This window comes from Emydura macquarii, unplaced genomic scaffold (genome assembly GCF_026122565.2).
Source record: "Emydura macquarii macquarii isolate MOO-44397 ecotype Brisbane River unplaced genomic scaffold, CSIRO-AGI_Emac_v2 contig_1348, whole genome shotgun sequence".
Taxonomy (NCBI): Eukaryota; Metazoa; Chordata; order Testudines; family Chelidae; genus Emydura; species Emydura macquarii.
The window spans coordinates 10,352,060-10,423,149 of record NW_027131485.1 but is presented as its reverse complement, the minus strand read 5'-3'; the positions used below and the strand labels follow the sequence as shown (position 1 = coordinate 10,423,149).

The 71,090-nt window shown below is 50.9% G+C and overlaps 1 protein-coding gene across 5 annotated transcripts; it reads right to left on the bottom strand.

The window, feature by feature from the left end:
- Positions 1-31,415: 31,415 nt before the first annotated feature.
- Positions 31,416-65,058, bottom strand: TFAP4 (transcription factor AP-4). Of its 5 annotated transcripts, none has more exons than XM_067551115.1 (7): positions 64,725-65,041; positions 55,614-55,779; positions 52,783-52,881; positions 50,868-51,038; positions 46,951-47,034; positions 33,840-33,998; positions 31,416-32,977 (listed from the first exon to the last, which is right to left on the bottom strand). In XM_067551115.1, exons 1-7 carry the CDS (start codon positions 64,928-64,930, stop codon positions 32,783-32,785), a joined length of 1,080 nt encoding a protein of 359 aa, XP_067407216.1. In that variant the 5' UTR covers positions 64,931-65,041; the 3' UTR covers positions 31,416-32,782. The 5 variants fall into 5 exon arrangements, with proteins under 5 accessions (XP_067407216.1, XP_067407215.1, XP_067407217.1 ...); XM_067551114.1 differs by having other exon boundaries at positions 46,897-47,034; positions 64,725-65,037; XM_067551116.1 differs by lacking the exon at positions 46,951-47,034 and having other exon boundaries at positions 64,725-65,040.
- Positions 65,059-71,090: the final 6,032 nt, after the last annotated feature.

Genomic DNA, 71,090 nt, shown 5'->3' with positions numbered 1-71,090 from the left:
ACTGGAGGTTTCTAAGAACAGGTTGGACAAACACCTGTCAGGGTTGGTCTAGGTTTACTTGGCCTTACCTCAGCCCCAGGGGCTGGACTTGAGGACCTCTCGAGGTCCCTTCCAGCCCTACCTTGCTATGATTCTGTGAACTGTTGTATAGCACAGCTGTATAATGGGCTCCCCACATGGGCCCAGCGCTAGGACAAAGCATCCCACCTATCTAACAAACTAGTCCAGGAGACCTCTAACTTATGGCACTCGCCCTTTCTACAGAAGCAGGCCTGCAGGCTTTAGCTCTTCAAATGCAGTGGCTCTCAGCAGTGCATCTGAGGCTACTGGAGAACCACTGTCTTCACACCTGAGTCCCCTGCACTCACACACTGTACCTGCACACTGCTTCTGAGAAAAGCCAGTTCTCAGTCTCAACTCAGCACATGGCCGGGAGGTCCAGTGAATCAGAGCAGAGGAAAGGAGACGGGCTCCCCGCACTCCACTTCTCCCCATCTCTGCTTTGTTCTTTCAAAGGCGTGTCTACCACAGAAAACTATTGTACTTCCAAGGGAAGGGAAGCACGGCCGGTGAAACCTTTTGTGACATGGAGCAAACCGGTTTTGAAAAGCCAAACCTAAGTGCCCTGTGCTCATTTTCTTTGCCAGTAGGTGGCAGTGTCACAGAGCCTGTGGCATTGACACTTATTTCTGCCTCAGGGCACGAGCTACCAGCTGTGGTCGGGTCTGAGCTGGTGGGGACCTTGCAACTCTCCACAGTGTTTTAGAAGGGAGGGTTAGAAGATCTTGGCTGTAGTGTGTGGATTAATTCATTGATTTGTGCACTCATGATACTAAAAACAGTCCCAATTTTAGCGTGACTTTTCAGCAAGCCAACTCACCCCTTAAACAAGCAGCGTGCCACTGCTGCCCCGCAGGGCATGCTGCCATACCAGCTGTGCCATAGGCTGGGAAGGGTGTGTACGATTGCCACAGGTGCAAACAGGAAAGCAGCAAGCCCTGCTTTTTAGCGCTGCATTTGTTTGCCCTACTTTGATGTCACCCTGGCCCCTCTCAGGGCAAAATCACAAAAGCCACAATTCTGGGTGGTGATCTATCCAAAGCCTTTATCCTCACTGAGGACTAGGTCTATGAAGCGGCAGAAGCTTCCAAATTCAGCCATTTTTTAATCATCTAAGCATAAAAAAGTGTCTGAACAACACAATGGATGAGAGGGTGGAGGAGACGGAAGTGTGCTGTCATGCTTACCTGCCTCAAAATGGCCGAGCAAATGTCCACCAAAAATGTCACCTTTCTGCTAAGAACGAGCCAGAGACATTTTACCCCAAAAGGTTGTTTTTCTGCTGTGCTGAAAGCACCAGAAACAATCGGAACTTAGCTCCACTGTCGAATGATATGGGCCCTGTGGGCTAGCTCTGCAGTCTGCCCAACATTATCAAACACATGTTTGAAACCCCCCACTTTCCTGTGGACTTTCTTGCTCAGCAGGTCGGTATGGACCAGGGGGGAGCAAACAGTGCCTTTCTGGAGTTGCTAGAAGTCCCCCAAGACTCCACGCCACACTGCTCTTTGCAACAACGTCCTGCCCAGTTTGAAATCCTGCTAAGAGAACACCTGCTTTGGGCTCTGGATTGCTGGTCAATAGGTGACCTGACCCCTTTTCTGAAGGCCTCAGACCCAGTTCCTGCCAAGACAGACACTTCTTCCCACCAGCAACTGATTTCCTCAGTGCAAATTCCAGTAGGTTCCACAGTAACCAAGGCCCTAGAGCTCAAGGCCAGAAGAGACTACCAGATCCTCTATTCTGAGCTGCTGGATCACACAGGCCACCCCCATACCTCCCAGCACCCGCACACTAACCCCTTCTGGTGGCTGCGGTCCCACCAGAGCAGTGGTTCTCAAACTCTTTGGGCTGAGGACCTATTTGTGAACATTTATGGCCTGTCACAACCAGGTAAATAATCTGGGTGGAGAGGCCCTGAGGTGGTTTCGGGGGTTGGGTCCTGTCTGGCACTCACCCCATAGCAGCAGCTCCTGCAGCTCTGTGCTGTGGGACTGGCTGGGCTTAGCTTTCTGTTCCAGGAAACCCTGCTCTAGAGGAAACTAACAGACTAGAGAGATTAGATAGATCAGTGGATTACCAGCTGGGACTCGTTGGGTGGAGTTGGAACCCTTAATGATCATGACGGCAATTTCAGCTGGAGTTTCCATTAGGGCCTTGCTGTGCTCCCCACATGCACCGGCTACCCACTGCCAGGCCACGGCTGAGCCATGCCTCCCCTTCCAGGCACTGACAGCCGTGGAAGGCCATCATTCTCCTTCCAGCTGCTGGAATGGTGCAGCAGAGGCAGCGGGCAACACCCCACCAATCTGATCAGCTCTGAGGGGGAAGGACAGCCCCATCAGTGATCGGGAATGGCCTCATCCTTGACCTCTCTGCCTCTGGAATAGCCTCTGGTGGGATGGAAACCTGTACATTAGGAACTGGACTCAGAAGGACCCTGTCTGCATTCTAGCCTGGCCTTTCCTCCACACACCCAACGGCTCTTCAAGGCCATATCATTCCTGCGTCTGCGGCACAAGCATAGACCACATTAGGCACAAAAACCCAGCGAAGCTGGTAGCCTGCAGAAACGGAGGGAGGTGGCCTGACACCCAAGGAGATCCCAAGAACCAAGGCCAGCAGCACCTGTGATCGCAGACACAGATGGGCCTGCCCCATGTATGGGTTTGCATACTGTAGCCTTACTGCTGATGTAATCTCACACCTGTTGGTCTATCCCAAGGAGATAAGATTGCAGCAGCTGCACAATGATATCAGAGCTGAACAAGTGATTCTTAGGGATTATTAGCTAATGAACTTCATGTGTAAGGGAAGAGGGGTGGGGGTGGGGGCTTCTTTCCTGTTTGGGAACTGTGTACCGTACAATTTTCCAGCATCCATTTCCTCTGGAATTTCCCCCACCCCATCTGGGTGAATAATCCTTGCTCTGTTGGCTGCGAGCAGTTTTTTTGCCAGTGCTCTAGCATTCAATATTTGAATTCATTTTGACTGGACACATAGGTCACATGGTATTATTTCCCTACACTGATTGGATGAGGCACATAACCCTTGAAATCACCTGTCTGGCACAAGTATTCCCATTTAGAACCTCAAAAGCTGATCTCTGTGAATATTCTCTAAAAGTCTCTGTTGCCGTGAGTCTTTCTGCCTGTGAACCTGTTCACTGGGATATTCATTTAAGGACAGCACTACAGGGGTGCAGAGTAGGTCCAATAGGAAAGTATTTTCTCAGCTCTAATAAATACATATGGGGTGTTTCACCACCAGGTTTTGATACCAACAGACCAGTGGTTTTCAACCTTTTTTTCATTTGCAGACCCCTAAAAAGTTTTAAATGGAGGTGCGGACCCCTTTGGAAATCTTAAACATAGTCAGCGGGCCCCCAAAAGTCTGCTGACCACACGTTAAAAACTACTGTTCTGTGGTAACGACAGCCTTTCGTGTACCCCTTAGACATAGTGGGTCTGCAGACCACAGGTTGAAAACCACTGCAGTAGAGTAACCCACTCTATAATGTGTGTCTCTGTCCCCCTCTAGTGGCAAGACCATATATAGAAGTCTGAGTCTGCTCCTGCCTCTGAAGTACCTGGTCCTTCAGCTCAAGCAAAAGACACTCAGGTTTTAGATCCAGTAAATTCATTGCAGATGACCCATCCAGGGGTTATTCTGGATTCAACTAGGTTTGCCAACAAATCTCTACAGGTACCCAGTTCAAACTGTAACATGCATCAGCCAATAATTTACATAGTGTAAAATGTGACTGATGTTCTATAAATGTCGCCATTCTTATGAACCAACAATCAGTCTGTATCACTGCAGAATCAGACAACTGATTCTATTTTAAAACTCTACCAGCCTGCTGCTGCCCACACCCAGGCAATCTCGCTGGCATTAATGGGGCTACAGGGGTGTAGCTGAGAGAAGAATTGGTTCTTAGCTCGACATATGTCACAACGACATGGCACGTTATTGCAGTTTAATCAGAGTCTCACAGGCAGAAGAAAAGACCATTTTGATCATACCTGCATTGTACAGAATTAGTTCTCTTCCTTGCTTTCACTTTATCCAGCTTGCTATTAAATACCACTAGTGAAGGTGTCTCACCTCTTTCCTTTGAGAGCTAAGCTGATCAAAAATTATTATTATTATTATTAATAATAATAATAAATAAAAAGAATTGAAAAACCAAGTTGAAATTTTGACATTTTTTCCATTATGTCAGGTTCAAACATGACCCATTTTTCCCTGAATTCATTGAATGTTCATCAAAAAGGTGCTCAAAAAAGAGACTGAAATTTTTTTGTTACCAACAAGTTGGTTTTTGGTAAATGAAAACTTACAATAATCATGTTGATAAAAAATACAGTGAAAAATATCACCAAAATTATTTGCAAGCTCATGAAGATTTTTGAAAAAACCAACCAACCACACACAAAAACATTTTTTAAAAAACAGCATTTTTCACAAACTTTCCAGCCCCGCACCTCTTTGTTTACAATCTTGTTACCACATCTATTTGCTATCTGGTCCTTACTATTAAAAACCCTATTCCTGGTTTCTACCCTACTTGTATCCTTCCTTAGAGTCAAGCCAGAGCTTCTTGTCCTACCATCGATCAAGTCTGAACAATTCTTTTATTTATACTGTTACCTCAATGGTGTTTATTTTTAATCATAAATTATGTTGTTCCTTAAAAGTTTCATTACATGGTAGGAATTACAGGGAATAATCCTCTGCATAAGCAAAAATACATTTAAAAAATATACAGTCGGCAATGTGATAGCCAGGAGAATATATTTCTACAATAACCCAACAAATAACCATACCTAAAACCAGGAGAATTAGACAAAATTCCCATAAACTAAAATTAGAAAAAGAAAGAAAACAGGAAAAACGTGATCTGAAAAAGACAACCCATTAATATAGGATGAAAAGTGACTCGGGGGAGTGCCTCTGTGATGGCTATAGCTTCCTGAAGACACAAACATAATCTCTCTGCTACTACATCATGAATTCCTAACTGGACATGACCTGATCAGGTTCATACATTCGAAGGCTAGAAGGGACCATTTTGATCATCTAGTCTGACCTCCTGTAGAACACAGGCCAGAGAACTGCCCCAAAATATTTCCTAGAGCAGTTCTTTTAGAAAAACACCCAATCTTGATTTTAAAATTGTCAGATCTTCCATTCTTGTAGGACATCAGCTTCTGGAGTGATTAGTAACAGGCAAATTGCTAACAGTTCTGAGGGTCCATTCACTCCCCCACAGCTCATCCAACTCATCTGCACCTTGCTAATCAAGGTGGAGGTCATGTGAGAACACGCTGTCTCCTAGGATGTCACGGTTTTCTCTTGTTGCCAGGGGATGCATGTGTTGTTCTTTAAATCTGTAGCAGGAACCTGATGGGGCTGGAGAGGGTTCTAGGCAGCAGCTCTGCAGAGTGGGTTCAGGGATGATACTGTTTCCTATAGTCTATTAAAGTTCCTTGTTCCATGCTAGAAGAAAGTGACTCTCTCTTATGATTCACTACCACTGTCACATGACACAGGGCAACACCAGGAAGTGCACAAAAGAGCAGCACAGAAATAGGCGGGGAGGAGGGAAAAACTGTCCTGAAGCTCTACAAAATATTTAGGCACTGACTTGAGTTGGCCCTATTTTGTCTTAGCCCATCCATGCCTCCCCAGCAAGAGATGCTGCCCAGTTCTAGTCCCTGGCATCACAATGGCTTGGTCCAGTATAAGCTACATGTACCTGGGAATCCTAAAAATAATGCATAGCCATGGAAAACAAGCAGCAATGCCTCTGCGGGCCCCTGAGGAAAATGTGTATCCCTGCAGGAACAAGGCACACATACAAGGGTACTGCTGATATCATCTTTAGTGACAGGACTGCAAAAGGCATTGATTTGATTATGGACATTGGCTGGTACGGGAAAGCTTTGTAGACAGTGCACAAGATGCTTTGTGCAGCGTCTCTGTGACTTTTCCATGTATTCCTGCCATACACACAGATAGCGTGATGGGACGAACAACCAGCAAGAAACTCAAAGCATGGGAGCTGGACGTGCACGGCAGGGACGTATGTGTGTGTGTGCGGGGGTAAGGGGGAGTGTTGTATTTATTTAAAGGAGGAAATTGAACTGCTTTCTAAAAATGGGTAAATCAGATTATCTGAGACCCCAAGTGCACAGAAGAAATCAGCTCCTCCCTTGTGTAGCTGCTACAGTCACTACCACAGAGCAAGAAATGCCGCTGCTGTTTGGGGGGTTGGTGGGCTGCAGGAGAAACCAGCTGTCTTGCTAGATACTTGTGTGGTTCCCATCACTGGAGTATCTGAGAGTCTCCTAAGTATATAAAAATAGAAATACTACTAATCTCTCTGCTTCCTTCCCAGCCCATCGAAGAAATCCTTCCCTGCATCTGTTGCCGTTAGAAGGAAGAGGGGGAGAAAACCACACATCCATGACCTCAACTCTTGGTAGGTGCCATGGCTTTCCCATCCCTCCATAAAGGCTATGGCCAAGGCAGCCTGAGAGCAAACCTCTCATGAATGACGTTGGGGGTAGACTGTAATTCATGACTGTGACATCATAATGGTGAAACCAATAGGATTCCAGTATGCAAATGATTCAAACCAGTGTATAGGATGGGAAACGGGCAGAGAGCTGGGGCGATGGCAGCAAAGCGTCAGTGGCTGGTGGAAGAGGGGAGCTAGGGATGGAGGTGAGCAGCCTTGGCAGGGTGGAAGGAGGATGAGAGGAGAGACAGGGCCATGGCCAACACAAGCGGATTTGTGCAGGAGGCAGCAGGGAACGGGTTCCAGGTAGCAGCAGTGTCCCCAAGTTGAGCCATGAGGGCGGGTGGCCACCAGCGGGCCGAGCGGAGGAAGTGGCAGATGCAGGATGGGACATGCAGTGTGTGGCAGAGTGAGGGGCACAGGAGAGCCCAGGCTCTGGGATGGCTCTGAGCTTACAGACCAGAGAAGCAGATGGGAGGTCAGAGCTGAGAAGGGATCCAGGATGGGTCTGACAGTTCCCAGTCAGCCCACAGCCAGCCCCCTGGGGAGGCCACGAGTGCACTGTGAGGCAGTGGAACACTGTGCTCTGTGCTTCCCACCATGACGTGGGCCCAGTTTATCTCTGGGCTCCCATGCAGAGAATCGGGGCGCCTCCTGCCATTATGGCTCGGGCCCTGCTTGCACCAGTGACGGCGTTGTGTGGCCTGGGCATGCCGAGCAGGCCTAGGTGATGCCGTGTCCCGTCTGCACTAGCACTGGTCCTGTCAGCACTGCACCAGATCCCCCCGGATGGTCCACATAGACAAGGGCTCCAGCAGAACCTTGACTGTCCAAAGGCTCTGCTCCACTGAGCGTCAGTGGGCACAATGGCGTTGCTCCACCAAAGGGGAGGGGCTGATAGATGCCCCACCATCTGGATCCATGGGCTACTCACGCCCGCCCCAGCCCCACAGCTGCAGTAGCAGCCAGGGAACTGTTCCACAGACAAGGAGGGAAGATTCCTCCCCTGGCCCTCCCTGTACCAAGCCCGTCCACATGCATGTTCAGCTTGGGGAATAACCTTCGGCTCCCAGGGCATAGAGGAGAGAGAGCCAGGACCAAACGCACTTGGGATCTGTCAGCCCCTCTCCCCTCTTGTTCTTGTGAATGATAAAGGATGTCCTTAAAAGGACAAAACTCCCATGGCCGGTCTCCTGTGTGACAGTGCGAGAAGGCAGCAGCTGGGCATGGCCATGGTGGGAGAGGCTGGCGAAGCGGAGGGGAAGGGGGGCTGGGAGGGTTGTGTGGAGCTCGGCGTCCAGTTACAAGGCTGTTTCCATACTTAGCCACCTCACAGCAGCCTGGGATCTGCAGCCCCAGCCAGTGTAGTAAAGGGAGACCAAATTAACTCAAGGGCAAGCAAGGGTACTGCTGATTCGCTTGCCCCACTCCTCCAACAGCACTCCAAAGGGAGAGAAACCTAGCAGGAAGCAGCCACACACAGCACAGGAATCCTTGGAGCTGGGCCCCAGGGTGGCAGGGGATCACTGCCCTATGCATAGGGGGAGGGAGTGAGGGGCCAAGGGGAGGCCCTGGGGAAGTGATTCAAAATGCTGATTTGCACCTACATTTTGCCTGGCACAGCCCAACATCAGGGAGAGGAAACAGAGAGACACCCCCCCACACTCGGCAAAATCCAACCCAGCCGCCCCCAGTGCAGCAAGAAAAAAGAAGGTGTCTGACAGCTGCCGTGATCCTGCGCTGACTCCCACGGCTAGGATGTCCCCAGAGTCCCTGGCTCCAGAGTGACTCCAGCGCACTGACAGTCAGGCTCATACTCAACGCAGCACCCCGCGGCGGAAATACACCCACCCCCAATGCATCAAAGTCTGCCTTGCAACACCGACACAGTGAAGGAACTCTCCCCATGCCTGATTGCTGCAGGACGGCCCCACTGCTTCACAGCAGCAGCCCCCAAAACACACGGGAGGCTGCATGGGTCCATTCAAGCCAAGACACCCCCTGGGGCCGCCGCACTCGACAGTTGCCCCTGGGGTTCTAGTTACGTCCAGCAACCGTGTCCAGTGCTTTCGAAGCACCCCCACCCCGTGTGGCTTGCCCACGGCAGCCATGGGCTGTGAGTACAGTCACCGCCTGGGGCGAGGCACAATCCAGCCGATCCCCCTGTTGTGCCCACACAGAACTGGGGAGCTGGTGGAGAGGAACCTGGCTGAGGCCAGGGAAGGGGCCTGGAACCGCAGCGCTCACAGTGTCCGGGGTCCCCGGTCCGCCTAGGCTGCAGGGAGTGGAGATGTGGCTTACCTGCAACCCCAAGGAGCAGGAGAGATGCCACGCAGCAGCACAGCAGGCTCAGTCCCTGCATGGTGGTTGCCAGGAGCTCTCTGCTGCTCGGCACCTCTATTTATACAGCAGCTGGGAAAAGGGGACAGGCCACAGTCACTAGGGCAACTGGGCGGCAGCACAGCCTGCACAGAGAGAGCCAGCCTGACGCCTTCCTTGGGCTGGGCTCCAGCTCCGTGGGGTCCCCCTCCCTGGGCTGGGTCTCGGGCCCCACGGGGATCCCCCTACCCCCGGCTGCTGGAGGATTTTCACAGAGTTACACAGCTCTAACTGTCACAAACACAAGGAAACGGGGGCTCCAGGCAGTGACAGCACAACGGCAGAGAGAGGGATATAGGGAGGATGTCGGGGGGATATTAATTCTATGGTGATAGCACAGCATGGGGGTTATAGGGTGGGGGGCAGTGTGTTACTGGCATGATAGCACAGCATGGGTGCTATAGGACAGGGGCAGTGTGTTACTGGGGTGACAGCACTGCACAGGGGGTATAGTGAGGGGACAGTGTGTTCCTGTGGTGGTAGCACAGCACGGGGGGTATAGGGTATGGACAGTGTGTTACTGGGGTGTCAGACAGCACAGGGGTTATAGAGTGGAGACGGTGTGTTACTGCGGTGGTAGCACAGCACGGGGGGTATAGGGTAGGGACAGTGTGTTACTGGGGTGTCAGACAGCACAGGGGTTATAGAGTGGAGACGGTGTGTTACTGCGGTAGTAGCACAGCATGGGGGCTATGGGGCACAGACAGTGTGTTACTGGGCTGTCAGACAGTACAGGGATTATAGTGTATAGCTGGGGTTGATGACATCGCAGCATGTGGGGTGACAGAAGAGCTGAGGCTGCTGACATCACCAGAGGGGGTCGAGCCAGTGGGAGGTCTTTCATGGGGACAGTGCATGTGGATCTCAGGGAGGGTGATCATGTCCCAGGAGCAGGGGGTCAGAGGCTCAGAGAGAAGGTCTGGCTGGACTTGCCTGCAGAGCACAGTGACTGAGGAAGGGTGGTAGAGCTGGGAGGAGAGATGGTGGAGCGAGTTCAGATTGCTGTCCTCAACCCCAAGAGCTCAGGCGCCCCCCACATCAGTAGATCATGGTGGGCTTGGGAGGGGAGAGATTCTTCGGAGAAAGTGAGCGTTTCCCACAGGCATCCCAGTAACCCATTAGCAGTGGGAGGATCAGACACAGACAGGTCACGGCACAACATGTAGGTACATTTGCAAATCATTACAAAGCTCAAGGCAGACTGACGTAGGCGGGGAAGATGTTTCTGTGTCTAGAACTATTTCTTTAGTGCTTCCAGTTCCATGCTAGATTAGATTTGTTCTTAGGGTAATAAATAAAACACATTATTTTCACTAACTCTGAGACTAAGCCTGATATGTGCTACTAAGTTACTTAGCCAGCTGACTGCCACTTCTCAAAGTGACACCACATAATAATTCTCACAAGCAAAAGTGTACTCAGTGCACTTGATCCTTCCACCTGCTAGTTCCTCTCTCCTCCTGATGATATGGAAACACAGTTCTTTGTTCATCTCAGTCCTAGAAGTGGTCAGAAATTTGTCATCAAAACTGTTTCTTGTTGAAAAGCATTGTTTTCATCACAATGTTTTGAAAAATGTGTGGCTTTCTATGAAATTTCATTGGGGGGAGAGGGAACCAAAGCATTTTGATATTTTCAGAACAGAATGTTTTTGATTTTTTTGTTTCAAAATAATTTTTTGAAACAAATCTCTTTTTTACGTATAGAAACTTTTTAAAAAGTCTAAAAAGTTCAGCACTGGAACAAAATGTATTGATTACACGGAAATGAAAAGCTTTGATACGCCCAAAATAGATTTTTTTTTTTTTTTTTTAAGAATTTGTTTTGGGAGAAATTTTTGAATTTTTTTATTTTGGTTCCATTTCAGAATGCAAAAAAAAAAAAAAAAAAAAAAATCAAAATTGTGGAATTTCCCAACAAATTAAAAATCAACTCTAGTCAATACATTTATAAAAGGCAATATTCTACAACTGATTGCTTTGTGACACTGAAAATAAACTAACACAAAGAATCTCTAAACAGATTAGAGCACAACAACCACAACCAGGTGCAAAATGTTTAGCACACGTCCAATCTGAATGTCAAAGGTGCTTTCAAAAGCACTTAAGAGGTGCTGGAAGAGGAGTGTGAAGTCAATTCAGTTCAGGTACTACCCAGTTTTGAAATGAAAGGCTTGTCAACACTACAGAGCCTTTAGTGGTTAGCTCTGCCGGCAAAGTCCCTCGTAGTGATGCAGTATGTCATTGAAGAAGCCGTAACCTCTCCTGTTTAATTCAAATAGACCAGTGCCACGGGGGAAGGGCGCAAATGCAAGTATTGGCCCCTGGACACCGTCGGCGGCAGCAGCAGTGATGGCAGTGCCCCGCTGGGGCGTGGAGGAGGGGGCGGTCCTGCAGGCCTGTTTCCCGCTCTCCCCCAATTCCCCCCTGCTGCAAGGGTGGCAGGGGTGGGAGTGACAGGGGCAGATGTCCCCAAGCCACCCAGCGACAGGGGGTGTGACAGGCTCTGCCCCAGAGCCCTGCTGTTGGGTTGCCTGCCTGGCCCCTGCGCAGCCGGGGTCCCCGCAGCTTCCTTGTTGCACCCAGCGCAGAGGCAGAGGGGCCAGGAGGACACTTGATCCTCCCACAGCAGGAGCCCTCAGTCCCCGGCTGGCCTGACCTGGGGTCAGCGCGGCCACCGGGGATGTCAACATCTGGTGGCCCCTGGCCACCTGCAACAGTGGGGAGGGGCGGTGCCTCCTCCAAGGGCCAGCTGGCACCCCAACCAGGCCGGTGCCCAGGGGCATGACCCTCCCCTGTCGGTATGCCACTGCTCTTCCTAATGGGCTAATGCTCACATTTTTGGGGAAATTGAGCTGTTATAGAGTAGCAACATAATGGCACGTTGCAGATCACTGAGCTACCAGATGGGTTAACACCATATTCACAAGTGACTCATTTCAGCAAGTCCTTTGATACATCAGTGCAAGCACCCCACGTCACGCCCTCACTATGTACTATAACTCGGGTCAGCAAGAGGGTCAGTGCAAAGTGCAAAGAGCTTCTTTTTTAGAATGTGATCCGTATGCAGCACTGTTATGGTATTGCCAGCGCTTGTGATTATCACGAGTGACAGAACTGAAAGGGTTCTGGAGCCCGTCTCATGATGATGCAAGAAAGTCCAGCCCCTCCTGAAATCCAGCCCTGCTGGAGGCCGGCAGAGTCTCTGCTCTCCACTCACTGCTCTCAAAGAATCAAGGGCTGGGGGAGGAAGGGAAAGCAAAGAGCCCAGCCCTCTTTCCCCCTCCCCTCATGTGAGAAACAGGGACAGGACAATGCATGTGCAGCTTCTCCTCCCCCCTCCAGCACCCAGCTTGGGAAGTGGCAGAGGGGAGTGAAGAGCTCCTGGAGCTGGCCTTCCCAGGCTGGCAGAGGAAGACGAGAGTGGACCCAGCTGGCCTGGCCTGGGAGAACGAGGTGAAGAACCCTAGGAGGAGTAGAAGTGAGGCTGGGGGGGCTGAACTGGAGGATAGGAGTTGATGGAGGTGCTGAACTGATGGTTGGATGTTAGGGGTGCTGCTGGGTTTGGGGAAGGGGAGACGCCCCAGAGGCTGTGGGAGGGAAGAACGATTAAAATAAAAATGAATTATTTTTTAGCTATTTGGATAATTAATTATGAGATTAAAAAACGCAGCTACATTTATGACGACTACTGGATAATGTAGATATTTATGTAGTTATCAAAATTATACAGAGAAAGAAGAATGATTTTAAATAATTTTTAGAACTGCTTTGAAAAGGACTGAACTGATTATTTTAAAAAAGGAATATTTAGGAGTTATATAATATCATTAGTGCACTGACATAAAGAAAACTCTGAAAGGTGGTGATGCAGCAAAGGTATTCTTGCATGTCAAGATCCTAGCATGTCACATAAATCTTTACTGAAAAATATTGGGAAACTTGGTACAGAGAGAGAGAGCGCTTTGCGTTTCTCAGCTGTTCGTGGTTCATTTGCCTCCATTTTATATGCCTTGTATTTCTAAATGTGTGAATTAGGTTTTTCCACTATATTTTAACTTTATTACACCAGTGAGCTCACCACTGAGTACTTATGTTATTTCTGTGTATCAGAACGTAACCTACGTACTCCCCAATTTCCCACCAGCCCCAATGCCTATCCTCTGCCCCATAGCTCCATTTCTGAAGGAATATTTTTGAGGGAACAGCCATCCTAAAATTACCTTTCTCTCTCTCATACACACACACATAGCCAGAGGACTAGAGGGAAGTTAAAAGACAGAAAGACAGACTAAAACACATAGTCTGGTGATGCTTTTTAAATCTTATGATTTGTGGGGGGTCAATCTCCTGATTTTTGCAGAGCTGACATGATTTTTGATCTCCTGAGGCTGTGCAAAGCCAGGCGTGAATGGAGGCACGAAACACTGATGACGGAGGAGGACACCTGAGAACGTAGCTAGCTAGGTGTTTAGATCCCTCCGCCGGGAGCAAAGCCGAAGGAAAGTCAGATGACTCAGCCCCATCTTTCCGGCATGTCGCAGCTGTGTTAGTCTCTCGATCTCTTGTTATTCTCGATTTGCTTCTAGAGTGTTGACTGGAGTTACATCTTCAGCTGAGGCACTGCTCCGCCCCGCCGAGGCGCTGACCACTAACACTGCAGACCGGGGCTGGTGTCTTTGCTAGACAGAACCAGCGCCCCGCTCTCGGTGCCAGAGGCCACATGGGCCAGTCACCAGAGCAGGGGGCCACCAGCCACGTCTCCCACCGTGCTGCTTCTGGCTCGGCCACTGGCTCTGTAGTGGGCGAAATGGCTGACCGAAAAGCAGGCGGAGCCGCCGCACCATTTGTCTGGACAGGCCTGGCAGACCCTCGTGACGAGCATTGTGGGAAGGCAACGTGGGAGCCCATCGCAAGGGCAGACTCATCGCGACAGCAAAGAAGGTGACCCTCAGTACTGCTGGGCCACCGCCCTGTTGGCGCAGCCAGCGTCAGAGAGAGGAAGTAAACCTCAGCCCCATCCCATCTTTATATCTGACCCCCCACTGCAGCGGAGCATAATCCCAATCCGCAGCCCCCGATGCTAATGTCATCCCTTTGGCCTGGGGCAGATTTCCCATCGTACACCTGGGCGTATCCAAGGCCTGCTTCCAAGGCACCAGACTGACTATAGCGTTGACCTTCCACGGCTGCCCTGGCCCAGTGGTCACTGGGTGGCAGACAATGGGCATTAATTAACGACTCCTGCGGGGGAGCCGGGGGATGGGGCAGAACTCCCCACTCTACCCGCTCAGGGGCTTTGCCAGCTGCGGCCACCAGGAGGCAGGAGCAAGGCATTTCAAGGGAAGAGATTTCTCATCTGCAGCAGCTCTCAGCCACTTACAGCACAGACGCCGTGCGGGCAGGTGTGTGCCAGGGCTCAGGCATCAACAGCCAGGAGGCATCCGTCCCTCCCCCATGGCAAGCCTCCCTGAGGGCCTGCCAAAGCAGGTGCTGAAAGAGCAGTGCGCAGCCTGTGTGTGACCAGCTGGGAGCTGGAGGGCCGGGGAGGGGCGCAGAGGACCTGTCTGGAGTACTCTGCTGGCTGGGAATATCCAGCCGACGACGACACGTTACCTTCTGAGAACTGGATCGGCTCATTCTAGCCAGGCTGCTGGGAGAGATCCCACCCACAGGAAACGTGGACGGAGGAGTAAGCGGGTTTACTCACCTTCCAGAGACACAGGCCAGGCTGATTTCCCATTCCTCTGCGCGTGGGCATGCTCTCTTTAAGAAGCTGCACGTCTCACTCCCAGTATGGCTGTTCGGTGAGATTTCTGGAGTCAGAAGGGTAGTTCATGGAGATGGTGCATCACCCACGTCCCCCCGGCACGCCTGATCCACACACAGGGTGGCAGCAGTTTAATGCAAGGGGAGATTGTGACCTGCTGTGGTTCAACTCACCACCTTTGTTTGTACGCAGACAGGCACTCTTTGATATTGGTTTAACTTGTATGAAAGCTGTCAGAGCCAGCTTTCCACTACCGCCAGAGCATCTACAGGCCGGTTTGCCTCACTTTCACGAGATCAGCTTTTAAACAGATTTAAGCTAACAAGTTCACTGGCAATCAATTAACGAGTTAAATCCTCTAGGGTTGATAAACCCTGGGTGACTCTAGCTCCAGTGGCTCTGTTTACAAGAGAAAGGCCTCCTTGCTAGCGGCCAGCCCTACATGCTCTCACTGGGCTCTCAGAGTCCATTGCTTTCTGGCTTGTGCCTCATCACCAGACCCTTCCCAATTTACCCTGAGCCACCTCTCGGTCCTATTACCACATTGCCACTCTGCTGTGCCAGCCATCCCCGATACTGGCATGTGCTTTTCTGCAAGCATCTTGTCACTATCTCCTATGCTACTGCATATACGCTGGGGTTAGGCTCCCTGTCCAATGCCCAAACACCCTGCTGGGATGACAGGGGTACCCCACACAAGCTTGGAGAGGGTTAATGTGGACCCGAGGGGTCAAATATGCTACCCAGCTGCCCCTGGAGAGTGGGCCGTGCTTCAAGATGTGGCCCAGCTGGGCAGTGATGATACATGGTGGAAGTTGAGAGTGGAAGGTTGCAGGGAGGAGAGGAAGGTACTCTGCAGTTCCTCTCTGGCACGAGAGAGACCAGGGGGAAGCCCAGGGGAAAATTGGCCCTGGGAACTTCCCCTGAATAGGGGAGGCCAGGGGAGACAGGGAGCAGCCACAGGCGTGGAGCATGCTGGAGAGGGGAGCCCTGACAGAAGAGCAGGAACTGGACCTCCCAAGAATAGAGCAGGGGAAAGCGAGAGGGACGTACAGTTGAGCCCCAGGAGGGCAGAAATGGGTTTATGTTTGTATTTTATGGCTTAGGACTTTGTTGAGGGAATCCAGGGCAGGCCCGGAGAGTCCCAGCCCTGGAAGAAGGATGAACCTAGAGCCGTGGCAGGGTAGAGGCTGAATAGGCAGAACTCCAGGGAGGCAGCAGCAGGACATTGTGTGGAGCGGACCTTGGTGGCTGGTTATAGGGTCCCTGGACTGGAACCCAGCATAGTGGAAGGTCCTGGGCTCCCTGCCACCCACTGGAGAAGGTGATGTGAAGTCCCCCTGACCTGAGGGGGTAAGAAAGACCAAGTAATATCTCTTATTGACCTACTGCTGTTGGTAAGAGACAAGCTTTCAAACTACACAAAGCTCTTCCTCAGGTCAGGTTTTGCTCAGGTACTCAGAGTCACAGCTAAATCCAAGGTAGAAGATGTTCTTTAGCATAAGTGGTTAGCACACACTTCCACAGCCCATTCAAGATGAAGCAGCCTATTAACTTCTTTCCAGTCATGGGGGGAAAGGAAGGGAAAAAATAAGGGACTTATTTTAGATATTCCAAAGGTACCATCAGAGTTATGCCGCAGGCATCCTGCTTTAGGATACAATCTTGGCAGAGCGCCCAAGCAGGGAGCTTGAACTGGAAGGTCTCCAGAGAAACCCAACCCTTTGGACCCCAGATATCGTATTAATAAACAAACACCACTGACCATGTCATGCTGGAAGAAGTAGTACTTGAGAAGGAAATCTTCTTTTCTTTCACCACCGTACACATGTATATGGGATATACAACAAATGCTTCATGTATAATACTGACTGGCAAAATTTACTTCTACATTCCCATGGAGCCACTTTGGTGCATTCATTCATCACAGGCTGCTGAGCACAGGAAACAAATCCCACATCTGAACATTGCCCTTTGACCTGTCAGAGGTCATCCTCCTTTTTTATTGGATTCAAACAGATACGGGGCTCTCCTGAGGCACAGACTATTGACATCTGGCCCACTCATGCATTACATTATCTATGGACCGAGGAACTTTCCGAAGGCATTGGCAGGTCGCCATCCTTCCTTATCCCTTTTTAACCATTCCATGGAAGATTTAAGGTCTTGAACCAGAGGCCCGTTCTGAGCTGTTGTCTTGAAATTCAGTCACTTGGCTGTTACGGGCCACTGATTAAAATTAAAATGTGACATATGGCATTTCGCTGAGAAGCCACCAGACAGCCATCAGCAATGGAGACAATGTCGTGTTGGGCCCATGGCCACCTCCAGTTAAGGGCGTCTGAGGTCACCGCTTCTATTCAATGGATTTTAGCCAAGAAAAGCAACAAAGGCACATCCTCCCAAAGGGCGGGCTGTTGTCAGCTAGGAGATAGATCGCTTTACAACCATACACATTCAGGAACCACTTCACCCAGCTCTGAAAAGCAATCATCTCGGGGGTGGAATATAGCAACTGTTTAAAAATGCAGAGTACTACGACACAACAGTTCAGATCAGGAAGCATCGAACCTAACTGCCTGACCTTTATACCTAAATAAACGGGCAGAGGAAATTTAGGGAGGTGGAATGTAAAAATGCTGACTGAAATTAGACCAGCACAGCAGAGCTAAGATCTACCAAGGGATCTTTAATGGTCACACGTGGACAGGACCTTTCCTTTACATCCCATATGCAAAACGACAGCTCTGGCAGCACAGCGTCTTTGCAGCATGCTGGAGCTTTCGTTCAGCGTCGACTCAGAAGGAAGAGGATTTCCCTCTCAAATCATTAGTGCTACTTCTTCCAGCATTACATGGTCAGTGGTATTTATTTATTCATACGCTATCTGTGGTTCAAAGAGTTGGGTTTCTCTGGAGACCTTCCAGTTCAAGCTCTCTGCTTGGGCGCTCTGCCAAGATTGCATCTTAAAGCAGGATGCCTGTGGCATAACGCCGATGATACCTATGTCCCAGGGGTTAAGCGAGACCCTTGTAAACACTTCTGCTTGGGAAGGTCACGTTTCAGGACGAATGGCCCACATTCTGCCTCACACAGACAGCTCCGTTGTCTTCCGGAGAACGTTCTCACGCTCTGGAACAGCAATGCCTGTTGAAATGTCACTCCACGGCTCAGAACGATTGTGCCTGTGAGTAACAGCACAAAATGATCCCTCCATAGGTCTGAAAATAACTTGTGAAAGAACAAAACAGCAGCCCACACAAGTGCTAGATCCCGGCGCTGAGGGAGGCTAAAACAAAACTTGGTGGGTTCTGGTGGGTCCAGGAGCAGGCACCAAGCTAGCAGGACAGCAACACTCTTGTTAATTGCATTGGAGAGACTACCTGATCGGGAGCAGTGGTGACCATGGGACCTCATGACCGATGTAGAAATAATTTGTAACTAAGTCAGATTCTCATATGGCGTGGGCAGCCAGGTGAGCTGGATGGGAAAAGTCTGCTTGGCCTAAACAGCCCCTTTTGTCACCAGAGAGCCCTAAATTGCACGGAGGTAAGGCCTTTGGCCTGATGCGCTGTAGGGTAAGGAGCTCTCTGCTCCCATCTGTTGGAAGAATGGCCACAGAGCCACTTTATCTGCATAAGCTGTTTACCCAGAATTCCCAATGCACAGAAGCGCTTGACCAAGTACAGCTATAGAGTAGGCTGGCCACTCACATGTTGCTGGAATACTGGCCATTCCTGCACTTCCAGGAGTGATATGGGCCTGCCCCCACTGGCGCTGCCTTACACGCACGGTGCGTGCCAGGTCCTGGTGCACGGGGGCAGTCACACCAGCAGGGGCAGAGCCGCACACGCTCCATTAGGGCGTCTCCCGCCTGATACCGGACAAAACCACATCTGGTTTTTTGTCTCAGTATCAGACGGGGAAACAAACCTTACAAAAGCAGGAAGGTCCAGTTTAAAAGCGGACAAGTGGCCTGCCTACTACAGAGAGAGCTTCATTTGCATATGTTTTCTATCCAGAATTCCTCAGGTGACACTTTGGGAGTCACCAGGACTGGACACAAACCCAGAATTGGTTGGAGAGTGGAAATGAAAAGTGAGACAAGGGGCTTGGCTGTGGTAAGGAGTCTCTCTGGATGTCCTGGATGTGTTTGGATTGCTACCCCCCGCGGACTCTTGAATGGGAGATGAGACAAAAGAAGCTGTTCAACAAGGGCATGGAAGGATCTTTTCTGAAGCTGCAAAGGCCAGCAGTAGAGCAGAGTGAATGCTGGTGAGGCCCCCTCCTACCCAGTCACTAATAAAGGAGCAATCACTATAGGTCCATTACGTGGTGAGCCCACTACAGGACCAGGCAGCCCTTCCCACTGGGTTGGAGACAGGACTGTCCAAGTGACTTCAGAAGTCTGGCATTTTACCATCCCTTGTTGCTGAACCATGAGTGGGGCTTAGCAGTGGGGGAGGTGGGAAGTGATGTAGAGGGACATTTGCCTGCTGGCTGGTTGTTCCACATGGGAGGGTGTGGACCTGAATGAATGAATTGCTGCCAAAGTCACCAAGGGTGTTTACTTATCATTATACAGCTGTACTGTTGCTGTTTTCCCAACTTGATGCTGTGCTTTGGTCTCCCCTAATACCTTGTCTTTGTTTCAGCCACAGACTCAGCTGCTTGTGGGAGAAGCAGCATGGCCTGTTAAAGGCACTTAAAGAAGGTATGTAACGATCCTAGAAATTCTGCAGGGAGGCTCAAGACAGTGTGTTCATTAGTTTTAAGGGGGCCCGCTAGGTACTGAATCCAGCCCTTCTTGCCGCCGACAACACCAGGCAGAAGGGTTAAAATTAGAGCGAGTTGGAAAAATGCCAGTGAAACAATTTTTCATTGGAATTTGCCAAAGGGCTGAAGTCTGACCGTTCCGCAGAATCAGTCAGACGGTGATGAAGGCCCTCTGGCCACGCGGCAGATTTCTGGCCAAGACCCGCCTGTCAGGCAGGTCCGGAATTCTGCCTGCTATCCTGCCAGCTCGCCCGGCCGATGACGCTGACCTCTTGGTAGTCTGTCTGGAGGGCTGGCGGGTAGCCCGGGTTTCCAGAGGCCCTGGCTATGAGGCAATCCATCAGGCAGACTGCCTCAGAGTTGTGGACCCCCAGGGCTTCTGGGGTCTGCCACTAATTTGGGGGTTTTGTTCCCGATCGGAACAAAACCATTTCAGAATAGCAAAATCCTCCACAAAATGGCATTCCTTTTCCCCGCCCAGCTCCAGTTACAATGTCAACGGTGAAGTTCATAGATCAGGAGCCAGGAGATGATGCTATGGCTCCACCTGCTCTACAGAACCGACTGTGCTTTTACTGTCCAGCAGGCCATGGAGCTTTGCACCCCGCCAGCACCGCTCCGATTCCAGCGCAGGGACAGCAATCGTGCAGGGTGCCCGCTGTGCTATGAATTCGCTGGGTCTCAGTCCAGTTCCTACTGAGCAGGAGCCATATCACATAAACCACAGTCAGTCCCAAGAGCCTCCGCAAGGGGCCAAAGAGGGAACAGGCCAAAGCCAGAACTGGGACTGCAGGGCAGGTGTGGGGAAACTTGTCAGAGAGGTGGGGGGCAGGAGCTGGGGGAGGGTATAGGGGGCCGAGCGGGGACACGCTGTCCAGGACCCATCGTGATGCAGTGAGACATTCACTGTGTGCCCTGAGCTGAGTGCTGATCTGTCCCTGAGACTTCAGCCCAGCATTTTCTATGAGCTGTTAGGTCTTTCCAAGCACTTTTTGGCACTGACAGGGTAGGTGGGAAGGGGCGACAGCCTGGGGGAGAGCGGAGAAGCTTTTCTGGCCCTTGAGGTTTGAAAAGTTTTCTGATGACAGCTGCCACTGCTCCTCCTCCTCCACCAGGCTCCCTGCTCGCTCGCTGAGTCAGCACCGGCTCCTGTCAGTCATCCGCAGAAAGGGCCAATTCAGCACAGCCAGGGTGGGGGCTGGGGGCAGTGACACAGCCAACGAGTGCCAAGGGCTGCCATGAAAACAGAGATTGATGAGGCAGAGAAGAGAAAATGAACCAGAGCGGGAACTAGGGCCAAGGGAAAAGGGAGGGGAGAGAAGGTGAAAACTGCCACATTTCAGCTCCTCCAGGCCCTGTCTATCAGGCTGGGATGGGAGGCTGGAGCACATGGGGATGGGAGCCAGGCCCGGAAAGATTAATTCAGCCCTTGTCTCTGTCCAGTGCAGTAAAAATAGCCCTGACGCTCCTGGCGGGCCAGGTAGGGCTGCTGTCAGTCACATCCTGGTTCCCCCTTCCTGCCCCGGGCCTCCTCCGCTGCTTGCCAGCCCTGCCCCGGGCACAGGCTCCAGCTAGAAGGGGCAGTGGAGACATGGAAACTCCACTCCCCAACCTGCACTATCATACAGAAAGGCTGGAGCCAAGGCAGTTACCCCACAGGGTGCACTGGGCCCAGGATCTTAACATGCACAAGGAACCCGCTGTGCAACAGAGCTCAGCCCCCGCCCCAAAGAAAGCAAAGAAGAATTTCCTCCCTCCCACCATAGAAACCAAGGAGAAGTTTCCTCTCTCCCCCCTCCGAGACAGCAAGGGAGAATCCCCTCACAAACTCCTCTCCCCTGCATCCATTGGGCACGTGCCGCTAGGTGCTGAGCACTAAGGAAAATCTGTCCCTGAATACAGGCGTGAGCCCTGCCTGCTCCCTCACTCAACACCCGACTCCCTTTGGAGGGGCCGTGAGTCCCCCACGCAGGCCCCCTCATGTTCCCCTCACAGTGCTACGCTCACATAAATGGCGCTCGGTGGCTCCGGCTGCCCTGAGGCACCTTCCGGCCCAGGAGCTAATGCTACATTAGGCCTGTTTTCAGAAGCAAAAAAAAATCAGGGCTTAAAGACGTTCCTCTCCCACCTGAGCTGCTGGGCTCCTTGGCTCCCACCATCCCCCCTGTGAGAACAGCTTTTAGTTGCTAGGGGGAGGGTGAGAGAGCTCTGCCTGCAGCTGTTCTGATTGGCTGTTCTTCCCCAGGAGGTGGGCAAATGGGGCAGGCAGCCAATCAAGGGCTCAAATGCTCTGGAGGGCTGGAATGTCTTGCTCGACTAGCTGCAGCCATGTCAGTCACGAAAGCAGGGGGGAGAGATGAGGACTGGGGGCCTGGCTCATCCCCTGCCCGTTGCCATGGTGAGGATGCTGTCTCCTGAGGGGGGTGGGCATGGGGGTGCTGCTGGGGGGAAGAAGGAGAAGTGGGAACCCTGAGCACTCGGCAGGCTGGCGGCAGGCCGGAGTCAGCAGAGCTACGGTTCTCGCCCCATCCCTGTGAGTCCTCCCAGGAAAGTCCAGCTGGAGCTTCTGCTGCAGTTTGGAGGAAGCAAAAGGAAGTATTTCTTCACACAACGCACAGTCAACCTGTGGAACTCCTTGCCAGAGGATGTTGTGAAGGCCAAGACTATAACGGGGTTCAAAAAAGAACTATATAAGTTCACGGAGAATAGGTCCATCAATGGCTATTAGCCAGGATAGGCAGGGATTGCTGTTTGCCAGAGGCTGGGAATGGCCAAGGGGATGGATCACTTGATGATGACCTGTTCTGTTCATTCCCTCTGAAGCACCTGGCATTGGCCACTGTCGGAAGACAGGATAGTGGGCTAGATGGACCATTGGTCTGACCCACCATGGCCGTTCTTATGTAAGGCCGGTCAGGCAGGAGGCACCAAGACCTGCACCGTGTGTGTGATAAGGAAAGCCTGAGAGCAGGCACATCTGGCCAGTCCTATTCACTCGCCAGTGCTGTGTTGGGCAGCAGATTGGAACCACAGGCACCCTCAGCTAGCAGCCATGGCCCTTGCTCATGAGTGCAAGGTCTGTCATCAGCGAAACAGCATTCCTCGGTGATGTCAGACAAAGCAACTCCCCTCGCTGCATCACTGAGATCTGGCTAGACGGCCCAGCCAGCTCAGTACTGACCAGGCTGGCTCTGCTGCCATTCAGGGCCACGTGTGCCTTGGAGGAAGCAAGAGGAAGCTAAACAAAAGAGAGGAGGCCGGGTTTGACTGTCATTCGTGCTCCCTTCTGCCCTTGGAAGCTGAAAGACCCCCCAGCCTGCAGGCTGAATCCTTTGAGACCACCCACATGACGTGTGGATCTAGAGATCCCTGAACATTAGGTTCAGACAAGTGTACCAGCCTCTCAAAAGTTGTGCAGGCTCCAGAGAAGAATAAATTGAGCTGTTCTCCAGCATGACACCGAGGTGCCGCCAGTTCTCGCTCCTTGGAGGCCCTCATGGCCATGCAGGAGATTTCAACAAACTAGTCTGGCATGGAAACCATGAAATTCTGGCTCCAGACTCACCGGTGCAGGACCGGATATTCAGCCTAGGACCAGACATCAAGAACACAGCAAACAGAACTCATTTCTGGCCCATCCAGCACTTCTTAGAAGCTAATATGACAGTTTCCCCAGCTCCCCACTGTGAAAGGATAATTCACTAGGACTAGTTTATTTACCTTCAAACACCCAGGAGGCCCAAGTTAGAATAAGGGCCCAGTTACAGGACCAGAGCTCAGATGACCTAGTGGAGCCATACCACCCCCTAGTGGCCACAGCCATCAACACCTGAAACCCAAATCATCACCTCCCTGCACATTGACTGCACAGGTGTCCTTGCTGCACCAATCAACTCGATCAGATGTAGCATGAAGTCTGTCGGGGGCAACTGGAAGGATCCTATGCATAAGTTCAGTAGGAACTGAAGTGAAACAGTCAAATGAAAGAGAGTCCCACTCAATGACATCACGTGATGGCAGGCTACTAAAAAGTGACACGTTTTATACCTGCCGGTGTACAAGTGCTAGAAGTCTAAATACTAAGATGGGTGAACTTGAGTGCCTGGTTTTAAATGAGGATATTGATATAAAGGTCTTACAGAAATTTGGTGGAATGATAATAATCAGTGGAACATGGTAATACCAGGGTGAAAGAAAGCATAGAATCAAATAGAGTAAGAATCGTAAATGAATCAAACTGTATCAACCGAATCGCTCTGGACAGAAATTCCATGCACAAAAAAATAAGAGTTTAGCAGTAGGAATATACTACCAACCACCTGGTCAGGTTGGTGATGGTGATAGTGAAATGCTCTGGGAGATTAAAGAGACTATAGAAATAAAAAACTCTATAATAATGGGGGATTTCAATTGTCCCCATATTGACTGGGAACATGTCACTTCAGGACAGGATGCAGAGCTAAAATTTCTAGACACCTTTAATGACTGCGTCTTAGAGCAGCTAGTCCTGGAACCCACAAGGGGAAAGGCAATTCTTGATTTAGTGCTAAGTGGAGGATGGGATCTGGTCCAAGAGGTGAATATAGCTGGACCACTCTATAATAGCAACCGTAATTAACTACATTTAACATCCTTGCGGGAGGGAAAATACCAAAGAAGCCCACCATAGTAGCTTTTCCCTTCAGAAAGGGGAACTATAAAAAGTGAGGAAGCTAGTTAAATGGAAATAAAGTACAGTCACAAGACTGATATGCATGCAAGCTGCATGGAAACTTTTTAAAAACACGATAATAGAGGCTCAAATTAAATAACAGTCAGAGAACCAAAAAAGTACCACCATGGTTAAGCAACAGAGTAAAAGAAGTGGTTGTTTAAAAATCAAAGCCTTCTGAGGAAAATAGAAAGGAGCATAAATTCCAGTAAATTGAGTGTAAAAGTATAATTAGGCAGGCCAAAAAAGAATTTGAAGAGCAACTAGCAAAAGACTCAAAAACTAAAACATTTTTTAAGTGCATCAGAAACAGGAAGCCTGCCAAACAATCAGTGGGGTCACTGGACAATTAAGGTGCTAAAGGAGCACTCAAGGAAGACAAGGCCATTGTGGAAAAGCTAAATGAACTCTTTGCAATTGGTCTTCACTGCAAAGCATTGAGGGAGATTCCCACACCTGAGCCATTCTTTTTAGGTGACAAATCTGAGGAACTGTCCCAGACTGAGGTGTCAGAGGAGGTGGTTTTGGAGCAAATTGGTAAATTAAACAGTATTGCATCCCCAGGACCAGCGGGTATTTACCCAAGAGTTCTGAAATTGCAGAAACTACTAACTGTGGTATGTAACCTATCACTTAAATCATCGTCTGTACCAGATGACTGGAGGATAGCTAACATGATGCCAATTTTTAAAAAAGGCTCCAGAGGCGATCCTGGCAATTACAGACCAGTAAACCTAACTTCAGTACCAGGCAAATTGGTTAAAACAATAATTATCAGATACATAGATGAACAAGATTTGTTGGGGAAGAGTCAACATGGCTTTTATAAATAGAAATCATGCCTCACCAATCTAATAGAATTTTTGAGGGGATCAACAAACATGTGGGCAAGGGTGATCTAGGGGATATAGTGTACTTGGACTTTCAGAAAGCCTCTGATGAGGTCCCTCACCAAAGGCTCTTAAGCAAAGTGAGAAGTCATGGGATAAAAGAGAAGGTCTTCTTATGGATTAGTAACTGGTTAAAGGACAGGAAACAAAGGGCGGGAATAAAGGATCAGGTTTCGGAAGAGAGAGAGATATATAGTGGGGTCCCTCAGGGATCTCTACTGGGACCAGTGCTCTTCAATATATTCATAAATGATCTGGAAAAAGGGGCAAACAGTGAAGTGGCAAAGTTTATAGACAATAAAAAACTATGCAAGATATTTAAATCCAAAGCAGACTGTGAAGAGTTACAAAGATATCTCACAAAACTGGGTTACTGGGCAACAAAATGGCAGATGAAATTCACTGTTGATAAATGCAAAGTAGTGCACTTTAGAAAACATAATCCCAACTCTCCATACAAAATGAAGGGGTATAAATTAGCTGCTACCACTCAAGAAAGATATTGGAGTCATTGTGGATAGTCCTCTGAAAACTGCTGCTCAACATGCAGCAGCAGTCAAAAAGCTAACATTGTTAATAATGTTAGGAAATGGATAAATAAAAGAAGAAAATATCATAATGCCACCATATATAAACCCATGCTATGCCCTGAATATTGCATACAGTTATGGTCGCCTCATCTCAAAAAAGATATATTGGAACTGGAAAAGGTACAGAGAAGAGCACCAAAAAGGATTAGGGGTATGGAATAGCTTCCATATGAGGAGAGATTAAAAAGCCTGGGACTTTTCTACTTGGAAAAGAGACAACTAAGGGGGGCAATATGAGCAGGGTCTATAAAATCATGAATGGTGGGGAGAAAGAGAATAAGGAAATGTTGTTTACCCCTTCACATAACACAAGAACCAGGGATCACCCAATGAAATTAATAGGTAGCAGGTTTAAAACAAGCAGAAGAAAGTACTTCTTTACACAACACCATCAACCGCTGGAACTTGTTGCCAGGGGATCTTGTGAAGGCCAAACTATAATAGGGTTAAAAAAAAAAAAGAAGTAGATAGCCATTGATGGATCTATCCACCAGGAACCTATTAGCCCAGATGGTCAGGGATGCAACCCCATTCTCTGGGTGTCCCTAAACCTTCCAACTGCCAGAAGCTGAGAGTGGACGACAGTGGATGGATCACGCAAAGTTGCCCTGTTCTATTCATTCCCTCTAAAGCACTGGGCATTGGCCACTGTCGGAAGACAGGACAGTGGGCTAGATGGACCATCGGTCTGACCCAGCGTGGCTGTTCTTAGAAGTTGATCACTGCAAAGGAAGCCAAGAGAATCAGTGTTGCCAACCCCAAGAGTTCAAAAGTCATGAGCCAGGCTCCAAAAGAGCACAAGATTGGTTTAAAAATTAGGAGATTAAAATAGAACAGAGAGAGAAAGTCTGCATGTGTATTTGTCTCCTGAACCTCTAGGGGGTGCTCAGGTCATGTTTTCTGGATTTTCCCCACAACCCAGGCTAGAAACTTTTTGTTAAAAAAGCTGAAATTCTCACCTCTTCCCTTGCTTCCAGGAGCAGGGTCTTTATGAAGAACACACAGCTGCCTTCTCCTTTGCTGTTCGCTCTGCTGGGTCACAACTGGCAACGCCATTCTGCACAGTCAGCAAATCAAAGTCAGCCACCCTGAAGGGACGGTCTCTGATCCATTTAATCTCTGAGGAGGAAAGGTTCCCAGGTAGGACAGAGCACTGGATCCAACTCAGCCCCTTAGCAGAGCATGGGCCAGTCACAGCAGCATAAGTTGGGGGCTGAATTCTGAGGGGTGCCTGGCTCACGAGGCGCAACTCAGATTCCAGCCCATTGTGATCAGTGAAATCCAGTCCACAAAAGCTGGAGAAGGGGGAGGGGCAGAGGCTGTAACAGATGCTGATCCTCCGACCCACATGCAATCCCAGCGCCCTGTTCCGTTGTCTCAACCCCAGGCATAGGTTCAGCGGCCCAAGCATCACGTGACTGCTCCTTTCCTGTTCTGGAGCAGGTGAGCACTGCGATCAGCCCCTGGCTGACGGTGTAACCCTCCTCCCAGCAGTGCAGAGCCAGACAGGCCTCTGATGTCTTGCAGTGTGACTGCAAGTTTTTCACGTCTTCGGTTAACAAACCAGCTGTGAAAGCAGGACTCAGTGGTTGTGGGAACTGGCCCTGTCTGACAAATGACTTCATCTCCTTCAGAGGAGGCCATCTGCCTGCAGCACAGGTAGGTAAGCTAGTTCTCAGGACACTTACAGTCTCTCAACCTCTTTGCTATGGGGCTGCAGGCCAAGGGAAGTAAACCCAGACCATCCCAGACAAGTGTTTGTCCAATCTGGTCTTAGAAACCTCCAGTGACGGGGATTCCACAACCTTGGAAACCTAGTCCAGAGCTTAACCATCCTTACAGTTAGAAAGTTTTTCCTAATATCTAACCTAAGTCTCCCTTGCTGTAGATTAAACCCGTTACTTCTTGCCCTATCTCCAGGGGACATGGAGAACAATTGATCACTGTCCTTAACATATTTGAAGACTTATCAGATTCCCTCTTCCCCCAGTCGTCTGTTCTCAAGCCTAAATATCCTCAGATTTTTTACCCTTTCCTCACAGGTCAGGGTATTTAATCTTTTATCCTTTTTGTTGCTCTCTGCTGGACTCCCTCCAATTTTTCCACATCTTTCCTAAAGTGTGGCACTCAAAACTGGACACAGCATTCCTCACCATTGCTCACTAGAGCAGGACAATTACCTCCCATACCTTACGCTACTTCTGTTAACATATCCCAGCAGTACATTAGTATTTTTAGCAACTGCATCACAGGGTTGGCTTATACTCAGTTTGTGATCCATTATAACCCCCACATCCTTTTCAGCAGTGCTACCACCAAGCCAGTTATTCCCCATTTTGTAGTTGTGCATGAGATTTTTCCTTCTTAGGTGAAGTACTTTGCACTTCTTTATTGAATGTCAGCTTGTTGATTTCAAACCAAATTCCCAAAGTATTTGCAATCCCCCCAGCTTAGTATCATCTGCAAATTTTACTCTTCACTCCATTAACCAAATCATTAATGAAAATTTTGACTAGTACCAGGCCCAAGCCTGACCTTTGCAGGACCCCACTAGAATCACCTGCCCAGTTTCACAGCAAACCCTTGGTAACTCCTCTTTAAGCATGGGTCTTTCAACCAGTTATACCACCTAAGGGCAGAGTGTTACACAGACACCCAGAATTTCTTCCTGAGATTCTAAGTGAAATGTTGCCATTGACTTCAGTGCAGCCAGGCTTCCCCCCTCATGTGTCTTGAAGACAGAGAAAATCAGGCTACAAGTCCCTTCTTCTACCTTTCTCTTGCAAGAAGTTTTAATGAAATAGACAGTAGTACCATCCTATAGTAATTTCATCTAGACCACATCTCTCTCATTTGCTTATGAGAACATCCTGTGGGATGGTGCCAAAAACCTTGCTACAATCAAGATCATCACATCTTCAGCTTTCCCCCCATCCACTAGGCCAGTAACCCCGTCAAAGAGGGAAATTAGGTTGATTTGGCATGATTTGTTCTTGACAAATCTTTGTGTTGACTGTTACTTATCACCTTCTTACCCTCTAGCTTCTTACAAATGGATTGTTTAATCATTCCAGGTATCAAAGTTAGGCTGACTGGTCTATAATTCCCCAGGTCCTCTTTGTTCCACTTTTTAACAATAGGTGCTATATGTTTGTCCTTCTCCAGTCTTCTGGGTCCTCCAGGAGTTCTCAAAGGTAATCACCCACTGTTCTCAGTGGTTCAGCTAGTTCCTTAAGTATCCCAGAGTGAATTTCATCAGGCTCTAGTGACTTGAATACAAATTGTCTCTAAATATTCTTGAACCTGTTCTTTCCCTATTCCGGCTTGTGTTTTACATCAGCTTCTCCTTGTAAGTCTGACGGAACATGAGAATCAGGAGCTAAGGCCTGAAGTTTACTCATTCAGAGAGTCCCGGCTGGTCAGAAAAAGGCCTCTCCTGTAAGGTTTAAGCTCACTGAATCAGAGCGATTCAAAAAGGACTTTTGGCAGCTTGGGTAGGGCCACATTAATATCCCATGACCCAGGGGCCTCTTACTGGGACGGTTTCCGAAGTGTCAAACCACAGACAAACCCACAGGCAAACCTAGGCCAAATTAGCTGTGCAACTTGCCTGAATGGGGTGGGTCTGCCTTGCCCTCAGGCAGGCAGAGGCAGGCAGCCCAAGGCAAGCCAAGAGCTCCTCTGTGTCTGAGTGCACCACATTGCAAACCTTTTGCATCGTTGACTGATAGCCACAGATGCTGGGGGAGGGGGTCCCTGAGCCAGGGGGTTCATGCCCACCACACCTACAGATCTCTGCCTGGCAGCGGGTCCCTGCCTGGGATGGGGCAGTGTGCCCTGGCTCTGAGCGGTGAGCTGAGGTCAGGCTCTCACTCCACTGGGACTCATCTGCAGCCTGCAACGGAGCTGAACGCTATTTGTCAGGGCTAGTGTGGGGCTATCACGATGGCTATGGGCTTTGCCAGGACTTGCTTGGAGTCTCCAGCCCCAGTAGATGGAAACCGTGGCCCTGCTAACAGCTCTCTGCCATTCACAGACTCCCAATAAGCCATCACATTCACAGGGCGCCTTACATTGATCTGGTTGCTGTCACCAGGCCACTGGATTTCTACAGCCTCCCAGTGCTGGGATACTATCCGAACCAAGGAGCCACAGCCAGCAGCAGGAGACGCAGAGGTCGGGTAACGCAGATCAAAGTACGCAAAAGGCAGTCAAAGCGCTCTCAGCAGAATGCGCTTCTGAAGACAAGGTGAACGTGGAGCCTGGCCACTGCAAAGCTTCCTGTTTGACTGACCTCTGTCACCAGAACCACTGCTCCCTTCCACCCCATCCAAACCTGAGACCAGACTCCAGGCAGAGCTTCCAATAACCCCCAAAGGGGGGCAAAGAACCAGAGTCCACCAGGGACTTGGCTATTGCAGAAGGCACACTGATGCTGCGGTGATGTGCAACAGTACAAAACCCACGGCTAGGCAGAGGAGCTTCTTTGATTGAATGGTGTGCAATGGATGCTCATTTCACATAAACCTCTGCATTGGGAGGTGGGGGTGGTTTAAAGCATTTCAAAATGTGGTTTGTGTGTGTCCCCCCCACAGGAACCAGAAACAGGCTGGTAAAGTCAGGGGGTACAGCTGCAGGAACGAGCATGGGAGAGCACGCACAGCCAGTATTCATGGGGCCGTGCCCCTCTGCCACCTAGCATGCCAAGTCCGAGTGAGACCAAGATCCTAAAGAAGTTAGGCTAATGGAGGAGTTGTGTGCCCCCAAGCGTCCAGCAGCTCAGGGCCACAAGAGGGAGGTGCAGGTGTTCAGGGCTGTCCAATTAAGTCGCTCACTCACTTGAGGCAGCTATTTTTGAAAATCTCAGTCAGAGGCCAGGCCAAGGGAGCTGGCTCAGAGTCACACCCGAGTCCAGAGGAGGAAGATTACAAGTGCTCCGCTCCTCCATCCACAGCAGAGCTCCCGCCGGCCGCAGGAGCTGGCACAAAATATAGGGGTAGAACATCACAGCCTTTGTGAGACAGCAACGCTTAGCTGTCAGGTATCACAGGCCAGAACCTCAGGAGGTGTAAAGTGGTGTAACCCCACTCAAGTCAATAGGATGATGATGATTTACAGCAGCTAAGGGGTTGGGCTTATTTGGTTAGTTTAATAATGCAGCCAGCATTAATCAGGGGGAAAATTTGCATTAGTTCCACCCTTGGTTTCTCTCCATTCCTTCTCATCCTCTCCCAATTCTCTGCCTGCACCTCCCCTCCTACTGCATTTCATTCTCAACCCTTTTCTTATCCCCCCTGCTGAAACGATCAGCACCTGACGAGTCATCGCTGATATCAAGTGACTCGGCTTTAGCATTAGTGCCCCGTTTAGAGGATGAGCGGCGGGGGAGTCACACCTTCTGGAGCCACAGTTTCAGGCTGGCTGCAGACTCAGGTAGCAATACGATCAGGTTAGTTGAGTCACAGCCGTTCAGGCTGGAGACTCACTGCACGTAGAAGCCAAATGAATGAGCAGCGAGGGGGTCAGATGCAGTCCCTGGGCTTGCAGTGGCGCACGGCCGGTGAAGAAGATGCCATTGGAGGTCCAGACAGCAGCTGCTGGATTGGAGCCCACTCTGGGAGGCAGAACCATCCCTCGCCTGCGCTTACCCTGGCCACAGCCCCTTCCATTGGCCTTGCCCATGTGTAGCCCACAGATTTGATGCAAGGCAGAAATTCTAAAAAACAAAGTACAAACTTTATTTTGTTTCTTTACAAAGGCACAAGCCTTTTTTTTTTTTTCACTTTCTTAACAAAATATAATAGCTTCTCAATGAACACAAAGACCTGAAAATCGTAAAAAAAATACAAAAAATGAAATGAAAGAAAAAACAGAAACAGTTGTGGCCGGGGAGGAACCTACCAAATACCCACAAGGCTCTACACAACACTGGCCTAAACCTACAGCCAAACAGGAAGGGGCGGGGGAAGGGAGAAAGGAAATCAAAAACACAACAAAAAAAGAAACAGAAGCAACACAATCACAGAACAGAAAAGCTCTTCTGACCGGTCAGACCCCACAAAACTGATTAAGTGCTTTAGGAGGAAACAATAAAAGGAAAAATAAAGAACATGAAGCTGATATCTTGTTGAGCATCTCCTGCCGCTGGGGCTGGAATTGATGTGGGTTTGTAGGGTTATTTTATTTTATTTTTTTTAAATCTAAAGCAACACCACCAAACTGAAATCTATTCCATTTTTAAGTGAGTTCAGAGTCCTTTCAAGTATTACACCTGCCCTCCACCCCCAACAATTCCAGTGGCCTCACAATCCCATTTTCCCGTTTTAGAGTGTTTTCTCACCCATTGCCATTTGTGTGGGTCCTTCCAACCAGGGCAAGTACCCAGTGACGCAGGAGAAGTAGTGAAACTGACACACACACACAGTGCTGTCAAACGCGCCCAGTAACCTCGACACATTCCTCTCTATTCTCCTCCAGTCGGCCTGGGCGTTGGTGGGCTGAGAACAGGCGCCGCGTTCTGGGCGGTGTGACTTCAGCTGATGGTGTCCCTTTTTTTTTTTTTTTTTATTATTTTTTTTTTTTTTTTTTCTTTTTTTTTAAAATAGAGTAACTACCAACAAACAAGAAACAAGAATTCAGGCCAGCCCCTTACAGCACAGGGCCTGCGCACCAGCCCCCCAGCCAGCGACACCAGGGCTGCAGAAAGCCAGGACTGGTTTTGCAAGGTTACTGTAAGTTGGGTTTTAGTTTTACAAAACCACGGGCGATTCGGTTCCAGGTCCCAGTTACCCGACCCCCAAACAGTTCATCTGAGTTCAGATCCTGGGTTCCAGTTTTGGCCCATCTCTAGTTAAAAACACCCCCTTCCCTCCCCCAGCACTGGCCATTGACAGCCCCCCTCCCCAGTTTGCTTTGAACTGCAGAGTGAACTTTCGGCGTCTGGTTCTAGCGCTCCGATTTACAGTATTGGAAAAGGTCATAAAAGAGACCCAAATCGCATTGTATTTTTTAAAAATTTCAGCATATTCTGACGTTCCCCTCCCACGGTCCCTCCCCCTCCCCTGCTGCTGGCTGAGGGGTGTCAGGGCAGCTCCCCTTCCCCTGACGGATCTTCCTTGCTCTGATCCATGGAGTCACTTTCGTCCCCCTCTGTGTCGGAGGCGGTGTCGGAATTGGAGGGCTCCAGGCACGCCCGGACAGGCGTCACGATGACTGCACGCCTCTGTTCCTCCTCCTGCAGCTGCTTCTCCTGTGTCCCTTCAATGTGCTGAATTGCCTGCCAAGGGGAAGGTACAGTGAGAGGGACGGAGAGGGGAACCCTGGCCATGGGGCTTACATCCCTGGGAGAGGCCAGGAGGAGAACCACCACCAGATTACACCTGCTTAATCTCTTGGTGCCTGTGTTCTCTGGAGAGAGAGAGAGAGAGATGGGCTGCTCCAGAGAGGCCGCTATCAAACTCTCCTCCTCCAATGTCAGACTCTACTTTGCACTGCAGTGCACACTGGACCCATGGTCTAACCCTATTCCTGCACACCTTGGATGGAGACGGGCAGCATCCCGGCTCAGACACACTCTGGTGCCGTCTCCTTTGGAAAACTGAACCGTGCTGGGGAGCAGCTGGGATATCCAGCCGGGCCCAGCTATTCAGCCTGCATAGTGCACATCAGCCCTTCGCTACGCCACAGCGCTCCACAGTGTCACACTGCCAAACTAATCAGACACCTAGCTGGGTGGGCAGACCCTTGAGGGTAGGTGTTTGTGTTGCAATCACGGGGTGCAGCCACAGCTCATGCAGACAGACCCAAGCGAGCTTTGATCTAGCTTGCTCGGGTACTGGAGTGGGGAGCTGCAGGAGCGCAGATCGCACAAGGTCACCCAGGGACGCACCTGAGCGGCTAACCTGGGCTGAAGTCCATGCTGCTTGAGCTAGCTGGATTAGAAGGTTCACCACTCAGTGTTGGGGCTATGGGGAGAAACCAACACATTGAATTTGGGGGCCCCAAATTCAGCCCACCAAAGACAATTCTGGCCTTCAAAGGTGCCTTGTACCAAATCTCCCCTTCTTTTGACAGGTACCCCCAGTTCCACCCACATCCCAGTCCCACTCCCTCCCACCCGCCAAGGTTCTCTCTTGTACCTGAACAATGGTGTCCAGGTTTTGCCTGGACGTAGAGACTGTGTTGATTACAGAGGATGGGCCCATGGTTACCACGGTGACGTGATGGGAAGGAGGAGGAGCTGGTACAATCACAGTGGGATGATGGGTGGGCGCTGGAGGACCGTGTGCCGGCAGGAGCTGGGGAAGAAAGAGACGCCAGTGAGTATGGAAGCTGCCCCAGCAACACCTCCAATGCAGGCGACAACCAGCGCCCACGAGATCCAGGATGCAGGCAGGAGGAGGCAGCTCCCCAAAGGCTGGAAAGGAGGACAGGTCACAGTATCCCAACAAAGGGAACTGAGTGAACACGTGGGCTCTGTGCCCAGGAAACACTCAGTTGACAACCAGCCTTGTGGGAGGAGCTTGCCATTCACATCCTTCCCTGAGCCCTTCTTCACAAGGGCCACCAACCCCTCGCCCTGTGCCCTCGGTTAAGAGCTCAGCCACAAACTCGTTGTGGGCTGAGCTAAGGGAACTGCTCTGGCAAGTCCCCAGAGGACGCAGCTGGGGTCTCCCACCAGCCACTCTGCCGGTTGCCCACCAGCTCTGCCCATGCCTGCCCCAGGTAAGGACGTTACAGTGCCAGCCCGTTTGTCAAGGCTGCCTGCTACAGAGCAGGGCCTCTGCCCTCCAGCTGCCTCGAGTGACGGTCCACCACCTCCAATCCAGGGCTCTGAGGGCCTGGGCCTCACATTAAACCACCACCGCTGCTGCCACACACAACATAAAGGAATATACCCATCCTAGAGGTCCCCCCTCCCACTCCCAACAGACTTAGGGAAGTAGCACAGGCTGGGCTGGCAGCGTGCTCGATGGGTCACAAATCTGGGCTCTGGCAGTAGCTCCTGATGCATCCAAAAATAAGGTTATGGGATTGCAGAGCTGGGATGGCTGAAGGGCCGATAAAATGGAGCAGGTAAATGATGCGAGCAGACCTGCCAGTGCCCCTCAATCCCGACCCGCAGCCCCCTGCTATTGGGGTTCACATGGCGCCAAATCACAGAGGTGGCTGTGGGAGCTGGGGCAGATTCATTTTGCTGGTATTAGAGATGAGTTCTGAATCCAGGCATTTGGAGCTAAAAGAGCACATGCCACCAGCCATTCTTCTCTCCCCCCCCCCCCTCCCCAGTCAGGGGAGGGGACTGAAATGAGCCCATTAACTCTTCCATTCCCTTGAACCCTTCGGGGCCTGAGAAACATCTGACCCCAGACATCTGTCTCAGGGTGTGCCCGGCGGGCTAGCTTGGAACTCCAGGCTGCTACGGCAGCATGTCTGGCTGATCCCAGCACTTTGCGGTGGGCTGCATCCATGCCACCCCTTCCACTTCGTCTGGGGAGCCTAGAACTGCAACAGCCAAACCCAGCCTCCACCCAGAGACTCTTGAACCCTTTGCACGGCAAAGAGCGCCTTGAAATCATCACCAAGACAAGCCAATTGCTGGGGCTGAAACTTGTCACCAATTTCCCCTAATCATCAGGCCATTAAGGACCCTGGCGGCCCCCCAGCACTGGCTCTTGAGGTCGGAAGCCCATGGACACAGGGAGGACTCTCGTTTGAGGCTCAGCAGGACAAAGCTCTAACCAGCCTGCTTCGTTAGTCGCACCAAACCCATTGCTCTAGTATTACACTTCCCTCCCAGTTGAGCCAGCCCCTCTGCTGCAGACTCACTGCACACTGTGGGCACCAAGCCAAGAGGCTTGGTCCAGCCCCTATCCAACCCAGCAGGTAGAGGGAGCTGCAGCGAAACCATCACTGCTTACACCAATGCAACAGCCTGCGGCTTAGTGCTAACATCCCAATAAGACTGAAAGGAGTGGTCAGAGAGATTACTTCCCTCAGCTACTGTTTCAGGCTGGCTGTAGACTCAGGAAACGCTGCATTGGTTCACGTCTGGATGTGTATCTTCAGAAGAATGGAGGGCCAGAAACGTCCATTCAAAAGGTAATCTTAGATTCTGCCACATGGGACTGTGTCATGCAGCCTGTAAATCCAGCAAGCTAGCCTGGTCCAGCACTATACTTCCCAGCAGCACCAGGCTAAGGAGAGATGGGGAGGGGACATGCAGAGACCACCTCAAAGGAGAGGAGTTACTTCTGAACAGTGCCCTCGGAGAGCTGTGCTGATGCCTTCCTTCCCAGCAATAGCTCTCACAGATCCCCACTGCAGGAGAGCAGCCAGCCGTGACCTCTCCTGAGAGGGGCCGAGGAGTCCTGCCAAGTGAAAAGCGACCAAACCTCTGTCCCCAAAAACAGCATCCACTTTCGCCGCAGCATTTGCCAAAGCGGCAATTTGACAGAACGGCCGCATGATTTCAGAAAATGCCATTGAGCCGCCATCACGCTAGGCAAGTCAGCTTGAGACAGCCTGTCACTCTTACCCACTTAGCCTCCAGGACGACAGGACTCAACTCAGATTTTTCTCCTAAGGCCACAAATCATATCGGTTTGACTTTCTACACCGCTTAGCTCTGAGCAGCAGCTACCAGCTCTTAACCCTCAAGGTGCACAAATTCACATACCCCCATACCGCAAGCTGGCTCTGTGGGAGACAGGTAGCAGCAGCAGCGACTGACCGAAATCAAAAAGCCATAATGAAAGTCCAACACAGTTTGTCAAAAGTCTGTGTTGAGGCCCAACCAACAACTTGTCTTTATGGGATGTCAGAGGAGTGGAGTTGGTCAGCAGGCATTTCAGCTCCAAACGCTTTAGTGTGACAGGCATAGACAGGGAGTTGCCCAAGGCGATTTGGAGAACCCTACATTCACACCCCACAGAACAGCAGGTGCCTGGGTGAAGGGTTCACAAGAACATCTAATGGTTTCAACAAGGGAGGGACAAAACGAGAGGTCCCTTTCACAGAGACACAGGAGGCAGGAATAGCAACTAAGCAAGCTTTTAGTGTTGTCAAAGCTAATCCTGGTAACTGCCGAGACAGGAAAAGTCTGATGTATCTGGAAACAGACAGGAAACAAAGTCAAGGCCTTGACCTTGAGCACCTAGCTCCACTGGGCACTTTCCGAGCAGAAGGCTTTCTGGATTCTAACAGCATTCCCCTAATCTCCTGAGATAAGCACAGGTCCACTTGACCTCAGATACCCAACAGCTAGGCTGTTGCACTACCCAGCTGGGAGAAGAGATCTTGACTTGAGGAGGAGGGAGGAGTGAATGGATGGCATTTGGACAGAGCCAGCAGCTCTGAGAATGGAGAGCCACTTCTGCCGTAGCCATGCTGGTGCAGTGAAGATCACTCTGGCTCTGTCCTGGCAAGCTGTACTCCATATTCGGGGAGGAGAGGAAACAGGAAAGTTTAACCTAGCGAAAAGGGATCTGATCCACACTTGGGATCACTGCCTGCTCTCAGATGGGTCTTGGGAGACTTGTTCAGACGTGTAGCAAAAAAGTTCACCTCCTGGTGACCCCACCTGCAAATACAAGACAAGTCCCAGAGTCTGAGAGACTGCGCCTGATGATCACACTGCGGGACTCAAGTCATTGGCAATGGTGGTTTTAAGTGCTCTCAGACTAGACTGGAAGTACCCTTCCCGATCACCTGACAAGCAGGACACGCCTTCCCGACATTCTGTGGCAGCATCCACTACAGTTGAGAGCCTCCGACACACAAAGGGGGAACAATCGCATCCATGTTGTGAGGACTTGGAGGAGACACCAGGCTGTCACCCTTGCAGCCATGACACTGGTTAAGGGGGTTTGTGCAGGCTGCTATCAGGCCTAGGACTCAGATCTCTTACCAGATCCATCTAGCCTGAGCCTGGCTAGTTTGTCGGCCTGGATGACTCTCTGATCCGAGGAAGCCTTCTGACCCGAGGAAGGCTATTGGAGCCTTTATGGAATCTAGGGGGACTCTGATGAAGGTCAAACCCAAGTTGGGACCCTGGTAGATTTGTATGTCTCAGATCTGCAGAGGGAGCAGCCTCCCCCAGGGCATGAGCCACTCTGCCGTTAGAGTGTGGTTAAGTGGGGGAAAGGTACGTAGAGTAGTTCACTTAGAGATCTCAAAGTGCTTTACACTGAAAGGCAAGTAGCATTACCCCATTTTATAGGCAGGGAAATGAAGGCAGGTGTGATGTGGCTTGCCTCAGGGAGCTGGTGAATGGCACAGCATAGTCTGCTGACTCCCAGTCCAGAGCCATGTCCACTGAAAGATGCTGCCTCTTCACGAGCCAGTCTTCCATATACCCCCAGAGGTCTTAACAACAGAAAAAAAACCTGCATTTACAGCCAAGTGCTTGAACACCCTGGGGATCCAGCCTGAAGGCACCACCTGCTGTTGGTAGTTACACCCCATGAACCTGAGGGGCTTCCTGTGCTTTTGTCTTGAGACATGGAAATGAAATAACTAAAGGTCTAGGGCCCTCCCTCTACCAGTCCTGAGGGCTAAGTGCACGGATTGTGCTCCCCAGAGAAACCAAGCAGGACTGGATTTCCCTCGGGTATTTGTCCAGTGGGTTGAGGTCAAGAATAGGGTGCAGGCCTCAGTTTCTTTGGGGAAGAAGATATTGGGAGTCAAGCCATTGTCCTTGCTAGGGCTTCTGTACTCCTTTTATGGCTCCCACCTCTCAAATGGGCCAAGACCTCCTCTTAGAGCAGTTTCATGTACGTTGGATCCTTGAACAGGGGAAGGGGGCTTTGGCTATTAGCATGGCTTCCAGCATCCATGCGTTCTAGGAACCAGCGACCTGAAGAAACGGCTTGCCATGCCTGAAAATATTGGGACAAATGGTTTGCAAAGAGAGGGGTAAAACAAAGCATGAGGTTTGGGTGTCCCATGACTGATGTGAAGTCCTCTGGTGCCACCAGAGCAGAGGCCAAGGAGGAAGACTTGTCTTCTGATTGGATCAGAGGAGCTCCTAAATGGTCTTGGTCTCTGCAGGCAGCCAGGTCCCGAAGAGGACTGCGGTTAGGTGTCCCTTATGGAATCTAAACTGAAGATTTCCTGTGAAAACAGACTCATTCCCAGGGATGCACCCAGGGACTTCTGTCTTTCCCAAGATCATGTCTGCCTCTGGACTGAAGAGATCTGTGCTTTCACAAGGCCAGTTCTTAGCTTACGCCTGACCCGCAGTGGAGCGGCCAAAAATCCTGAGCCAGGAACGTCTGGTATCTTTGGATGTCTCTCAGCAAAGAAAGCCCGGAGGGAAGAAGACACCTCCTAGAACATGTCCGGAAAAGAAAGGTCACTTAACCAGCAAGCGTGGCTTTCCAAGAGTTGCCTCTCAGCATTCACTCATGGGACAGTGCCCCAGTGCCTGAGCTTCAGGAACTTTTTTTTTGGTCCTCAGGAAACGTACTGATCAAGGGGCAGCTTTGGACCAGAATGAGAGATTTTATCTGGCTGTAACTGCCTGATAATTGGCTACTCTCAGAGTCCAGACAGATAAAGGATAGGTCTCACTTCCAAACACGTCCACACACTTGGACATTGATGATGACTCCTTTGTTCTAGACTTTCCATTTGCAGCAGCAGCCCCAAGTTTGCCCCAAAGTAGGATGCTGGAAAATAAAATAAAATCCAGCCCCCCTGCGAATCTAGCCCCAAGGACGACGTTTCCAGGGTGACAGAAGCAGCAGAGGAAAGTGTTCCGGACCCTTTTGGTCCCCTCCAAAGGAATGCCAGGGGCCAGCAAGGACCATTCTCTCTTTTCGGCCTGGAGCGCCAAGATGTCAAAGGTCTGAGTGGCTTCCTGGGCTTGGCTGTTAGAGGAATGGCAAGACCCACAGCCACTCTGCGCAGCAAATCCTGAAATGCCATGACAGCTCTGAGGGCTGGAGGAAGCAGCAGTCAGATCTCAAGAGGTGATCAAGGGGATGCCTCTGAGGGCTGGCCCTCCACAGGCCCTTCCTCCTCTGCAAAAGACAATGGCCCCCTAGCAGCACCATCGCTCACTGACTCAGGGGACAGCTGCAGCAGAGGGATCCCCACAGGAACCGTTAGTATTGTTGGAGGAGACTGTGGCTTCACTCCTTGGAGAAGGAGCCCAAGCAGAATGAAGAGCAACATAGGGTTAAAAGCCTCAAGGTGCACAGTGCCTGTCTGTATTACATCTCTCAAACCTGGGGCTGCCCAACGGGACATCCGAGGGGCCAAAGACATGCTGTGCCTAACCAAAGTTCCCCCTGAGCTGGAATGACAGCAGAATGGGATGGTGCCAAACTCTTGGCACCAAGACTGCCAGAGTCCTGGGCTCAGATCTGGACAGGGGGGCCTACAGTTCTGATGACAGCACCAGTCCACGCAGGGACTCATCCACATGTTGCCATGAGGTGACTGTTCTGAAGGGAACTTCAGAGGCAGCAATAGTGGAGCCAGAGGGGAATATGTCTGGGTCAATCCACATCCTGGGATTTCACTCTCACCCCCACACACACCAGAACCGTGACACAGTACCTGCTGGAGCTTTTACCAGGTGGAATCTGATGGGCACACGCAGGCAGGTGACCAGTTTACTCAGTCAGGACCTGAGAAGGCCCTACCCTTCCAAGACTCTTAGTATCCAGGAAAGCCACATTTGATGGCTGGATCTCTGCTGAAGCCCTTCTTTTCTGCACCATACGAAGGACTTTGATCCTGGGCCTCTGGGGCCATTCTGAGTTCTTTTTTAGCGGGACGACGACCCTCTCCAGCCTAGAATTTTGCATCGAGCTGTGGCACTAAGCAAGGATTAATAGCCACCTTACTTGTGCCTTTTTTTAAAAGGAGGTCTCTGAGATGTACATGCTGCTAGAGTTTTTGCAAGAGTAGGCTCTAGATCTGAACCTTTTGGCCCTTCAGGGCTCCTTTAGAAGAACTTACAGGCTCAGCATACGCCCTTCTGAAGCAGGGAATTTGATGGAGCAAGACAAAACCTTCTGTGCTAAGTGTAAACACAATCTCATTTAAGGCCAAGCACAAAATCTTAATGAAGTGGTCAAAAAAACCTACAATCTTAAGAGCCAACCTGGACTGAATCTAATGTTACAAACTTAATTTTCTACAACTAGATCTAAGGGTTACCTGGAGGAGAAAGGGAGTGGTTGATTTCATGAGCGTGCCAGCTGACGGACAGAGGGGAGGGACTGTTGGAGGGAGGAGTATGGCCTATGGAATACAGAGTTCGCAAGAACTTCATTCACATGCTCCTTAACTACCAACTGTTGCTCACAAAGGTTTCACAACCCGTGTGGTTAGGAGGGCCATGCACATGTAGGTATTTTAACACTGGAGTAAGGCAGAGTGATTTTCTTCAGAGACTGAGGGGAAGGGATCACGCCACTCCGCCCAGTGGGTGGAACCATCCCAGCCCCACCCATTACACCAGCAGCAGAGGGGAAGGACAAGAGGTGGGGTCCCCAGCTCAGTTGGGCTGGAGCCAGGAAAGGAGACAGCCATGCCTAGTCCAACACGAGACTCCAGACCAGACCCCGAGCCATGCACTGCCTTGCCTCCTGAAGATACTAGGCTAAAGACTGATTGTCACTTGGGCACACTCAAAGAGCCCAGGCTATAGGCTGGTGACTGTAGCTAGGAGCTGCTAATTCCCCTACTAATTGACTTTTGATCATTGTACCGTAGTGAGGCAGAGTAGATGGGGAGAGACAACCACCAATGCACTACAAGCATCATGCAGTGTTAAAGAAAGGAAGACATGAAAATTATCGTCTTTATTGTCACAATAAGGATTTTCAAGAGACAGCACCTCACAATGAACGTGCAGGGGTCCAGCAGAGCCTTGTTCTACTCATGGTTACACCGCTGTAAATCCGGAACAATTGAACCAAAGGAGGTAGTCCAGCTCTACACTAGTATAACTGTAACGTGTCCCTTAGTGTCTGGGAGTGAAGGTGAACAGTGAATGAGGCCAGGTGCATGGAGCAAGCCACAATTTTTAAAGAAGGGATTTTGATACAATGAAGATTGGATTATTTTTTTAAAATGGTAAAGGCCTTGCTGTAGCTGAATTTTAAAAATGTAATATGTTCACAGGAATACATAAAGGGAAAGCTTATATAAAACACTTCAACTGGGATTTTATTTTTAATAGAGAACAGGGGGAAATAAGGTGAAAGTTGGCTCCTAAATCTTTATTATGTTCAGTTTTACATTTGTACACAAAAAATCAAAACTTCCGTTTTTCGACTGCAGAAGTAGAAAACATATTTCCTCTGACTCAGACACCCTGTTTGTATTCGTTACATTTTAAAGATATGTATTTGTCAGTTTTCAGAAATGTGATGGGAACAATCTTTACATTTTTACAAAGGATACCGGAGAAGTAGAACTACAAGGGGGTAACTCTCACTTACGATACTATCCGTGCAAGGCTCTCACTCCTCCCTCTTAGCAGGAGATAGGTGGAATTCCTTTAGTTCTTAAGGTTTTGTTTAGCCTTAAGAGCAGTAGAAGTGGGTTAAAGTACAAGCCAGGCTTTCCACTGGCAGCTGTGTACCACCCATTGTCAAGGAAAAATGATGCCTTCAGACCGTTCCAGACAATTCCTATGAGAAAGTGAAGCTCCCACAAAGAACAAAATTCAAGTTGAACAATGCACAAAACAAAACAAGTGTGCCTCAGAAATTCAAAAAACCAAAAGTGCAAAAGAGAACAGAGCACCTTAAAACAAGGAAATTCCAAGCATCAGGGAAAATCTTGCAAGAGGTCTGTGGAGAAGCAGAATGAGAAGCGAAGGGATATAGCTACGTTACAGAACACCTGTGATGAATGCATCTCTAACACAGGCCGTGGTGATGGCATTGGAATTGGATTGCTTGATTTGAGGCAATCAATCAGCAGTGTGAAAGGCAGACAGTGTGAAAGGCAGACAGATACTTAGCCACAGTACTTTCAATAACAGCACTGCCAGCACGCAGGGAAACAAGGAGACCTTCCCAGCGTTTTAGCAGCAAAGCCTAGGGACCTTTCGACAGGCGGCGCAGCGCTTCCACGCACACCAGCTTTTGCAGGACTTTCCCCATTTCCAACGATCCAAGTGGTCTGAGAGGTGCTGTGGAACAGACAACAGCATAGCCCCGCAGGGAAACGGGAAGGAGGAGACGGGAGACTCCCCACCCAAATGCTGCGTAGCCAAGAAGAAAGTGCATGGAGCTGGGAGCCAGGAGTTCTGTCGCACTTCTAGTGAAGTGTGTGTGCTCGTCAGAGCCCTAATTCCTGAGTGGAGCCAACCAAGCATCAGCCCCTTGTTTTACAATAAAGTAACAGATTGCACTTGGTCAGTTCAGGCAAAACAGGGACTAAAACCCAGGTCTCATATGGTAGATTCAAGTCTTACCTACTCCACCACATTGCCTCTCAGAATCCATGTGCCAACTCTATGGGCTTGGCTTCCTGTAACCATTGCTCTATTACACCAAAGTCCCCTCCCAGAACCAAGAACAGGTCCAAGGATTCCTGAGCTCCAGCATTTGCTTGCTGCCTAGTGTGACGGAGTTCACGCAATGAAGCAGTGCCTCCCGCCTTGGGAATTAGCTCTCTCAGCCAGCGCGTCCTCTCCTAGTAGTGCCTTGCCTGCCGCCTTCCCTGCCTGCAGATCCACCTCAGTCCCAGAAGTGCAGCATCTTCTTCAGGATTCAGCCCTCTGGCCATATCACCATCCATTTTTACCCCTTCTGGGGGGTAGGGAGGGGAGTATCTCCGTCAATAGTCCAGCCACTTCTCTAGTGGCAAGTGGGAGGGGCCTGGTCTCTTGCTGCCTCTCCTTAACTTCTCCGCCAGCACTACTTCAAATCCCTGGGCCGCTTCCCCACAGCCCCACCCTCTTCTTCGCCCTCTTCTCGGCCTCCAGCCCACAATTCCTAGCAGCCAGCCAGGAGCTCCTGCTTGCTGCCCTGGTTCCTGCCAGCAACTGCTCTGTCCCAGATGCTACCTTCCGCAGCCCGCTAAGAACACAGTCCTTTCTCCTTAGGCCACCTACAGCAACTGATGCAGCTCAGCCCTGCAGCTTCCTGTTATGTAGCCCACTGGGCCCTCATTGGCTGCTCCATGCAGCATCTCTCCGATTGGCTGCTCCCTGAGTAACCTCCCTTGGTTGCTTTTTACCCACCCTTTCCACTGTGGGGTGGGCACCCCATCACACCTAGCAAAAAGTAAAAGAATGGCAAAGTGTGCCAACTCCCCCCACCTGGTGGCTGGCCAAGAAGGATAAGTTACTCCCCTTTAACTCAAATGGCAGAGATCTGTGCCGGCCTCCAGAAATCCAGGATTGAAACCCAGCTGATGGCTCAAACGGGTAGCTCTTATGGTTGCACATGATGGAGTTTGTTTGTCCAGTTCTCTTTAAAACCTGATGGGGTCACAGCGATGAGCCACTCTGAAGAACAAGTTAGGTAATTATACCATTGTACTCAGCTCGTTATGGCATGTCACAGAACAGGTGCAGCACATTTCAGTCATTTGTTGCATGGTCCGATGGCCTGCGTCACGGTCTGGCAGATGTAAGCGTATGACCAAGTGTACGGAGAAGGGCCTCCCCAGATGGGCACGGGAAGAACACGTGCAGGAGGAATTCGGAGATTCCCCGGGAGAGGATCTCCCTTGAAGAGCCTGCAATAAGGTGGATGAGGAACAAGGGCTTGAAGCTCCCTTGCTTTGAAGTCACCTTCCACGTAAGACACAAGCTCACAAGGAGTGAGTTCAAGACTCTTTGGCAGGACCACATTAGTATTGCACTGACACAAAGGGCTTTGGGAAGCACAAGCCCTGCACTAAGCTAGCCAGGGGCTGTAGAGATGCTGTTCTGCCTGCACTCAATCGTCTCAGCCGACTCAGGCTTTAGTTTGGAGAGGTTATTCCCCAGAGCATTCCAGACCAGCCTGATGCTGGACTTACAGGACTCTTGCTACGGTGCCTCAAGGAGGACTTGCAGACTTGCTCCATGATTCTGAGGTGCTTGGGGCACCCCAGCACATTGTGTTAGGCTCCAAGGCAAACACTAATGATCGCGACCATCAGAACTGCAGCACTGACATGATCTGAAGCCCCTGAGGGTGCTCCTTCCGCACTCGTTCCCTGTGGAGGGCAGAGAGAACAGGGCACTGGCACATTCAGGGAAGAACTTGCAAGCTCCATAGAACAAAGAAATTTGGATGCCAAACATCACAGCAGGCACCAATACCAAGCACCCTTCCAACTGGCAGCCCAGTTTTTAGCCAGAGTGCCTACGCTCCGTGCTGGCGCACCAACAGTAAAAAAGAGAAGCATCAAAGGCTAATAAGGTCCCCAAACAAAACAGGCACCCTGCGCTGCAGAAGACAGGCAATGACAGGCTGGGTACAGGAACCGAAAGGGCATTGACGAGCATCATTGGGATGCTGGGATCCAAGACAGAGCTAGCGTGATGGCCAACGAAGCAGTCACCTGCTGTGAGCTCCTTTACGGACTGTGCTCAAGAAGAAAGTCTGGAAAGAGGCGGGACCCAACAACCCGCAGGATGCCTGGCTCCCGCACTACCTCACTTCACTGCCCTTCAAATAATAAGCCTTAGGGAACGAGGCAAGTGCCACCAGCTTTGCAGGAAGGAGCTAATCGCTTCCAGGGGATTTGAAAAGTAACATCCCACCCTGCCTCATTCACTACACTCTGCCCAGCCAGGGCACTAAACGAGGCAGGGGCCTACAGGAAAGACATTGTATATGATCGTGCAATTCAACTGCATGGCAATGCTCAAGGAGGGAACGGGGGATCAGATTATGCAGCAACCTTCACCTAGGCACGTGATGCTTCATGTGCAAGCGTTGGCCTGGCCAAAACGGATATCCGCAGCTCACACGAGCCATCTGCCTGCCCTTCACAGCGAGGGTTAAAGATATTTCATTTTCCCTAGGCAAGGAAAGGCTTTTCTATGGTGTGTTCACGGGATGTACAAACATCACCACTTGCTGGGGGGAGTTGGAAGCCATGGATGGGGGGGATGTTAGCTCTTACTAGGTTAAGAGGCACTGATGTCCCTGAGGGAATTGGCTGTCTTGGAGTGGGGATGGTGCTTTCAGTGCTAGGTTGCTAGTTCAAATGCAGAGCAAGTCTGTTGCAATGGCAGTTAGCTCATAGCTCTCCTCCCACAGGACAGCTGTCGTGGACAGATTTCTGCACCCCAGAAACCAAGAACCATCCCTGCTTACCCTTAGCAGAAGAGCCAAAGACTGAACTCCCCCTACCTGGATGTGCCTTCCTGGGAAGCACCCAGGGAGACCAGTGATGGGATGCTGGGGACGCCACCTGGCTGTGACTGCTAGATGGACATCACACTCCAGCCAGCAGAGCTGTCCACTCAGCACCAACCACACCACACTCTCCACGAGCCCAAGCACAGCCGAAGGTGACGTTCCATAGGTCTAGCTCTCCCCATATGGTGGCCTTAAGGCCCGAGATCTGATCCAGGTCTTGACAGCATAACCTGGGCCCTCCTGTATGTGGTCATTCTCAGACAGGACCACCACCAGTGGTGAATGAAGCTCACTGCTACTCAAGGGAGAGTGAGCTAGACCAATGGAATATGACCTAGATTTCTGGATGGAGGAATAGAGCGAAGGGACTACGTTACAAACCGTGGTTCTCTCTTCTCCCCCACAGCCACACTCAGTAGCCAACCCTTCCCCAGCAGCAGCCAGATGATGCCCTCAGCCTGACAGCTGGGAAGACAGAGTCTCCGCCACCACTGCCACACAGCCCCCCCTCCCAGAAGGGGAGGTGTGAGAGCCGTGCATGCTGTGACCCTTCCCCCTCCCCTGGAGCAGAGAGCATTGCCAATGCCACGCTCTCAGCCCCAGCCAGCCCGAGGATGGAAAGACTAAGGTCTTCCTGGTGGGAGGTGCACAACGCAATCCACCCTGTCGTCGGGCTGCTCCCCCCAACACCCTTGGATTTCAATACCTGCACATAAGGCTACGGGTCTGAGAAGACACCTGTGGGCAAAACCATCTGAAATCTCTCTGCAGATGAGCTATGGACAGGATCAGAATTTGGGCCAAATGTGATCTCAAGGGGGTTGGGGCGGTGGGAGATGGGAAGTAGGGTCAGCGCACTCACCTGAGTTCGGATCTGCTGCTCACGTTCCAGCTTCTCCTGGTGCAGCAATCTCACCTGTTCCTGCTGCTGCTGGAGCTGCACCTGCTGGGCGATCACCTTGAGCTTCTCAGGGTACATGTGGGCCTCCAGGGAGCGCACCTGCCAGCCAATCAGAGAGAGGAGCCCATACCATTGGGTGTGGAAGAGGAACACAACTCCCCCCCCATACACACACACCAAGCCCTGCTTATCACGCCGCTGCCAAGGCAGTCTTGCAGCTTGGCACTCCAGGGGAAACCATTTCAGCGCCAGGGATTCCACCAGAGCACACCACGGGTCCTCGCACTGTCCAACCCCCAATGCTTCCATGAGGCGAAGTGACAGCAAGAGAATTCGACAACTGCTGGATGCAACTAGCAACCAGTGCCAAAGCCTAAAGGCCACTCCTCTGTGGTGAGGCCGCTGCAACCGGTGACTCAGCTATACACAGTGGCAGCACGTGTCCTACACACCCCTTGCCACAATCCTGCGGTGAAGAAGGATGAATAAAGCAGAGACATAGGAAAGAGCCCATCTGCCTGGCAGGGTGCCCCTGGGAAGAATGCAGGGAGGTTGGGTGTCAGGTGAACACCTGTTGTGAAGATTACCAGGGTCCCTTAAGTGACGATATGAATTGGCCGTGGATCTGGTGGAGGAACAGATCCAACGTTACTCTGTGGCCTGGGCTCTGCTCCTTGGTCAGCCACAGATGGACCCTGTTGAAAGGCTGAGACTATTACATGCCAGACCTGCATAAGATCAAGTCACTGGACTCCTGACAAGTTTCTGCTCCACTAAAGCAACAAGTGCCAATTCATGGTCTTCAAACGCCCACACCAGTCTGGTCCACATGCCATGCTACTGAGAGTTCCAGTCAGCGCTACCACGAGCGCTGGAAGAGACAGGCAATTATCTACCTATAAGTCCATTTCCCTGTAAAGCCCATTGCAACAGGATTGTCGCTCTTTGATCTTAGCATGAGACAAATAGGATTTCCACCGCTCTGAAAGGATTTTCATCCCCCAGGGCAGTGGTAGCAGCTTAGAGCACGAGTCAGGTCCCCTACCAGCCGGGGACCATCCTCCACAGCTACATAAATGCAGCCTTCCAGAAGCTCCAATCATTTATTTCAGTTCTGCTGAAGGTGAAGTTCCCACAACCTACGCTCCAACAGCAATACAGTGCAAGCAGAACACCTTGGAGAGAGAGCCCCAAAATCAGAGGTGCTGGGTGGACAGGTGACAACTCTGTTGACTGATCCCTTTCATTCTGCTTCTCTGAAAAGAGGGGACTCTCCTCCCTAAAGATACCATTCCCCACGAGGCGCACACAGCATAAGGAGCTCCAAGGATGACCAAAAGGAGCAAAGCCAATGGAGTGGCAAGAACATAAGCTGTGCTTTAATACAAACACTTCAACGTCTCATCTGCTTGGACGTTTTGCACTTGAGAGGAGACAGTAAATGAGATACACAAAAAACTTCATACCAAAAAAAATAGGCAAATTAAAATCAGGGACATCCTGAAATAAACCAAGGACCTCTTTGAGGGCTGGAAGAACAAAGGGTCCCACGCCTCAGGAGCAAGTTCATAGGCTGAAATGGCATTCACTACTGAGCACAAATCAAAGCAATGAGGCTCTGTGTATGTGGAGAAGAGATCACAGCAGCACACTACAGGATGTCTGCAACAGAAACAGCCCCAAGACAGCCTAGCCTTGAAATGGCCTTCTAGTTCCCAGCCAGCCCGGCCAGGGCACTGCAGCACTCCAGCCAATTGGACCCTGCAGTAATGGCACTGCTCAGCAAAGTGGTGCCAAATGCAACTAAAATCTGGGCGGCTCTTTCAGGGCTTTAGTCACTCAAATCAGACATCCAAGCACTTTCAGCACTGAGCACCCAGAGAAAGGCTTCCCCAGGGTTGGTGTGAGGAGAACTGGACTCTGACACCACCTTGGAGAGAAATCTCAGAGGAGTCCACAGCACCCACCGGAACCTCGTGAAGTCTGGCAACCACAAAGTTCCCGTGAAGATGAATGGGATGGTCAAATCAGCTTTCCAAGCCCAGCCTTCCCCTACCCTCCCTAGGAGGGACCCAAGAGGAGAGCCAGGAGACAGACTTGAGAGCTGTGTGGTCCTTGTCTGGGGTGCAGGACAACAAGCATGGCTGGTCTTCCCAGTAGCAACACCCACCTCCACCACATCATCTCAGAGTGGGAGGGAGATGCTAGTACCATCTTCAGGGAAGAAACTGTTTTTTCCTCCAGTTCTTGAGAGAGGATCTGCGTGAGGGGCCTGCCGCTCATCCCTCCTTCACCAGCTGATCCAAAATAAAGTCCATGAGCATGGCAACTCATGCTCTCGTAGAATCCCAGACTGATGGCAGCTCCAAGTCAGCCACCTTGGACAGTTTCAGTAAGAACCAGGGAGAACAGAATCCTCGCCTGAAGAGATTGAACTTGGCGTTCCCCATAGTGGGAAAGTACTTAGCATCATCCAAGTCCTCTGGCTCCTCCAAGTCCAGAGAGCAGCCTCAGTCAACCTGGCTCTCTGCCGGACCTGACCCAGGCCGCTGGAATTATCGAGGGGCTTGGGGGAGGAGTTGAAGGACCTTAGATTTGGAAAGCAGAGAGACATCTACTGCAGCAGGCCCTGTGTCAAGGCCAGGACTTCCTGCGTTGGGAGAGCCGACTGTCTCAGCACAGGTGCTCAAATCCATCCGCTGGGTCCAGGCTAGAGGGATGCCAACAGGCAGATCAGGAAGGCCTCACTGAAACCTGATGCAAAGCTGCCTGGAGCCAGGGACCTCCGGAAAGGAGTGTGAGCATCTCCATCTCCACTGTGGAGGCTTCGCCTCATTTGATGACTTAGAACTCCACATCCAGGCATCAAGCCCCGAAGGCGCAAGTGAACCAAGGAGCCAGCACTGGAGAGAGCCCTTGGCTTAACGGGAACGGAGCTGTACACTTCACTGGATCTCTGCACTTAGCAGTTCACGGCCCCGTCTGCACCAGCATGGGATGCAAGCAAAGAGTTTGGGGCTCAGCTGTCTTGACTAGCTCAGGGTTGAGTTTTGAGGTTTAGCCTTTGAAGCACTCTGGACCTGCCTCATGTTGGACTTCCAGGTGTCTCCTCGGGATGCTTCAAGGAGAGCTGTTAAGTGCTCCACATTTTAGTGCCAGGGGCAAAACTTGTAGACATCAGTCACCCTGTACATCATGCCTAGGGAGACAGCACAGGCACCCCTCCCAGACACGACCTGAAAGTACGGAGCAGCCCTGCGCTGCCTTCCGACACGCACCAGCAAAGACGGCGTGTCGAGAGACATGAGCAAACCCAGAAAGACTGAGGCAGATCCATCCAGAGCCCTGATGTGCTACAAACACGTGCCGTGGCCACATAATGTAGGCAACCGACAGGTGAAGAACTACAAGGTCACTGGCAGCAGGCCAACGTCAGCAACAGCAGGTCAGGAGCTCTTTAGCCAAGGGGGGGAAACGGCTGGAACGCTGGGAGGGTAGCGTTTATACTTTTCAGGATATGGCACACAGTGTGCTGCAATGGGCCGGGCACCCACTCTACCTGCTACCACTGCCCTCAAGGCCACAGATGCTTACAAACTGGAGACACAAGAGAGAATCCTGGCAGACGGTACGTCAGAGAAATTAGTGTCACCGCACATTTGATGTGTTCATCCGCCATCGGCCACTAGGGGGCGCCACAAGATAGCAGATTGCCAGCACCCCCAAGCTGAGCACACAAGGGGGCAGGGAGCAGGCAGCTACCTCCCTGAGGAGTCAATCTCCCTGGGACAGGTGAAGCAGCCGGGTGGTTCCCCTCCTCAGGCTCTGGAGAGGCGGTCAGTTCCGGCAGACCCCCCTGCCTGGCCCGGAGAGCACCCTCCTTGCACCAGCTGCCGTGCATCCAGGCTGCCCGCACCCCCCACAGGCCTCACCTGTTCCTCCAGCATCATGCGCACCGAGCGCTCCTTGTCCAGCTGCTGTCGGAGTTCGATCATTTCTCGGCGCAGATCCTCTGCCTTCTCGTCCTCCCAGATGTCTGGCGAGCCAATGCCTTCGTCCTTGTCCTCTGCCCGCCGCCGCTTCGGGGAGGAGCCACTGAACTCCTGACAATCAAACACAAAGTCAGAGGCAAAGGGACCACACAGTGCTTGCATGGCCTTTCGATGACCACCTCTCCCCCCACGCACACACCCCCCCACCTCATGGGGATCCCAGAGCATGCCACAGACTTCACCAGCAAAATGCAGCCACTTCTGGAGTGGAACACAGCAGCACACAGTGACAGGACAACAGCAAGCAAAGAACCCGTATCCGGGTGAAGGCAGGACAGCTGTGGCAACACTGGGAGTCATGAGACTCCAGTTCTGTAGCCAACCGTAGCCCTCTGCTATGAGGGGGGGAATACGTTCACCCTGCCTCTTTGCAAAATACAGACCTACAGATGAAAGGGGCTAAGTGCCAGCGGTTACTAATTACCCCTACTGGCACGTGGCCCGGACTTCGGGGTTAACGCTTTTGCTTTTAGACTGACCTGGATTTCAGCAAACCCTCTGGGCAGGCAGCTCATGGCACCTCCAGGAGCCCAGTGGTTTTCTGGCACCACACTGGGCTACTTGTTCCAGACCCACGCCCAGGGAAAACACTCCCTCCTCAGTCACCACCACCACCACCAGCTGCATCCCTGAGTCTGTGTCAGTCTCCCATATTAACACCATCCCCAGGATTGACCTTGCTTCACTTGGTATCCAACAAGATCACAGCCAGGGACAAGCCACTGCCGCACTCCAGTTTTCTTGGACAACTGTCCAGAAATGCCTGAGAACTATAACCCAGCCACTAAAAGCCATCAATATTTTGGTCACGTGGGAATAGATTTATCCCGTGTTAAAACACAGCCAGTTCCCGAGCAAGGACCCAAGTTCCTGCCACACAGCTGTCATTGCACTGCAGAAATGGAGACGCACAGGGACACCACAGCACTGTGAACGCCATCCCACAAGCCAAGGGTTAAAGTGAGCTCACCTTTGGCCCTGCCAGAGCATTGAAAACTCCACAAAAGCGAGCGGTGGACTTGTGCTGGATTCACCACTCGTGCTGAGAGCAGCAGGGCTGCAACCTCTGCCTGCACAGTCCCGGCCAGCTAAGCCGAGGGGTACAGGCACAGCTATGTGGAGGCTGCAGGCCAGGGGCCCAGAACTGCCACATGGTGGCACAGACACTGATGCAGATCAGCCCCTCGCTTACATAAGCGACAAGTACATTCTCAGAGTGGAAAGTGACTGTCGACAATGCTCCCGTAGTAGCTGATCAGCATCAGGACACCCCATCCAGCGACCAACTCTCCAGTTTGCCTTGCCCTCCACAGGGGCAGATTGTCTCAGGTTCACACTACTTCACGACAGTTTCACAGCAAAACAGATGCAGTGAAGCTCAGAGATCTGGATCACACCAGCACAGGGACAAGCCAAGAGGACTGGGATACAGCAGCCAGGGAGGGAAGGAGCCTATACCCAACTTCAGAGTGTCATAAGGATGATCGGCAGGAAGCACCGCCCCCAACCCAGGATTTCAACTCCTGATCTGGAAGAGTTTGAAGGAGAAGCAAGAGGCCTGACTGGCCACGCACCGGAGAGAGCAGAGTAATCCCACCAGGTGACACACAGAGAGAACCAGTATTGTAGGCGTGTGGGTGGGCAAGAGAGACCAGGGTGGGCAGGGGTTACACTGGTCAATAACAATTGCTTCTCATGCTGGCCAAGGGGCCTGGGTTATTCTGTGCTCTGGAAGCTTTCCTGGCACAGAGGCAGGAAAGGGGAATGGCGGAGAGAAAAGCAGCAGCTGCGCTACCTGGATGAACCGCTTGAGCTGTGTGTTCTGCTGCAGTAACCGAGTCTTCTCCTGCTCCAGGGAGAAGATGTATTCAGCTGTTTGCTGGAGAATCGCCGCCTGGGGAGAGCCAGCAATAAAGATTAGTGGCACAGGAAAGGTCAATGTGTCAAGCCCTGTCTCTGCTCTCATCCCCACCCCCGCCCCTCAATATCCCCCCAACCAACAAACATAATTGGAGATGTTTCCTGGGCCTCTTCCAGATAGAATCTCTTGGACAGCTGGACTCCTTGCACCAAGGGGCAACTGGGGGTAGGGGACATAAGCTGCCACTGCTCCCAGAAGAGACTTGCCCAAGGCCATGCTAGGTCAGTGTCAGAGCTAGGACTAGAATTCCAGGCCAGATCTACAATACAGACCTATATCGGTATAACTATGTCGCTCGGGGGTTGGAAAAAAAAAAATCTACACCTCTCAGCAACACAGTTATACCGACCTAACCCCCTGTGTAGGCAGCACAACGTCGATGAGAGAGCTTCTCCTGTCAACATAGCCACCACCTTCCTGGGATTAACTCATGCCAATGGGAGAAGCTCTCCTGTCAGCGTCACAGCGTCTTCACTAAAGCACTACAGCTGCACATGAAGACAAGCCCCAGTCATCTGACTCCCAGGCCCTTAAGCCACAAGTGTTCCCCCCATCAAGCCCTGACCAGAAAGACTCCTCGGTGCTTGAGTAGCCTTAAGAGGAGCTCACCCCAGACAGTGAAATGCACACTGTCCCTCGGTGCACCAATGGTAGCAGTGAGCCATCCTCTTCCCCAGCTGGAGCCCCAACTTGTTCTGGGCATGCCTTTACATCCACCTCTAGCCTCTGCCAACGGGCCACGCCAGCCTCCTAGATCACCCACAGCATGCTCGCTGCCTCCCAGGTGCCCTAGAGCCTCTGCCCCAAAGAGGCAGGGGTTAGCATCTGAGAGTTACTTGGCAGCCTGTGATGAGAGTTGCTTGGTCTCACCCAATTCCTAGTGGACAAGTTTCCAAGTTATACAATCGACCACCGTATGTGGCACTAACAGACCCCTTTGAGCTCAGTCTGAGGAGGGCTGAACAAGACTTCAAGTCCCCGCTCCACCAAGGCAAGGGTTAGGCCTCGCCAGGCCAGGCCAGGCCAAGCATATTGGCAGGGCAACATGGGAGACACCCACCCTGCTGCTTCGCATGCTGCACTGATAAACAGAGGACATCAGCCCCCCATCCCACGTGCCAAACCAACACCTTTTCCCCAGCACTGAGTTTCCTTTCGGGAAGCATCATTAGCAGCTGTCTAGTTAGCACAGCAGGGAGCAGCATTTCCAGCCCTCTATAAGGATGAAAACAAACATGCATCACAACACTCTTGCTCGAGGTGAAACCATGGGCTGGGCTGTAGGTTCCACATAAGCACGGGGAATTATTTAGCCATCTGAAGCGGTTAAATTAATCCTTTTTGCATGTCGGGGCTGGTGTCTACTATTGTTCAGATCCCTGCAATTTACAATGCCATAGTGAACTGCGGCTGCCCTGAATGTCTGCGTAGAGCATCAACAAACAGCAGCAGCAAAGACAAAAGTTACTAGCACTATTTGCCACAACTTTATATGCTCCAGGGAGGCCAAGAGAGAAGACGATAATCCAGATAGTCCACACATCAAGGGGAACTTTAGCAACACGGAGATCTAAGGGCACCTAACCCTCTACTGGGCTCCTTGGTCTTATATTAGTGGAAACTAAGTGCTTCAGTGCCTAACTGGCTATGTTCAGAGGCAGCAATGTGCTCCAGTGGAAGCCAGTTTGCTCGCTAGAAGCTGCAAGGGGGTCAATGGCAAAAGAATCCCATCCTGCAAAATCCAGGAACTCTTGGAGTCTCTGCGCCTTGTCTCCTGCAGAACTCCTAAGCCTTGCAGGAGATGGGAAAGGGCCCTCAGCTCTCTAAGGTTTAAGACAGAGATTGGGATGGGATTTAAGAACTAATATACGCACCCTGTTCTGGCGGAGCTCAGTGCCTTCTACATTTCGAAGTACGAACAAGTCCGATCACCACCCCAGCTCAAAGGACCTAGGCTCCCTGCTCTGGGACTCCTACATGGAATTGCCCGGGACAGAAGCAGCAGTGGGACCACAGACTTGTGGCGACAGGATCTAGCACCAACGTATGCACCCGGAGCATTCCATTTTTGTGCCACCGTGACAGTTTAAATGCTCCAGGTATTTAAGCGCGGGCACCCACAGAATTCCCTCCATAGAACATTCTATTAGCACAGATTAAAACTGCTTCCCTGGTAACAGCTTCATATGAGGCAACAAGAACATTAGTTTTACAATCCCTAGGCATTAAAGAGCAGGGAAGTGGTCAGTGATGGTAATTTAACTAAATATTCCACTCATTTGCTTGACAACACCCACATGAAAAAATGCAACCTGCATATTTGCTAGCTTTAACTCTGATCTACAACATGTTTACAACCTCTTAACATATAAATCACCAGCATCGTTTTTGAATTGCAAGGCTAATGAGACAGCTGTATTACTCACCTTTGCTATCATGTCAATGCTCAGATTTTTTTTTTTTAAAGTTATCTTCTCCTTCCATGGTGTGTACAAAGCTGTATGTATAACCACCGGGGCAACCTTAACTGAAAGCTGAAGTTTTCTGAGTGAGCTTATTTAACTTAGAGGTTTTTTTTCAGATACACCTGTTAATAGCTAGATGATCCTGGCAGTCCAGATAGAATCTAGAGACCCATCCTGGGCACAATCATGCTTTGTCAATCTCTCAGACAGACAGACAGACAGACACAGCCTTCCCCTCACCTTACTGAGCTTCTCCCCGTCTGTGTGTGGAATGAGGGTTTTCAGAGACTGGAAGCCGGCATTGATGCTCTGCATCCGCCTTCGCTCGTTGCTGTTTGCGATTTCTCTGCGTATCCGCCGCTCCTGGTCCCGCTGGGTCTCTGGGGTCAATGGGATGTTGGCCAGGCTACGAGAGACACAGAGGGTTAGCGAGGACAGCCAAAGCTCAAGACCCTCCACCCCCAATCTGCAGGCGGAGTTTCACTCTTTATGGCTGCTCTTCCCAGATGCCACCCGTTTTGCAAGGACCAGATTGGTAGGCAAGGAACTTTCAGGGAACCAAAACAAACCCCCACTATTCTACTGAGATGAAGCAGGGACGATTTCTGCACTTCACCTCAAGGTACATATCTACAGTCCTTTTTCCAGGCAGTGATCAGAATCAACCCGAGCGCACACCTGCACCTAGAGTAGGGCGGGGGAGGGGTCATTTTCACGACAATCTGGAGGAGTCAGGGGAATGTGGCTAATCCAGTTTGAGGCTAGAACTCGCTCCCTATGTCTAGGGCACTGCAAATTGGCAGATATCTGAAGAGATCCGCATCTGCAGCTGCAGATATCCAGACCATTTTTGCGGATCAGGGATGGTCGTGGATCCAAATGTTATATTCAAAGCCCTGGAAATCCATGGATAGCCGCTTTATTTACTCAGATCATTTTTGCTCTACTTATGTCCTTCTCCAGGTATTTAAATTCACCACTGGGTTGCTGGGCTCCTGCATTTTAAGATAGTGCTGACCCTACTGAAGGAAAGACAGAAACCTAGTCAGTGTCAATCACTTGGGTCACTGTGCCTGGGGAAACTAACCAGGCCCCGGCTGTCAGTCTCATGCTTCCTACATAAACTCTTTCTGCCCAGAAGAGGCAATGTGCTGCCACCCCTGTTGGACAGAGCAGCACCCAAGTGATTTTAGGACAGCGGGAGGGAAGAGCTGGGAATGGAGACTGCACCTGGGAGGAACACCACAAACATTCCAGCGGTTAGAGAAGCAATCAACAATCCAAACTTTGAGTCCCAGAGAAAGAGGGACTAACTGCTCTGGGATTCCACTATTAATGGCAGCGGTTCTTTGGGCCAGCCCAAAGAACCTCAAATAAACCTTCTCCCCATTGTGTTTTTGAGGGGTGGGGGCAAAAAGGAGTTTCCCCACCCTCACTACAAGCAGCAGGTGGGATTCAAAGACTGTTCCCGCCCCCAGTTCTCATTCTACAGCCACACCACCTCAGACTGGAATCTCTTGCAGGCTCCAGAGCTATGCAGGATCATAGCAGAACAAAGCTTGAATCGGAGGCCACTAAAGAAAATCCAGGGTGCTGAAGAACGTGGGTGAGGCAGTAGGTGGTATTCTTCCCTGAATTAGTATTAAAAAACCCTAGTGCCCCAGCATGAGACTAGGGGACACTGTGCAGCTTTCAGTGAGGCTTAGAATGGAGGGCCTAGACCTATGTATTCATTAGAGCCCATGGTACATCTTGAAAGACAAGATGTTCGCCCCAGCATCCTGCCCAACTTCCAACTTGGTAATTACATTCTACTTCATTGAACTCCCACTTCAATTTTAACTGGATGCAGTAAGCTCCCCTTCCTGTCCTAACCTGCTGCGGACCGATTGCCTGCACTATGAAACGGCTAGGTTCAGCCCCTGCAGTGGCTATGTTTCACTGGTGGACACAATGACTCCCAGACAGATAGGTGGGAAGAGTCTTTGGAATCCTTCAGTTCAAGGTGCTAGACATGACCAATCACCAGTACCAGCAGAGCAGAGCCAGCCCTGAGCTGGGCCCTGCAGCAATGAGGAATCACGGCTCCTCCAGGAGGGGTTGGGGAGGCTGCTGAAAGGTGCAGGGCTGGTCAGGGAAGAGGGAGGATTAAAAGATTAAGATGGGACTGTTTGAGCTGCAGCAAGGGCCTCTGGTTATTCATCTCCCCCCTTCCCCCAACTTCTCCACGGTAAAAAAAGAGGCAAGCATCTCAGCTGAGGTCCCAGCAGGGCTGGCCTGTGTGTGTGGCCCTGGTAGAATCGGATGAGAGGCTCCCTCCCCCTCCTGCTGATGGCTTCCAGATGATCGCTCCCAGCAGAGGCAGCCCCCGCCCCACCCAAAGCTGCGGCTCCCGCCAGCTTCCTGCTGCCTCCTCTGCGTGTTCTGTTCCCAAGTGATCTGGCAGACTGGCCAGGAAAACACTTCCCAGACCAACCACCACCAAGCAGCTACATGGGGGGGAGAGAGGGAGGAAGAAACATGGTGGTCAAACCTAGGGGGGAACCTGGGCTTGACCGTGACCCGTTCACAGGTTTTTAAACCTTGTCTATACTAGTGTTTAAAACCATGCGAGCTAACACATTTAACACAACCCAGTCCAGACTTCTCCTCAATGGAGGGTGCTTTTGAGGGCCAGGGGAGGAAAAGAAACAGGATGACTTAACCTTAACACATTTATTTAACCTGAATATATTTTATTAAAATCAAGAGCAAGCTGAACTCCACAACTAGGTGAAGCAGTGTTTACACAGCACCCCCAGCTCTGGATCCACCGCTTCAGGCCTCCCAGGCAACACATGAGCAGCAGCCTTACCCCTCCCCACCCCAAGACACCCCAACAAACCTGCACATGCATTCCATCTCCCAGAGCAAACCAGACTGAAAATTACACTGATCCATGGACCAGGGCTTGGAATACCAAACCCTGGATCACTGCCAGAGAGAACGCTTTAGGAAAGATCAGTGGCAATTTTAAAGGTCACATAGTCCCTGTGATTTGCAAGGTAAGACTAAAAGCTTTAGGCCATTGGAAAGCTGGAAATGCTACTTAATGCTAAAGAGGTGGTTTCTAGCCCTGACCATTCATGAATGCATGCCTTTAAAAAAAAAAAAAAAAAAGTCATAGACCACATCTTTCTGATTACCATCTTGCTTTTCTTGTATTTTCCCCAACACAATTTTAGTAGGCACTATATGAAGAATTAGACCTAAAAAGCAGCTTTCTAAGGGTATGGACTATTCCATTATTTTTGTATTATAACCAAGAATCCAGTTGCTAAAGTCATGCTGGAATTCAAGAACAATGAAAATTGCACTTCCAGACACCTGCTATGCACTGTAACTTGTTAACAGCCCCAGCAAGACCTCAGTCCCTGAGAGGGTCCATATTAACTCACCCTAAGAGCCACTTTCCTCTCTGTTAACTACCCTGATGTGTCTTGCAGCCACCACAGTCCTGGCCAGCTGTGGCAAGTGCGCTACAACCATCCTGCAAAGACAACCAGAAAGGGAAGACACTGCAAACGCCAGGAGATCCTCAGATGGAAGGAGCTATACAAATGCAAAGTATTACAGAATAGCGACTATTTCCTAAAGCGAAGAAAGATCCCATTGTTTGAAACTGCAATTTTACGGTTTATTTGCCCATTTTCGTTCATGTTATAGAACAAAAGTGCAAAGAGGGCTAATGTGGGTGATCCAAGTCCCCAGGTGTGACCCAGCCCCTGGGCACAACAGTGCCGGCAGATACAGCCTTACCTCTCAACCATCTCCTCCTTTTGTGGGTTGAAGTCCAATTTCTAAGACTAAGAGTGGAGGAATTTAGCCAGTCGTGTCAAGTCAGGGAGAAAGATGCTGCTGGACATCAGGGCAGCACCCAACAAGTTCATCACATCACAGCCAAGGTGATAAGAAAGAGGAGAGCAAAGCCCCTGAACAAGAGCTCTTCATTCTCTCTGATAAATGAAACCTTCATACCACCCCTAGGAAGCAAAAGACTGCCACAGCCAGAGCCTAACCTGCAAGGGAGGAGCAACAAGAGAACTGAGCCTGGGGGGTCAGGCCACATGAGGGGGATTTTTAATTCAGTTCTGCTCTGAAGAACAGCTGTCAGATCTATGCTCCAAGTTTATTCAGAGTCTCCTAAAGTTCCCATTAGTCCAGCAAGCACAGTTCTACTCGACACAGATTCGCACATCAGATTTCTTAACTAAATCTCAACTGCTGGGCCAAATTCCACCTAGTGAAGGCAATGAGATGGCACAAGTATCACTCAGGGCCATGTGTCTGGCAGTTCTTGGTTACTGAGGAAGATGAGCAAGGATGAAGGAACCCAGCTTGCGTTCCAGAGCCCACATGGAGTTTAGTGCCTGACAGGGGAAATATCTACTCCAGAGTCTTTGAACATGGAGCCCCACCACGTTATTGGTCACCCAGAGAGAGTGAAAGCACAATTGAAAGTACATGACTATGCACCAAATGCATTCAGAAGGGTTTGAAGACAAGACAATCTCTCACTGTTAACTCCAAGGCCACCGGCCCTCTCAAGATGAGCAATAATCTTGAGCAGATGGGCTCTGACCCCGCAATTCTGGAGGGACACCAAAGGTGGCTAGCAGGGCTTCATGGTGTGAGCATGACTTCAGTGCAGATAAGGGCAAGGCCATCGAGAAGGCTGCCTGAAGGTTGGGTCTGCTCAGGGAGTTCTCACTTTCATTCCCACTTAGTGTGAAACATCCCTATAGGAACGCTCTCATTTTATTTCCACACGCTCAGAAGTCAGTTTCTGCGCTCACACAGCATGCATCACCTTCACAGGGTGGGGAAGGGGCAACAGTTATGAAATGGACCGGCCAAACGTTGATCCATCAGATTGGATAGTACTGCAGTGGGGTCACAACTGGCCTCCAAGAAAGCTTACAGAAATGGTCACGTGGGGGAAGTTGAAGAGATATTTTGACCCCAGGCATTCCTTCATTTCCTGATGAAATGCAGTCAATGGTCACAACTGATTTCTCCTCAGATACCTGGAGCATCCAATAAGTCACTGAACCTAGATTCCTGGAGTGCCAGGTGACATGACACACAAGATTCTGGGACACACAGGGAGAGCCTGGTTGTTAGTAGCAGAGTGCGAGGTCAAGTACTCCCTGCATATCCGCACGACAGAGGTTCAGCAGAGAACACCACTGCAACCCTACACTCCACATCAGAGATAGCAAATAAGGATACGATTTGGTCACGGAGGTTATGGATTCCAGGACTTGCCAGGATCTCTATGACTTCCGGGCCCGCAGTTGAACAGCTGATCGGGCTGCAGCAACTGCAAGCCCCAGAGTATACCTCCCCTAGGGTGTTTTTAGTAAAAGTCAGAGACAAAAATTAACAGAAGCTGTGACCTGTTTATTGCCTGCGACCTCTCCTTGACTTCTACTAAAAATACCTGTGACAGAACCTTAATAAGAAGTGATGGGGCAGAAGCAGAGGAACAAGAATTCCACCTCCACTTTATACCTTTTTTTAAAAAATAAGTGTACCTGTGCTGAGAAGGTTCAGTCTGCTTGGGAAAGATCATTCACCCAACTGCATTCTGAATGTACTCAATGCAGCAGAATGCAGGCACACACAGTCATCAGCCACTGGTCAGAACAGGAGCTGCACTTGCTCCTCAACCCCCACTGTAGCTCCTGTCCGAAAGGAGGGCATTTTAACTGTATGATCTCGGAAACGGCAGCCAGGCTATTTTACAAAGGCAGTGGGGAAATAGGCTTATATGGAGGGAGGGTGGTTACATTGTGCACTGAAAGTAACAAGACTGTCACTCAGAACTCAACTGTGGTGTGGGCAATTCCAGTCTGGAGTCCTCCCCTCCAGCACCACAGCTCTAGGCTGTGGACTGTCAGCCTCAGTGTCCCGAAACTCTCAGCTGCTGCAGCGGACAAAACATCAGGAAAAGAAAGAGCGAGAGTAGCAAAGAGCAGCAGCAGTATATGCTTGGAGCCCTTGGCTTTTCCTCCTCCTGAAGGATGCAGTCAGTGTTCAATGGATTTTCATAGCCCAGTCCCCTCCCCATATGCGAACACACACACAAACCACCAAAACACAATTCAACATGACTGAGTCTCTGCTCAAAAGAGATCCAGTGCTGGGCAGGAGTATGCTGCAGATGAGAAGCTACATTCTTTGATACAGCTAGGCAGGAAGAAGCTTGCCTAGAACCTGTTTGCACTGTTTCGGGCTCTCATTTGAAGGATCAGAAGAGTGCCAATCGCACAGAAGATTCTGCCATGGACTCCTGATGCTTCTGCCCCAGGTTTAATTTACGGGGGGAGAGGAAACCAGCATTGTCATACTGAGTCTTGGACTAGAATTTGCAGCACAGCATTAGGGGTTTCTATGGCAGCATCAAGAAATACCTGTAACTTCACCGGGAGAAGAGCTCTGTGTAAGTGCTAAAGCTTGCCTCTCTCACCAACAGAAGTTGGCCCAATAAAAGATATTACCTCACCCACACTGTCTCTGTAACTTCAGCTGACATTTAGTTGGGAATAAATAAAATAACCCCACACAGCATGCAGGTATCTTCCAAGTGAACTACAAACATTAGCAAGTTATTCAGCAGAATAAAGCAGCTATGGAAGCTATTGAAGGAGACAAGTCAATCTAAACAAAAAGCAGTTCTCACAGGGGATACACTAAGTATATCACTTCCAGAAAGACCCACTTAATCAATAAACCAGACCCTCCAGACACTGAAGATATGGAGACTTAAGCAGCAGTCAGTCTTCCAGCCTGTATACCAGTGACTTGGTCACCAGTATGAAGGTGGTATTTGAAAACCAATTCACTTTCCCCATAAGTGTACCCAAACCCAATAAGAAGTCTCAGCCCAAAATTAAATTCCTACAGAAAGTGATCACAGCACTTCTAAGAACTGTCTTATTCCAAAGAGCTCTAGGGATACAGCCTTCCTGCAACCTTCTGGGTGTCTAAGTAGAACTTAGTCTGTTTCACTGCTGAAGGAGAAGACAATCAGAAGCCATCCTGCTACAGCCTAAGAGGTTAACGTCTTTCTTGTGGCAAGTGGAAAATGTTCCAATCGCCAAGTGAAAGCAAAGATACAAACCTGTTCTGTTTCTCACATAAGTTGTGGTGGATTCTTCAGAAACCAATGCATTTCATTGCTTTTTTCCCCAAATAATAAAAATAAAATTCAGAAATCAACACCCTTGGGTAACTATCCTGTAACTATCCAATGTGTGTAAAACTGAAAAAACGACAAATTTTATTCTCAAGGGAATAAATGAGTGAAGTTCTGTAAAATTCTACCCAAAATAATGGTCAGTGCCCTTCTAAGCATGATATTCTAGATGAATACAGCTTCAAGGCGTTTAGGGAAGGATTCCTCTTTCTCCTATCAAACCCTAGGAGCTTAACAAGTCACAGAAAGAATATAGTTGATCGCATCTTTCTGGGCAGGGCTTCAAGCACAGGTTATAATCTCCATTGTGGTTAACTAAAGATGACCATCATCACCACCACTTGTCCAGCACTAATATTCAAATAGGAAACAGGGTAGTTGTGAGACATTTCAGATAAGGCCGAGAACCACCATACTGGGTCAGACCAATGGTCCATCAAACTCAATATCCTGTCTTCTGACAGTGGCCAATGCCAGCTGCTTTAGAGGGAATGAACACAACAGGTGGTCATCAAGTGATCCATCCCACTTCAGAGAGCAGATTATATTTTAGTGCTGTTCCCACAATGAAGAGAACATTCTGTGGGTACTTTTAAAAATATATATTAGTCTATGCTAAACTACAAAGCAATTCTATTTTGCATAAAGACTACACAGAATCGTGACACTGATTAAATATTAATTAATAATAGCACCAAGGACAATTTCCATCTCATGATGCAGGCTATTCAATAGCAGGTCCCCTTTTGTAAACAAATCCTAGTTAATTACAGCATTTTTGTATTCTGCTTCTTCCATCCCAGTTTTCAACCTGAAGATCAGCACCCACATACATGTAAGAGCCCAACTGTTTCCATACAGCAAATCCTGCTAGGCCATTAAAATGGGCAAGAGTCTGAAGGAAGAGGATCAAAAGGACTTTCTGGCACCTTGCTTTACCCAACCTCATCCATACTGTTGGCTGATAATTTGCATGTCCCCAATTGGTAAATGAAACTCCTCTTCGTGGAGGCACTATAAGTGTTTCCCCACTGTCTGTACCAACTTAACACCTTGTTCCTGCCACAGCGCTGCTGCTTCACTAATTCTTAGTCAACAAAGAGTGGATCTCCAAGCTCAAAATACACAGAGGGTCTTAATGTGTGAGGGGGCAGCCAAATGTGGGTAGTAACATTCCTACCCCCCCCCAACTGCCCCTGCTAGTTTCAATGGGGTACTGCTGGCCAGCTGCTCGCTCGAGGGCTGCACCCACCCCGCCGAACCCGCAAGGAGAGAAGCTCCACGTGCAGCCCCGCAAGGGGAGAATTTCCACGTGCAGGCCCGTGCCCCAGTCCGCACGCGATACAGGCTCGCTGGGCGCGGAGGGGCCCCGCCGGGGCGGTAAAGGGGCGCTTCTGGGCAGCGGGCGGGGGTTCGCGGGGGGCACCACCTGCCCGTGCCTAGCCCAGCCCCGGGAGCAGCCGCATGGCTCCTGCGCTCGCTCGGCTGGGCCCGCCCCGTGCAGCGCAGCGCAGGCAGCCTGTGGCGAGTGGCGGTTGGGCCCGCCCCTGCCAGCTGCTGCACGCGCCGTGGAGCCGCGCACGCGTGGGCCCGGCCGGCTGAGGCGCTGTAGCCCCCCGCGGGGGAGGCGGCTGCGGCGGCAGCGGCTCCCCCTCGCCCCTCCGCACACCCCCCGGCCCGGCTCAGCCCCGGCGGCCGAGCCCGCTTGGCGCGGGGCAGCGTGGCCGGGCGCCTACATCCCCCACAGGGCCGCGGCCGCCGCACTACATGTCCCGGCGGCCCCGGCGCGGCGGCGGCCCGCCCCCCGCGGGAGGGCTGCAGAGTCACGGCCAGGCCCCGTCCCGTGGTAAACACACCCCCCTGGAAAGCTGCTCCCCCAGCGTGCGGGAGGCAGCGCAGGCAAGGCACGCGCGGCCCGGCCGGCCCGCGGGGGGACCCGCCGGCGCACGGCGCCATGGGGCGCCCGCCCGGGGCCCAGGCAGCGCCGCGCGGGCGGGGGCCGGGGCGCCGCGCGCAGCCCCACGTGCTCCGGCCAGCCGCCCCCAGCCCCGCGCGGCCCGAGCCCCTGGGCGGGAGCGGGTGGCGGGGGGGGGGGGCCCGGCGGCACCCACCTGCAGAGCCCGCCGATCACCTCCTTCTCCGACTTCCTGAAGTGCTGCAGCGCGGGCACCTTCTGCGCGGGCACCATGAAGTACTCCATGCGGGCGCCGGCCCCAGCTGAGCGCGCCGCGCCTCTGCCGCTCAAGGCGGGAAACAGCTGGTGCGAGCGCAGCGCTCCCTCCCCCGGCGGCGCCGCCTCCGCCAGCCACCGGCCCATGTAAACAAAGAACTATTTGCCGCGGCCCCGACCCGTCCGCGCCGCCCCCGCGGGCCCCGCCGGCCCCGCGCCCTCCCCCCCGCTGCACCCCCGGACCGCTCCGCTGCGCCCCCGCCGCCGCCCGCGCCCCTGCGCCGCCCCCCCGCGCCCCGGCCGCCCGGCTCCCTGCGCCACTACGGGGTGATGCGGCCCATCAGCTGACAGCTTGGCAAGCGGGGCACGGAGCAGCCACGCGGGGGGGAGGGCGGGGGATGCACGGCCGGGGGGAGGAGCAGGCAGGGCTGGGCCGGCCCCGCAGATGGGTGGGGGGATGCGCGGCCGGCGAAAGGGGAGAGCCGGGGTAGGGCTGGCTGCGCACCGCACATGGGAGGATACACGAGGGGGAAGACGGGCAAGGCAGGGCCAGGGCCAGGGCCAGGGCCAGCGCCAGCCCCACGGGGGGGGGGATGCACACGGCGGAAGGGGGTAGGCGGGCTCCGCATGGCGGGGCCAGCCTGGCACGTGGGGGGAGTCATGGCCGATCTGGGGCGCACATCGCGTGGCCGGGGTAGGAGCCCCAGGGGCCGGCTGCCCCGCGGATAGAGGCGGCAGCGCATCTATGCACAGCAGGGGGGGGCGCCCTCGCTAGGCAGACCCGGCCGTGCTCCCCCCGCAGGCCGGGGCGGCTCGGAGTCGGCACCAGGCAGGGCAGGGGAGTGACATGACACTGGCCGGGGGAGCGGCTGGCCGGGGCGGAGCCGAACGGCTGCTCCGGAGAGCCCCGGGCGGGGGCGGTACTGGTACCGGCCCGCCCAGGAGCGGCACCTCCCCCGGGCTGGCCCGGCCCTGCCCTGCCCTGGGCTGCCCTAGCTGGATTTCTCCACCACAGGCGCTGTGGGCCTTGCCCGGCGCCGGCCTTGCCAGGGCGACTGCTCGGCAACAGGCCGCCCCGAGCGGAAAGCACCTTCCCGGCCACCGAGAGGACTCCCTCCCCGGCGGCATCGGGCCCGCTCCTGGGCCTGGCCCTAGCCCACCGCGGGCTCGCGGCCAGGAGTGTCCCTTCCGGCACAGCCGAGCTGGGGGCCCAGCCCCGGGCCCTCTCTCAGCCCTGCTCCCCGCCGCCAGCGTGTGGCCTGGGGGGCTGCTGCCCCCGCCCGGCCCCGCCTCGCAGCTCGGACCGTGCCCCAGGGCTCGCTCCAGGGAGGGTCAATCTCCAGCAGCTAGGCCGAGCCGACAGCGCAGACCTTCCTCCCCGGGCTACTCACCTGCCGGGGGGGGCCCTCGTTCCTGCCCCGCTCTGCCCGCCTCTCTCGGGGCGGGAAAGGAGGCTTCTTGTCAGGGCTCAGGCGGGATCTTTGCTTGCAGCTCATCGTCGGGGGGGGGGCAGGGAAACTACTCAGGGCTTGTCAGCTTGAGTAGGGGACCCAGGGCATCAGCAAGGGATCGTTGCCCTAGAGCTGCTCTCCCACCATGCAAAAGCCTGGCTCTGTCCACACTACCTTGGCTGTTCCCCACACACCCTCCCTTTGCTGCCCTCCCGAGCTGCCAGGGCAGGAGGGGTTTCTCCCCTAGGGTGATGGGATGTCCCGATTTTATAGGGACATCCTGATATTTGGAGCTTTGTCTTATATAGGTGCCTATTACCTCGTCTCAATTTTTCACACTTGCTATCGGGTCACCCTATTCTCCAGCACCCAGACCATCCCCAGGCTGTTTTGCTGTTTGACTAGTAGGTGTAAGGAGGAAATCACCCTGCAGGTCTGTCCCTTTGCAGCCTGACCAGACCAGTCAACAAAGGGCCAGGCTGAGCATGAAGGCCCGTTTCCCTCCTCAGGGCCTTTGTAAGCCTCTCACAGGAGAAATAAGCAAGTGTGCCCTTTTCTGCTTTGCTGAGTTCCTTGTCTGCTGAGCCAGCTGGGTCCACAACTGCATGTGGGGAAGGGCAAGAGGAGAAGAATTATATACCTGTTCTCCCCAAGGTGCATATAGTGGGAGGCAGTGCAACCTTGTCATCGGAGCACCAAACTAGCACTCTCAGGAGATTTGGGTTCTATACACAGCAGGCTCCAAGGTGGAGCTAGGAAACCTTGGGCAAATCACGAACCCTTCTCTGTGCCTCAGTTTCCTCATCTGTAAAATGGGGATAATGCTACTGTCCTCTTTAGTAAAGAACTTTGCCATGACCAGTGCTACAGAAAAGCTATTAACTGTTGTTGGTGATGTTTACTTAGGGCCTGTCTACACTTAAAACACTGTAGTAGTGCAGCTCTAGCGCTTCAATGAAGGCACTACTTATGCCAACAGAAGGGGTTCCCCTGTCGGCCTAGTTAATCCACCTCCCTAACGGGGTAGCTAGTGCTGTCTACATGGAGGATTTGGTGGGTTTAAATGCCTTGCTCAGGGGTGTGGATTTTCACACCCCTGAGCAACATAATTATACCATCCTAATTTCCTTATGTAGTCCAGGCCACAGAAACTTAATTTTCAGTCTCACATAAGTGGCACCAGTCAGTGCACACGGGTTGAAGAGAAGATATATACAATACTGCCCCCCGAATGAGAGGTACACAATATTCCACAAGTTAACATACACAAGATATATTGATTTAAGAAAACTGTGAAAGGCTTTCTTTGACACCAACTTTGAAATTCAGATTATCCTTGGACAAATTATACGATAAGCATTATTCCCACGTAACAGATTGATAAAGTGGGGCATATAGGTTGGGTTTTGTGGGATGCCATGTAGACAATGGCAGAGAGGAATAATTCTTGGGGTTTCTGACTCTCAGACCACTACCCCTAGACCAGAGAAATGCAGATTCAATTGCTATTGGTGTTATCAGCAGGAATTCAAGAATCTCAAAACAGTTTCCAGCTGCTAATACAGGTGTCCAATTAAAGATGCAGCAAGATTGGCAGTTGTTTCTCCCAAAGTTTGCATGTTAACACAAACTTCAGTGATAGGTCTTTTCTCCTGCAGTAAATACATGTGTTTTGACAGGACTAATTTTTTAGTAATGTTAGTGAAACCAAGACTGGATACAACAATAAAGCTATTCCACAATAGCAAGAAATAGCTTCCCACCTTAGCAAAAGGTTACAGAAAGGAGCTATTGGGAGTAAGCTGTTACTGAGGTGAATGTGGACCAAATCAATGGTTGTTAGACCCAGTCTTAGTCTATACTTAAAACTTATACCGGTATAGCTTTGTTGGTGGGGTGTGGGGAAAAAAAAAAAAAAACACCTCTGACTGACACAGCTATGCCTGAAGATCCCCAGTGTAGATGCAGCTATGCCGACACAAGAATATTTCTGTCAGCATCGCTGGCGTTGTTCAGGGAGGTCCCCCAGGAGCAGAAAAACTTGTCAGAATAAGCTGTGTCTAGCCTCTGGGGCAATGCCAGCATTGCCTCTGTAGTGTAGACGTAGCCTGAGTCACATCACTTACTGTGATGTAAACATCAAGTGTGAAAGCAAGAACTAACCCCACTGATGAAGGAAGAGGAACAGGTGGTGCAGGGGGCTGGTAAAACTTATTGGTACTTTGCAGGTTTCCTCTGCAAATGAATACAGTCTAATTTCACTTTGCTGCTCAGCAGCTGGAAGGGAAGAGCTGAAGTTGGGGGAGGTCCAAGCTGAGCCCAGCAGCAGGGCCTAGAGACCAAGGGAAATTGACTAATCCTAGTCAGCTTCCTATTGCATCCAGTTCAGCTTTATGCAGAAACTGACTAAGCCAGCTTCCTTTTGTAATACAGATCCCTGTGTAGGGAATTTGATGCAGGAGAAAACTGAACAACCCTAAAGCCTGCAAAGATGTATGCATAGTACATTCAAAAATCATGAGTGAGACCCCAGAAAATCATGAAAGTGGCTTAAATAAATAATACATTGTGGATTCTTTTTATTTGCTCTCTGGGTTTTGAGCCTACAGAGGTCACATTTACAAGCTTTTCTCTGCAATCAGGAAAGCTAGAAATTTAAGTGCCAGCTGAGAGAGTCTCTTAAAGCCAGTACCAGCTTTAAGGGAAAAAAAACCCTCTAAAACTACCAAATTCCACATAATTGTATGCACTGAGTAGTCCCACTGAAGTCAACAGAACCATTTACAGTGCATGAAGTTAAGCATGCTGGCAAATGTGTGCAGGATCGGGGCCTAGGGTTATTCAGTTCCCCACTGCCATCTCAAACATTGAATGGGGCAAAAGAGGCAAAGGGGGGGGGGGGAGTGAGAAAAAAAGATTTAATGTGACAAATCAGGAAAAACTAGAGGTGAGAAATACAAAGACAACACAGTAAAGAGAAGGGAATGCAGGAAAAAGACAGAAGAGAAGTGCAGCGACAAAAGAAAGTTTGCTCTCAGTACTGGTAGAGGACTGCCACTTTCTGCACTGTTCAGCCTCAGGACAGGTATAGCAATAGAAAAGCAGCTGCCTAATCTCAGCCTGTGGTGTCAGGTTATTTATTCCTATAGCACCAGATCGGCTACTACTAAGTTTTTTATTCCAAAAGATTCATTATATGTACCTAAACAACTCCACCATGCAAGGTGGTTAATCTTTAGAACAGCATCTCTTTCCCTGTTACAGGCCAGTCAATTCAGTTCATCCACAGTGGCCCAAATTCCAAGGTCTAGACTCAAGAGCTTCAATGGGCGTTCTTAGCATAAATTCAAACTACCATTGTTTCACAAGACTTTGGGGCACAGAGGACTGCTATTAAAGTCTGCCTTTAATAGGTTCTCAGTTCAAGGCTACCTGCTAATGTCATTTCACCCAGGCTACTAAACAGAGTTGGCGTATCTTGGTCCAATTCCTAACACACTGATATCCACAATAAAACACACACAGCCCTCCAAGTGGTATCCTTGTTTGTAGTCTCAGAGAGTCCCATGATTGAGGGGACCATGGAAATTGAGCTCCACTGTCTGCCATACCAGGAGTCCCTCCAGTTGAGAGATGGTATACACTGGTGGATCTATATATAGGAAACTTGCACAGTTCACTTTAGAAGGGCCTTTCACCCCATCTGTTGAAAAATTGAAGACGGTTCAGAGAAGAGCCATGAGGATGATTAATGGATTAGAAAACCTGCCTTAGAATGATAGACTCCAGGAGCTCAGTCTTAGCTTAACAAAGAGAAGGTTAAAGCCTTGATAACAGCCTATAAATACCTACATAGGAAACAAATATTTAATAATGGGCTCTTTAGTCTAGCAGAGAAAAATATAACATGATCCAATGGATCAATCTGGAAATTGAAGCTAGATAAATTCAGTCTGGAAATAAATGTTGATTTCACCACAATCACATAAACTGACAAAAATATTTCCATAGATGATAATCCAAATTTACAGATAGGCAAAGTAAGAAAAATGTTGCTTCAGAAATTCCTTGAGTTTGAGTTGTATGTTGCGACATGGGATGTTGACAATTGGTGTTTTAACATTTACAGAGTTTTAACTTTTTGAATCTCAACAGCTATTGTCAATAATTGTCTGATTCCCTCCAACTGTGACATTTAAATCAGTGACGATAGAAAGAGCTTAAAAATAAACTGATATTATCCATCAAAGTGATAAAAAATAAAAAACAAAGTTCTGCCAAGTCTGTTATGGTCCTGGGATTCTGCCTCTGCTCTTCGCTGATGCTGTGGAAAAGGCAAGTGTCCTCACTGGAAACGGTTCAAGAGCAGCTGAACTACAAAGATTTTCTCAAGTAAAACTAAACCACAAGAGCAGCACGTGAATCACCAGAGAACCCAGAGAGATTACAGCCTTTTCTTCCCATTTAACAACAGAAGGTTAGAATATTTCTCAATTTGTGGGTACTTTTCAGTTGAACATGAAAGCGCAGTTCTAACAGCACTGGCAAGAGCTAGGCATCATGTGGGCAGTTGTTCAATAAATCCATTGATGTTTCAGGATAGTTCTGGTGGCCGCCCCAAGCTTCCGAGCTGTGTAGACCTTCGCGCTTGGGCCATTTTTAGCACTGAAGCGTGAGCCCCAAGTTTCTGCTTGGCTTGCCAGGGTGCGTGTACACAGCAAAGAATGCTACCACACGGCAGTGCACTGTCCCTGCCCAGCATTCCTCGTACCTTCTGACCTGATCCTATTTTTGGGCTGCCCTGGCAGACAGGGATGATGTTGACACCACCACATTTCCCCGTTCTTAGCCTGACA

What these genes read in the sequence shown, in the direction of transcription:
- TFAP4 (XM_067551114.1), bottom strand. Translation starts at nt 64,930, where the DNA reads ATGGGCCGGTGGCTGGCGGAGGCGGCGCCGCCGGGGGAGGGAGCGCTG. An exon ending in GCATGATGCTGGAGGAACAG is followed by an intron (nt 47,035 to 50,867) that starts GTGAGGCCTGTG and finishes ATTGGCTGGCAG; the next exon opens with GTGCGCTCCCTGGAGGCCCA. An exon ending in AGCAGCAGATCCGAACTCAG is followed by an intron (nt 33,999 to 46,896) that starts GTGAGTGCGCTG and finishes TTTCTTCCCCAG; the next exon opens with CTCCTGCCGGCACACGGTCC.